This window comes from Hyperoodon ampullatus (assembly GCF_949752795.1).
Source record: "Hyperoodon ampullatus genome assembly, chromosome: 14".
NCBI lineage: Eukaryota > Metazoa > Chordata > Mammalia > Artiodactyla > Ziphiidae > Hyperoodon > Hyperoodon ampullatus.
In genome coordinates, this window is record NC_136927.1 from 72,239,706 (window position 1) to 72,292,234 (window position 52,529).

General features: G+C 46.1%; 2 protein-coding genes across 2 annotated transcripts; both read left to right on the forward strand.

Annotated features, from left to right (window-relative positions):
* Positions 1-290: 290 nt before the first annotated feature.
* SGK2 (serum/glucocorticoid regulated kinase 2) lies at positions 291-13,585 on the forward strand (the record flags this gene model as incomplete). Its single annotated transcript, XM_079719226.1, has 12 exons — positions 291-326; positions 1,266-1,315; positions 1,822-1,879; positions 2,086-2,169; positions 3,072-3,203; positions 4,501-4,613; positions 4,909-4,945; positions 5,982-6,068; positions 8,724-8,819; positions 9,514-9,669; positions 11,716-11,805; positions 13,421-13,585. The coding sequence occupies 12 exons, from the start codon at positions 291-293 to the stop codon at positions 13,583-13,585; spliced, it is 1,104 nt and encodes a 367-aa protein (XP_079575352.1).
* Positions 13,586-17,408: 3,823 nt separating this feature from the next.
* Positions 17,409-50,294, forward strand: IFT52 (intraflagellar transport 52; the record flags this gene model as incomplete). The annotated part of the gene is made up of 14 exons (XM_079719973.1): positions 17,409-17,429; positions 20,197-20,321; positions 20,996-21,083; positions 25,345-25,474; positions 25,768-25,843; positions 26,900-26,971; positions 31,255-31,381; positions 34,716-34,802; positions 36,104-36,172; positions 40,533-40,687; positions 44,587-44,674; positions 45,677-45,785; positions 47,869-48,014; positions 50,044-50,294. 14 exons carry the CDS (start codon positions 17,409-17,411, stop codon positions 50,089-50,091), a joined length of 1,341 nt encoding a protein of 446 aa, XP_079576099.1. The 3' UTR covers positions 50,092-50,294.
* Positions 50,295-52,529: the final 2,235 nt, after the last annotated feature.

The window sequence follows — 52,529 nt, forward strand, 5'->3', positions numbered from 1 at the left end:
GCTGCCCTGGCCGTTCTCAACCCTTGAAAAGACTCAGCCTAGGAGGGGCCACCCCTGACCATCCTCCCTCTCTCCCTCCTGAGACGTTTGATGGGAGAGGCTGGGTCCAGGGGATATCATTTCTTGTCCCATGCGGGGGTTGCTGACCTTGGGCAGGTGTCTGGGTTGGGGAAGGGTGGAGAGGGCAGCAGTGCCTAAGGCCCCAGACAAGTGACACTAATTCCCCAACGTCAGCTCTCTCATCCTGTTTCTCCTTGTGTCCCCAGAGCCCACCTGATCACTGTTACAAGATGGACTCTAGCCCGGCTGGGACCCTCAGTCTGCAGGTGAGTGGGTCTTGGTTCCCCCACCCACCAACAGGGGGCTCACTTCCTCCTAAGGCTGAGGAAAGCCCTGGAAGTCCCAGTCAGCCAGGTGGGCGGTCCCAGGACTGGGGGTGCCCGCAGGGATCCCTGTGAACCCCCAGAACAGGGCCGTTTGCAGGGTAAAGAGAGAAGGGACTTGGGCAAGGGCTTCAAGAAGTAAATGAGGGGCTTCCCTGGTGGCGCAGTGGTTGAGAGTCCGCCTGCCAATGCAGGGGACACGGGTTTGTGCCCCGGTCCGGGAAGATCCCACATGCCGCGGAGCGGCTGGGCCCATGAGCCATGGCCGCTGAGCCTGTGCATCCGGAGCCTGTGCTCCGCAACGGGAGAGGCCACAACAGTGAGAGGCCCGCGTGCCACAAAAAAAAAAAGAAGTAAATGGGGTGGAAAATCATGGGATTGGCCCTGAGGACACCTGCGTTCTCATGCCAGTGGGGCATCCTGGATGGCTCTTCTCTGGGCTTCAGTTTCTTCACGCTCACATGTGGTACAACGGCCAGCAGCCTCCCAAGGCTGTTGTGTGAAGCAGGTGAGGTAGTGGGTGGGTTAGCAGGTGGATGGAAAGAAGGAAGGAAGGGAGGGAGGAGGGAGGGGGGAGGAGGGAGGGGGAGGGGGGGAGGAGGGAGGGAGGGAGGGAGGGAGGGGGAGGGGGAGGGGGAGGGAGGAGGGAGAGAGGGAGGAGGGAGGGGGGAGGAGGGAGGGAGGGAGGTGGGGGGGAGGGAGGTGGGAGGGAGGAGGGAGGGAGGGAGGTGGGGGGGAGGAGGGAGGGAGGGAGGTGGGAGGGAGGGAGGAAGCCTAGTAGAGATATTGGAAAAGGAGCAGGGCTTGGACCAGGGGAAAGAGAGGGGGCCAAGGACTAGGGACCCTCTGATTTTAATCACTTCTTTCTTTAAATGTCTTTAGCCCCCAAGGGCCAATGGGAATATCAACCTGGGGCCTTCCGCCAACCCAAAGTGAGTTCTCATCTCTCATATAACTTTCCTCCCCAGCTGCCCTCATACCTGGCTCCCCTCTCACCTTGGGAATATAATCCAATTCTCTGGTCCAGCGTCAAGATCCTCTGCCATCTGGGCCTAGGACCGGCCCCTAGCTTCATCTCCCACTAATTCCCCAGCCTCTGCCCATGCTGAGCCCTGTGGCTGAAGTATCCCCCCAAAGTCTGCATTACTAGCAGCTCCCCACCCTCCAGGCCCTTCTCAGTCTTTGGAGGTCAGATTCCTTTGCCTTCTATGCTGTTGCGTCTGGTTTTCTCCGGACCTTGTCTGTTTTTACACGATTGTGAGATCCCCAGGGGCAGGGGCCAGTCTTATAAGACCCTCTTGGCTGGGAGAACATGGCGTTCTTAGAAAGCTCCCTGCCTTCTCCAGCTTCAAAGTTAAAAGGAAGCTCTGATTTGAACTAAAGCATCAAGTTTCCCAAGCTTGCAAATGCTGACCCGTGTTCCTCCCTCGTCCCGCAGTGCCCGGCCCACCGACTTCGACTTCCTCAAAGTCATTGGCAAAGGAAACTACGGGAAGGTGAGTGACCCGTGAGCATGGAAGGCCTGGGTCTCCCCTTCTCTGGCCTCTTCTGCCCCCTGCTGTTACTTGCACATGCAGAGAGGGAGCTTACAACCTGCAGAATCATGGGCGCAGGGCAGGGGCTGGAGGCCTGCACTGCCATCGAGAAATACAAAGCCTGGAGGAGTAGTCACCATGGATTCTGCATTTGTCTTTCTGCTCAGGTCCTACTGGCCAAGCACAAGTCCGACGGGATGTTCTACGCAGTGAAGGTGCTACAGAAAAAGTCCATCTTAAAGAAGAAAGAGGTACCAGGGCTTGGGCCCAGGCATCTCCTCTCCTGCTTCTTGACGGCCCCCTGCCCCCAGCCTCAGGTGGCTTCCTAAGATGCGTCCCAACTCTGGGCACAGAGGTGGCCCAGCAGGGGGGTCAGGTGGTGCCCGGGATGCTGACCCTTCTCCAGGAAGGCAGGCTAACTGCCTTACCCCAGGGGCCTGCAGGTGACCCGGCCCGGCCCTCTGCCTTCCCCTAAAGATTCAGGGCTCCATGGTGGACCAGTCCTCTGCTCTGTCAGGTGCCGGCCTCCCCATCTGTGCAACGTGGGGGTCACACTTCAGGCTCTCCAAAGGCCCTTCAAGCTACAGCCAACGGGGAGATCTAGATACTTTGGCTGACATGAGTCTCTTAACACCAACTCCATGAGAAGGACAGAGCGGGCCCTGAGAGAGAACTGAATGTCAAGTTGGAGGACTCAGGGGAGGGAATTAATGTGAACAAGGACATCGAAGGGAAGGTGTCCTTCAGAAAGCTGAAGGAGGTGGCCTTGCCGCTGGCCTTGAAGATAGGATTTTTGATGGTCTGAAAACGGCATCCAGGCAGGGGAACAGCAACCAAGGCTGAATGTGGATAGTGCTAAGCTTCTTCCCTCTGCAAGATTGTCCTTGGGACTCATTTACGCGGTATTAACATAGCTTTGCTTACTGTCCCAGGGAAGGGGGCGGGGCATTTGGATCCAGGGCTGGAGGTGCACCCACGTGGACTGGTCGGGGATGAGGTGGACCACACAGAGTCCTGGATGCTAAGCAAGGAGGCTGGGCTTGGCTCTGAGGGCAGTGAGGAGTCACGGTGGGTGTTTGAGCAGGGGCATGAGAAGGTCCTGGGTGAGGTGGCCGTGTAGGCGGTGACATGGCCTGTCTGTGTGACTCTGCAGCAGAGCCACATCATGGCGGAGCGCAGCGTCCTCCTGAAGAACATGTGCCACCCCTTCCTCGTGGGCCTGCGTTACTCCTTCCAGACGCCGGAGAAGCTCTACTTTGTGCTGGACTATGTCAATGGGGGAGAGGTGGGTATAGGTCCACCTGGCGCCTTCCCTGCCCGGCTCTCAGCAGGAGCTTTCCATCCCACATGCTCATGGTGCCCCAGGTTCTGGAACAATCTCCCCTCATCCTTACAACAGACCCATTCTGCAGCTGAAAAAAACCGAGGCTCGGGCAGGTAACTCACTTGCTCAAGGCCACTCAGCCTGTACCCGGCAGAGCCAGGATTTGAAGGCGGGTCTATCTAACTCCCAGCCATTATCATTACTTGACTTCCAAGCAGAGCTGCCCAGAATCCCTTCAGTGGACCTGGGAAAAGTCACTGTTAGAGGAGCTCTGTGGTCAGTATTTCTAATGCCCCCATCTTACACCAAAGACCACTGCATGGGAGTGACCAGTCCCTGTGGGAAAGATCTGAGGCCACCTGGTGACCCAGAAGCACAGCTGGGATAAGCTGGGCTCCCTCTTCTGCCACTCTGAGCAAGATGACAAGATGGCCCTTCTCAGTGACCCCAGATTTAACCTGTGTGACCTCAAGCTCTTTAGCCTGATGCCAAGAGGGAAGTTTTTGTCCTGCATCCCTAAATTCCCTGCTGGAGGTAAAGGGCTTTCTTTGCCAGCCAAATAGACCAAAGCAACTGGCCCGGGAGCAGATCTAACCCAGGCTCAGTTTGACCATCATAATCATTTTATCACCTGGGCTGGAGGAAAAGCACATCTTTTTTTGTGTGTGTGGTATGCGGGCATCTCACTGTTGTGGCCTCTCCCGTTGCGGAGCACAGGCTCCGGACGCGCAGACTCAGCGGCCATGGCTCACAGGCCCAGCCGCTCTGCGGCATGTGAGATCTTCCCAGACCAGGGCACAAACCCATGTCCCCTGCATCAGCAGGCGGACTCTCAACCACTGCGCCACCAGGGAAGCCCGAAAAGCACATCTTTGACGCACCCGGGTTCACATCACAGCTCTGCCAATTACAGTATGTGACCTTGGGCAAGTCACCTGACTGCTCTGACTCTTCCAGTTTCCTTTTCTGTGAAACTGACCTCCTACTTGATACCTGGAAGGTAGTCAGGAAGATTAAAGGAGATTAGAGACGTGAAAGGGTCTGGCTGGAGACTGAAACTCAATAGGTGCTCCATCCCTGCTAATTCATCTTTCCTGCTGACACTTTGCCCGCTCTGTGGGGCAGGGGCCAGCATGCCCTTCCTTGTATGAGGACATTGCAGCTTAGAGAGTGGGTTACTTGGCCAGCTGCCCCCCACCCCACACTTGAGGAGCTGGAGCCCCCCAGGAACCCGCTCACATGTCTCCTCCCCCTCCAGCTCTTCTTCCACCTGCAGCGGGAGCGCCGGTTCCTGGAGCCCCGGGCCCGGTTTTACGCCGCCGAGGTGGCCAGCGCCATTGGCTACCTGCACTCCCTCAACATCATTTACAGGTGAGGCCTGCCTGTGGCTCAGAGCTAGGCCTGGCCCTTCTGCCCCAACAGCCAGGAGTCGTATGGACCCCCAGATCCTGCTGAAATCCTGGTGAACTTGGTCCTCTGTCTGAGGAGGAGGGCCTGCCAGCAAGTGGGAGCCTCTTCCGTCCTGGGATTGAGTGCCCATCCTCCTCGGGCTCTCCCTGTGCATCTCTGCATCTCCATGAATAGTCCTCTTGCAGGACCCCGGTCCCCAGCTCACGTCACTAAGCAGCTGTGACATCACAGCGCCCTTTTCTCTCGTTTTCTGCAGGGACCTGAAACCAGAGAACATTCTTTTGGACTGCCAGGTTGGTGGGTATGTGTGTGTGCGTGCGCACGTGTGTGCTGTGTGCCCTTGAGTGTGTGTGCACGCATTGTGCATGCGTGCATGTGGCTAAGGACGCATTCAAGTATGTGTGCGCATGTGTGCCTATGCCTGTATACACACATACACGCATATATGTACACGCATGTGCGTTATGTGTACACGTGGCTACGTATCCATGTGCATGTACGTGTATACGGGGTGGGGGGCAGGGATGGAGCCATGTGGAGGCTCGAGGATTTTGTAGTCCTTCCATGGCATAGACTGTGTTCCCTGGAAAGAGACTCTGAGATGGAGCACTGGGTGCAGAAGCTTCCTGGAGAACACTCTCAAGAGATTCACGTTTAAGGGGGTGAGGAGGCAGGACTGGGCAGAGGAAGCAGCTCGCCTGCCTTGTGGCTGTAAGTGAGGCCTCCTCAGCTGATCTTACAGGGGTGGGGTGGGCCTGAGCTGGGATGGCTTTTTAGAACTGTTCCAAACTGAGGCAAGGAGGCTGGGCATCTGTGCCCCTACACTGACCAGTCACTGGATGGGGATTGCCCCTTGAGAGGGGGCATGACTTTGGATGAGGGCAATGGCCCAGCATGGGGGGATGGGCGGGACGGCTCCTAAAGAGGGATCTGGACAGAGCCCTGCAGCATCCACACTGCTCTACCAACCACCCTCTCTGCCACAAGGCGTGCTTTCTGGGTCCCCAACCCTCTGTTAAGGGGGCTGCTGCCACTAGGCCCCTCCGGCGAGAACCTTCTGGAACTGCTGCTGTTGTAGGTTGTCGATCTGAGTTTGTGATGAGTGGGGGTAGACAGTGCAGTGCCATCTCCCCACCTGGCCCCTGTGCTGCTCTTAGCATCCAGGTTAGAAGCACTGAGTCTCTGAGTGGAGCGGCCAGCCCGTGCCTTTGCCAGGGACATCAGACCCCACAGCTGCTGCCCCAGATGTGGCATCTGGGCTTTGGGGATAGACCTGGGTATATCTTTGGCTCAGACCACCCTCCCACCCCTGCCCTCCCTCCTCGATAGGGACACGTGGTGCTGACGGATTTTGGCCTCTGCAAGGAAGGTATAGAGCCTGAGGAGACCACGTCCACGTTCTGTGGCACCCCCGAGGTGAGCTAAACCTCCTGGGAGGGGCAAGGCTGGGAGTGGACGAGGCCACAGCTCCTGATTAGGGCCACCAGGTTATACCAGAGGGACCCACTTCTTCCACCCAAGCACTTCCCCGAGCTGGCTGTACACTCAGCCTTGGTTCCCTCCTCCGTGTCATGGGGGCACCAGCTCTAGGGGCTGCTGGGACCCGGCTGGTGAAACTCTGCAGTACTGCTGTCCGATAGAAATAGAAACAGAAATGCAAACCATATATGCAATTTAAAAATTTCCAGCAAGCACATTTAAAAAGAAAAAAGAGGGCTTCTCTGGTGGCGCAGTGGTTGAGAGTCTGCCTGCTGATGCAGGGGACACGGGTTCGTGCCCCGGTCCGGGAGGATCCCACGTGCCGCGGAGCGGCTGGGCCCGTGAGCCATGGCCGCTGAGCCTGCGCGTCCGGAGCTTGTGCTCTGCAACGAGAGAGGCCACAGCAGTGAGACGCCCGCATACTGCAAAAAAAAAAAACAAAAAAAAAAAAAAGAAAGAGGAGAAATCAATTTTAGTAATATATTTTATTTAACCCAACACAGGCAAAATAGTATCATGTCAACATACAATCAACATAAAATTGTTGAAATATTTTATTCTTTTTATTCTAACTAAGTCTTTGATCTGGTGTGCCTTTTATACTGATGGTCCCTCTCAGCTCAGATCAGCCACATTTCAAATGTTCGGCAGTCACGCGTGGCTAGTGGCTACTGTATTGGACAGCACTGCCCTACAGGGTGAAGTCCATGTGCCACAGGAGGCCCTGGCCTGACAGTTAAGATCAAGGTTTGCAAGGGTAAAGACACTGGTCTACCTCCTTCTTCCAGCCACCAAGATCCTGGAGGGTTAAAATTTGCAAGTTTCAGCAGTAATTCACATACATCTCTCTGTCCTGCTAAGGCCTCCCTGCAGCTTTGGGGTTAAAAACCTTTCCTTAAACTCCTTGGACCTTGGGGCCAAAGGGTTTCCCAGCTGCTTGGACAGATGTCTGGATTGGGGGTGGGGGACTGAGGCTGCAGGGCTGGCAAGCCCTCCCGAACTGGCATGGGACAGGAATTTAGCTTTTGTTATTCTCCATGTGCTTGAGAATCTGGGTCTCAGATTTCAGCTGTCTCCTCAAGTTGGTTTTAGGGGAGCTGATGGACAGACGGCCTCTCTAAGCAGGAGCTATTGTCTGTGTTTGGGTATGGCAGGGTGTCCACAGACAGAACTGGCCTCCCAAAGCCTAAAAGCCCAGCCGTCCCTTCCTTGGACGCTGCTGAGGCAAGGAGCAGGGGGTATGGCACCTTGGATCATGTCGGAGACATGTGGCCCTGACAAGTCTCTTCCATGACTCAGCCACTGCCATGGTGCCGGGAGCACAGACAGGAGTAACCACAGTTGCTCCCGTTGTTCAAGGGGTAACACATATATTAGCATGTGTCCTTAACACAGCCCGTAGGGAGGGATTCTGTGGTCCCATTATGTGCATGAGGAAACCAAGGTTCTAGGAGGTTCAATGACCTGCTTGTGACCACACACCCAGTAGAGCTCAGGTCTGCGTAATTCCCTGCCCCTCTCCGCACGCACAGTCTCTCGAAGTGGCTTTGTCTGTTGCTGAGACCCCTTTCCTCAGTGGCAGGGACACCAGGCTAAGAGGCCACTAAGCCCTCGGGTTTGGCAGGAAGCACAGCTCAGGTTCTCTCCTTGCGCAAGGCACAGATACAAGGCACGCGTTCAGCTGTCAGGAGGAATGCAAGTGCCACCTCCTCTTTCCTGACTCCTTTCCATTCATCTGTTACTAAGATTTCCAGAGCGAGTATGTGCCACACTGACTTACACTTCATCCATTAGTCTTCCCACTGCCCCGTGAGTATTCCCAGGGCTTTCCTAGTCCCAAGACACTGATTGGATGCTTTTGAGCAAATTCGATAAAGGCACCCACTTTGTGCAGACTAATTAGAAAAAGTTTCCCCTTTAAATATATGTCAGTTGGGACTTCCCTGGTGGCACAGTGGTTAAGAATCCACCTGCCATTGCAGGGGACATGGGTTCGAGCCCTGGTCTGGGAAGATCCCACACGCCACGTAACAACAAAGCCCACGTGCCACAACTACTGAAGCCCGTGCATCTAGAGTCCGTGCTCCACAACAGGAGAAGCCACCACAATGAGAAGCCCGTGCACCACAGCAAAGAGTAGCCCCCACTTACTGCAGCTAGAGAAAGCCTGAGCAGCAACAAAGACCCAACATGGCCATAAATAAATAAATAAATAAATAAATAAATAAATATTTAAAATAAATATATGTCAGTTGTCAGATGCACCCCTATACTAGGGTTATGGCTTGGTAAGTTGATCATAGCCAGGCTTGCAGCCCCCTTTACCCCTTTGGCTGGTACTTTTGTGTGATGCACAACACATACAACTGTACAGGGCAGTCCTGCCTGATCTCCTCTATGTCCCTAGCACACTGGCAAAGAGCCCCATGCAAATCAGGTCTTCGACAAATGGATGCTGAATAAACATAGGCACAGACAAGTAAATATCACAGCAGGATCAACCCCTGTTGAGTTTTTCCTCCAAGTGCCTTGCTTACAAATGGGGAGACGGAGGCTGAGTGTCTTTCAGATAAATGTATTTCCCCTCAACAGTACCTGGCTCCAGAAGTGCTTCGTAAAGAGCCTTATGATCGGGCAGTGGATTGGTGGTCCTTGGGGGCCGTTCTCTACGAGATGCTGGAAGGCCTGGTGAGTGGGGTATAGTGGACTCTGGAAGAGATGGGGGTGGATCTGTCCCTTGTGTGGCCTCCTCAGGCTCCTTGAGGAACTGAATGAGCCATCACTGGTCTCCGAGCTGAAAAGAGATGATGCCAAAGTGAATACAAGGATTAGATATATTTTTTCAATAAAGTCAGTTCCGCACTTTACAATATACCGTCTCACATGTTACTCCTGTGGTGCCTCATGACAAGGAAACTGAGACTCAGAAAGGTCACAGTGCTGGGAGGTTGTGGAACCAGCCCCTGGACCCAATCCTAGGCTGCCTACTCTTCTCATCTGAAAAATTACAACCTGTCTCAAAGGATGCTTGTGAGGCTGGGATGAAATGATGACAGGAAACTGTTAACTTTGCAAAGTGCGAAGTCGTGGCACAAGCTGGATTAAGAGACATGGGATAGAGGAGGCACCTGGGGGATCCACAAGCCTCACACTGGTGGGGAGAGACTTCTCGGCCTTCCCAACAGCCTGTCCACTGTGCTGGATGCCCTTAGGTCTCTGTCTCTCTCCAATCTGCCACGTGAGCCATCGCACAGACACAGGTCTGGCTGAATCCTTCCAGCTGCCCACTTTGCTCCAAGTGTCCCTGAGAACTGTGCCCACTTTAGCGTGGATGATCCTCCCATCTCTCTCTCTCTCTCTCTCTCTCTCTCTCTCTCACCAGCCACCCTTCTACAGCCAAGATTTGTCCCAGATGTATGAGAACATTCTGAACCAGCCGCTACGGATCACTGGGGGCCTGACAGTGGCCGCCTGCGACCTCCTGCAAGCCCTTCTTCACAAGGACCAGAGGCAGCGGCTGGGCTCCAAAACAGACTTTGTAAGTGACCTGCTAGCGGAGCACTGGCCCCTCGTGAGGCTCTCAGCTTCCTGCAGAGGCAACCCAGAAGCAGTGACATGCATCCAGCTATTTTGTAAAACCAGGCACTGCTAATTCACGCATTTGGAGATTCACAGCTGCTGCTGCCTACTTATTTCCTTCATTCTAACACTTTTATTCAACCAGTATTTATGGAGCACCTACTATGTGCCAGGCATTGAGCTAAATGCTAGGGATTCGTTAGACTGGGTCTCTGCCCTTATTAAGTTTATGAGGGGAAGGCAGACAAACAAACACAAATTATTACAGAGTGTGACAATACAATAAGAGGCCAGACAGGAATTCAGGCGAGGCTTTGCTGGGACTTGTGCTATATAGCACGAGGGGGCAAAAGAAAGTAACAGGTGCCCTTGCTTGCTCTCTGAGGAGGGTGGACTCGTTCTTTAAATGGGGTGAGAGTAGGGGCAGATCTGTGGGTTGGGCAGGAGGGGTGGCTTAGGTTGTCTGCCCAGCCCCTTGGTGGTGCTGTATGCAGGGCTCATGCCCAGTACCCTGCTTTTGTGTGTGTGTGTGTGGTATGCGGGCCTCTCACTGTTGTGGCCTCTCCCGTTGCGGAGCACAGGCTCCGGACGCGCAGGCTCAGTGGCCATGGCTCACGGGCACAGCCGCTCCGCGGCACGTGGGATCTTCCCAGACTGGGGCACGAACCCATGTCCCCTGCATCGGCAGGCGGACTCTCAACCACTGCGCCACCAGGGAAGCCCTGGTATCCTGCTTTTGCCCCCAGCACCTCAGAAGTGACAGTTGGTTTTTGGCCTTTTTGTATCTTATGGTTCATAATTTGTCCCAACTGTGCATGCTCCCTAGAAGTTTGCTCTTCTAGCGTAGAAGTTGAGATGCATGGATTGTGAGACAAACTACGTGGGTTCAGATCCCTCCTCTACCAATTACTAGGTGCAAGACCCTGGGCACATGGCTAACCTCTCTCTGTGCACCTGTTTCCCCGTCTGTAATAACAGCACCGAGTTCATAGCTCTTATGAAGATTAAATAATATATACAAACACTTAGGCCAGTGTCTGGCACGTAGTGCTTTTTAAGTGTTTGTACAAACTGCCCTATATGCCAGATACTGTGAAGTGTAATAACATTTAGGGCATTTGCCTACCCATCCCTGGACAGCTTAAAGAACAGGGCTTTCATGAAGACAGGTCCCCTCCTTCCCAGAGGAAATTTTCATCTTAAAAAATATGTATGATTTTTAAAATAAGGTATACATTCCCATAGATCAAAATCCAAAGGATATTCAGAAAAAGTCCCTCCAGCCACTGAGTTTTTTAAATTTGGGGGCAATGAGTGTGACCAGTTTCTTGGGTGTGCGTCTGGAAATAGTTTGGATCTGGCTTTTTAGCGACCCCCCGGGGGGGTTTGATATGGAGCCAGAGAATCATTCTTTGAGAAACACAGGTAGAGAGAGAGTCCTGCTGGAACAGGTGGAAGTTCGTGCCAGCACTGGTTTGGATTAGGAAAGAAATGGTGAGTCACGCCCAGGGCTGAATCCTAAATTCTGGATCTTTGGGAAACTGCAGCTTTTCTTGGGGCTTTATTTCCCAAATCTTCCTTAGTGAGTCGATTTGCTCTATTTCTCTGGTTAGAATTCTGGAAGAGTCAGGATGCACTGAAGCGGAATGGGGGACAGGGGGTCCCCAAGATCCCCCGGCGCCCCCAAGAGCAGGTTCTGCTGTCTTGTTCACTGACATACCTCTACAGCCTAGTATGGTACAGAGTAGCTGCTCAGTAAATAGCTGTGGAATAAACAACTGCTACAAGGAGAAGGCTGGAGTTCGAGATAATGGCGAAGGGGAGAAGTCTAACTGCAGACACTCCTTTGTCCCAGGAAACCAGCCAGAATGACAAGTTGCCTTCCTAGTGAAGAGTTTAGGGCTTGACAACCAGTTGCCAATAGAGCTGGAGCTCCGAGGCATGTGAGGTGGGGTGGGAACTCCAATAGAAAGGGCTACTTCTGATCAGCACCTTCTTCCTGCAGCTTGAGATAAAGAACCATGTATTCTTCAGCCCCATAAACTGGGACGACTTGTACCACAAGAGGCTGACTCCACCCTTCAACCCTAATGTGGTAAGAGGTCTTCACATTCTAGATTCTGGATTCCCAGGGCTAATGGAAGTTTGGAGGGTATCTGGGGAGGGTATCTGAGCCTGTTCTCTTTCTACAGATGGGAGAACTAAGGGTCCAAGAGGCTCAGTGATTTGTCCAAGGCCACCCCATAAGTTAGAGGCAGAATTGGGTCTAGAGCCCAGAAGTCCTGACCGCCAGTTCAGCTCTGTGTGAGGAGCCAGGCTGCACTTCTTTTTGTGTGTGTGTGTGTGGTATGCGGGCCTCTCACTGTTGTGGCCTCTCCCGTTGCGGAGCACAGGCTCCGGACGCGCAGGCTCAGTGGCCACGGCTCACGGGCCCAGCCGCTCCGCGGCATGTGGGATCTTCCCGGGCCGGGGCACGAACCTGCGTCCCCTGCATCGGCAGGCGGACTCTCAACCACTGCGCCACCAGGGAAGCCCCAGGCTGCACTTCTTTACTTTTAGCACCAATAACCCTCATCGCAGAGCTCTTTACAGTTTTTAAAGCGCTGTGTCATGGAGCACACCCAGACAGAGCCAAGCCCTGTAAAGATTTTCTTTATATGTTTAGCTTTTTTCCTGATAATAAAAATGGCATGTATTCTTTCTAGAAAGTGTGTAAAACAGATGTTTAAAGCATCAAGGAGAAAAAGCTTATTATCTCACTACCCAAGAGAAAGCACCACTGGCATGTTTCCTTCAAGTCTTTTCTATGTTTTTTACATAGGTCACACTTCATACGTATAAATATCATCTCTTCCCTCTTTCTTTTTGCTAAAAACGATGTCATTATTTCCCTGTCATATAAGACATTATAAGTATGATTTTAAGTGGCTGTATAATATTTCAGCCCTATGTGGGCAACATAATTTATTCTACCACATTCCTAATGGTGAACTTTAGGTTATTACCATTTTTTCTTTATCATAATGGACTGATGAATAGCTTTAAGTGTATATCTATGCCCACAGTTGTGATTATTTCCTTAAGATGGATTCCAATTGGGGAATTACCAAGTCAAAGAATGTGAATGTATTTTAAAAATTTATTTATTATTGAGATATAGTTGACTTACAGTATTACATTAGTTTCAGGTGTACGACATAGTAATTTGATATTTTTATACATTATACTCCATATGAAGTTATTATAAAGTATTACTATATTCCCTGTGCTGTCCATTACATCCTTGTAAGTTATTTATTTTATACCTAGTAGTTTGTACCTCTTAATCCCCTTCACCTATTTTGCCCTTCCTCCCATCCCTCTCCCCTCTGGGAACCACTAGTTTGTTCTCTGTACTGTATCTGTTGTGCACACTTTTTTATGTCCTTGATTCATACTGCATTCATGTCACAATCTACTTCCTACCGGCAGCGTCTGGAGGGTTGGTGTGGAGCAGGTAGGGTGCTGGGGTGGGGGATGGAGGAATTGATAGATTGTTATTGGACCTCATGGAGTACAATGACCAATGTAAATGCGTGAATAAGTGACAATTAAGTAAGGATACCCCTGGGGCACTCAGAGGGGAGCACTAACATCTCTCTCGTGGCTGTGGGCTCCTTTGGCAGCTCTGACCCCAGTGTTCCCTTCTCATCATTGGCTTATATTCACAGGCAGGACCTGCTGACTTGAAACACTTTGACCCAGAGTTCACCCAAGAAGCTGTGTCAAAGTCCATTGGCTGCACTCCCGACACTATGGCCAGCAGTTCTGGGGCCTCAAGTGCCTTCCTGGGATTTTCCTATGCACCAGAGGATGATGCCATCTTAGATTGCTAGAAGAGAAGCACCTGTGAAACCACTGAAGCCAGCTTGTCTCTGTAAGAATTACCTTCAGCTGCTATTCACAGTGACCCAGAGTAACAATGGCTTAAATAAGATTTTTTTTCCCCAGCCCTTAAAAGAAGGGTGATGTTAGGTGGTCCAGGGCTGGTATGACAGGTCATCAGAGGCTTTCTGTATTTCTGCTCTGCCATCCTTGGCAAGTGGCTTCTACTATTAGGATTATTATATTATCATAAGATGGTGCTGGAGCTCTAACCACTGCTTCTGTGTCCTGGGCAGGGAAAAAGGAGGAAACGGCAAAAGGGCACCTTTATAGAGCCTCCCCAGAAGCCCCACCCAATGACTTCTGCTTGCATCTCAGTGGCCGTCCACCCTACCTGTAATGGAGGTTGGGATATATGTCTGATTAACTTGGCACATTACTCCCTACAATAACACAGGGGTTCCAGCACTAAGAGAGAAGGGGGAAATGTTGGGTAGGCAACCAGTGCCTCTTTACCAGAGGGTCTCTTGGTGTTTGGAGTTTGATCTGAATGTGTAAAATGACGGAGATGTAACAAGCCTATAGGGTATCACCCAACACCCCATTATTTTTCTATGTCGATGATGTCTTTCTTTGGGTGGGTGGATTGCACATTTGTTAGGTTTGTCTGCCTGGCATCTGAACCTCTTGCTGTATTCAGGGAATCTCCTGTTTTATGAGCCATAATGAGAGGCAATAACTACCTCCACTTACAGTAGCTGAAAATACTAGATACTAACTTTCCCAGCCCACCCTGTGGCTCGAACCAGGCATGTGGCCTCAGGATGCACCTGTGCCAGATTTTTGACTCAAGGAAGAACTGGGAGCTCTCTTTCATGTGGTAGCTGCGGTAACAACACCCACAAAACTGAGTTCCTGGTGTAGAAGTGGCAACGATATAGCAATTAGTACTTATGGCAGCATCAGTTTCCTCAACAGATCAGTGCTGCAGCATCATTCCTGTCATTCCTGGGAATCCTTGAGTCTTATTCTCTAGTTTTCCCAATGATTTTGAGAGATTCTGATCCTGTTAACCACTCCTGTTTTGCTTAACTGGTCAAAGTCAGCTTGAGAACATCTGCCTATGCTGAACCAGTTTCTGTGCTAGACTTTTTCAAGTCTCAGTTTTCATCAAAACAACCCCAAGGTAGGAACTATCCCCTTTTTACCAATGAAGAAACAGAGTCAGAGAAGTTGTACCTTGCCTGGAGGTCACATAGCTAATAAGGGCCAGAGCTGGGACTTGGAGCCATATAAGCTGACTCTGGGGCTCTCACAGGTAACCTTTGCACTGGTCTGCCTCTCACTCTGTTAGATCCAAGCAGAATGACTTTCAAAATCTCTAAGGAGAGCAAAGCTGGGTTATGGGAAACGGGGTCTTGAAGAGGAGGCATTCAACTGGATGCTCATTGTCTGAGCCTGGCTGCCAAGTTCATGCTATGCTCTACCTCACATACCTCTGTATGTTTGGCAGGTCTAGGGCCATAGGGAGCCCAGGCTGGGGCTGGTACAGTCCTGGTGATTAGCCATTTTTAAAAGCAATTCTGATTGGACAGAATGTGAGCATATAACACCCCATGAGTCCAAGACACCCTGCACTTATCTGATGGATCTTGCTGCCTTACTTCAGTGCAACAAAAGTCTTTTTCACAAGATTGTGGTTCATCACCTACTTCATGGTGGTCTCATTAGCTTTCTGATTTGTGAACAAGAGAACCTTCTTAACATCAGTGTGTGCTGGTGATTTTACTGCCTTTTCCTCTTAACTCAGTCCCACTCTTTGCCTTACATTTTTGTTTATCCAGCCCCCTGCCCCAGGAATTATGGGGGATGAAGCTGGAAGACCATGGAAAACACACCAATGACACTGACACTGACCTACTGGGGATCAAAGCTGAGTCAAGAAGAGCTACTATTATCCTTTGATATGTGCTGTGAATTCTGAGAGAAACACTATGATTTGATTTCCATCTTAATAGCGTCTACTAATAGACAAATGTGAACTGTGATGAGGGAGAGGCCAAAATCCCCCCAACTTCCCAAAGCAAAAAGCAACAGAGCGTAGTTGTCAGAAATGTGATAGTATTGTCAAAGTATACAACCTGCTATGGATTGTGAAACACGTAATGGTTCTATCTGCTCTAAGACTGTAAAATCAAAAAATTTTTACCAGGATAGAAAATAAAAATGAAAAATTATGAATCTTGATCTGCTCAATATTAGAACAGATATGTTCACACCTCGGTTTACTGAGCACATTCTGAGCTGCATATGCATTATCAACAATCCTCACAATAAGCCAGCATTTAGAAATTATTAACCTCACTTTACAGGTAAGAAACTTTCACTCAGAGATAGTAAGCAACTTGCCCAAGGTCACCCAGATGGTACAAGGCACAGCCAGGAGCTGAACTTGGTGGCAGCTGATTCTAAGGCCCTTGCTCTGTCTACAACCTCCAATAGTGGAAGAAGTGCTCTGGGCAGCTACTTTTTTGGTCTTCTGGCAAAGCCTGACTGCAAACTGTATTCACCCAATTTGGTACCAAAAGACAGCATCCTCAGGAAGAGAAATCACAATCACCCTCTTCTTCACTTTTTAACTTTGCAGTCACAGTAGTTGTGAAAAAGCAACAGGAGTAGTGTGTGTGTTTTAAGACCCTAAAACTCCGACTACTCTGTACCCGCTGAAGACTGTAACAAAAATTCTAAAGTCTCTGCTCACATCGGTTTGAGCCAGCGAGACAGCTGCATTGCACACACGTCCACGCTCCCTCAGGGCAGGCACTGAGCCCTCCCCTGGGGAGAAGGGTTGCCTGTTTGTGGTTATCGGCGTCTGGTTTCTCATTTTCACGGCGACAGCAGGGCAAACCGTACTTGGTGATGGCTCTTCCGCATAAGCACTTCCTTCTGCCCAAATGCCCTTCCCCAACGCTTGCCTTAATGAACCATTCTTCTCTCACTTTTCTGCTCAATGGCGACCCCTGTCTGCCCAGCTTCGGCCTCTCACAGCTCCCTTAAAACAGTTTATATTTTTATTTTTTGGTAGAATCTGGTCAGGTCTAACTCGCCGCCAGGGGATGCCCAGAGGCTGGTTCACCGCCACATCCTGGGCGTGGCACTGTTGCGCTCAGAGATGCAGGGCTAATCAAACAGAAAGAACTATCTCATATTCCCATCCTCACTACTAAACCTGCCCTTCCTCCTCCTGGAGGTCCTCCCCGGCCTCCCAGGGCGCTGAAACCCTCCTATAACGCGCGCCGTGCCTCGAGTCCCGCGTTCTAAAAAGGGCGACACGGACGCACAACCGCACCCGCCCCCTCAGCCGCAAAGCTCCGCCCCGCGTCGGGCCACCGCTCTGCGCCTGCGCCCTTGGGATCAAGGCTGGGCCTTCCGCACTCTCCGCCGGAAGCCTCCACTAGTCTCCTCCCTCAGGGTGGGGCGAAGTTTGGGCCCTTTAGGCCTATCATTTTTATCAGGCTTTAATGAGACTGGATATTAAATGAGAAAATGAAATGAGTTTATCTTTGGCCTAAAGTTAATCCACATTCTATTTGGATTTACCCCTCATCTTAAATAATGGTACAGTCCCACATTAGTCCCGCCCCCTGCCCCCAGCCATACTTCTCCCTCCTCGCTAGCTAGGTAAATCGGCCTCTTCCGTCTTGTCGTCATCACGTCGCTCCGGAGGTAGTTCCACGCTCGGGTCCACGCCCTTCCAGCGCGCAGCTTTGCCTCCGCAGTTGCTAAGCGGCCTTGGATACCTGACAGCGGGATGCTGGGCGGCGTCAGGTGAAGATGGTGGTCACTGGGCCGCAGGTAAGACGGATTCCGACCGTGGAGGGCCGGCCGAGGTGTTGGGAATTGGCGAGGGCCTCGCCGGACTGTCCTCGAGGCCGCTGGGCCCGTCTTAGAGAAAATCGAGGTCCGCTAGGGTAAAGTAAAAGCGGGGGGGGAGCCGCAGATATAGGCCCGGATCCCGGACCTCAGACTGCGCTCGAATCTAACTCGCCTTCGGCTGGGAGATGTTTAGTCATCCTGCTGAGTATGAAAGAGCATTGTACAAGAAAACATAATGTGACATCCTAGTTCCGCCCCCTTTTTCTAGGAATTCTGCTCTTAGGAATCTGTCCTACGGCAAAAATAATTAATGGCAGAAGCAGAAATATGTACATTTCAGTAGGGTCTACGATGGTAAACATTGAAAAGATGCTCATGAAGATTGAGTTTATTATGGCATAACCACGCAACCACTAACCTAATCAGAAGGCAGAATACAATGTTGTACGTACACACAGTGAAAATAAGCATAGGCATGGATGGAATGGAACATGAAAAGATAGCTGGGGTGGGATCCTGGGGGGATTTTTTTTTTAACCTGACAAAATGATTTTAAAGTTCAACCTAAAAAATAAATATGTGGGACTAACGAGAAAAATTCTAAAACTTAAGAGTAATAAGAGAGATTAGCTCGTATCAACACCACCAAGTATTATAACATACATATTATAAACCTGTAGTAATTAAAATAGTATGGAACTGGGCAGGAACTTACAGGCACATACAACATATAGAATTCATAATAAAATTCAGTTTTTAGGGATTTATTATATAGGCAAGGTGGTATTTTAAATTAGCATAGAAAGGATGGATTGGTGTCAGGCAGCTTGCTAGTAATTAAAACAATAACAAAATTAAAGCACCAAAATAAAGTCCAAATGGACTAAAATTTAAGTCTTAAAAAGTTTGACATCATAAAAGTGCTAGGAGAAAGCATTGTTGGATGTACTTATAATCTTAGCATGGTAAAAACTCTTCTAAAGGGCTTCCCTGGTGGCTCAGTGGTTAAGAACCCGCCTGCCAATGCAGGGGACACAGGTTCAAGCCCTGGTCCGGAAAGATCCCACATGCCGTGGAGCAACTAAGCCCATGCACCACAACTGCTGAGCTCATGTGCTGCAACTACTGAAGCCCACGCGCCTAGAGCCCGTGCTCTGCAACAAGAGAAGCCACCGCAATGAGAAGCCGGCGCACCGCAACGAAGAGTAGCCCCCACTTGCCGCAACTAGAGGAAGCCCGCGTGCAGCAACGAAGGCCCAACGCAGCCAAAAATAAATGAATAAATAAATTAATTAAAAAATAAAAACTCTTCTAAATATGTCATGCAATCCAGAAGCCAGAAAGGAAAAGATTAATGCCTTCGACTCTATAAAACTTAAAACTTTCTGTGTGGCCTGCAAAATTCAAGCAAACTGAACCAAAAAAACTGCCAGCAGCTAACTCTAAAGACAAATAAACTTATGGAAGTCTTTATTTAATGATCAATTAGAAAAATTTTAAATCCAATAGCAGAGTATATGAACAAGAAAATCAGAAGAAATACAAGTGGCCAATATAAACAGTGAAAGATGGCCATCTCACTAATTTCAAAGTACAAATTAAAATAATAAGGATTTTTTGCCTATCTTATTAGCAAAGATAAAAAAATTAAAAATAGAATTGTGTGGAAACAGAAATGTATTAGCGTTAGTGGAAGTAAAAATTAGTACAATATTTTGGAGGGCAATTTGGAAATAATTTACTTAGCCATTCAACAGGTAGGAATTTATTCTATAGATATGCAAAGTGCACAAAAACATCATGTTCAAAGATGATGTTTGTAGTATTTTACTAGCAAAAATTTGGGGAAAAAAACATGTCAATCAGTATATGAGTGGTTACATAAATGTCAGTACATCCATAAAATGGAATGCTGTGCAGCAGTTTAAAAAAAAAAAGTGGTAGATCCATATATAGTGACATGGAAAGATGTGAAAGATACAGGTTAGGTGAAAAAAGTGTGTTGCAGAATAGTGCATATGGTCCTGTTTAGTAAATAAAACTATAAGTTACCATATGTATAAACAAAATTTAGAGAACTATACCCCACATTTAACAGTAGTTAGCAGTGAGGAATCAGGTTGGAAACATGGTTCCCCACATGGTAGTGTGATGGCAGGGCAGGGCCATGGAAGTGGGCTGATGGGAAACCCAGGGTTTGCCTTGGGTTTCTGCAGCCGTGATTATTCATTTCACTTTCAGCCTTTGAATTGTAGGGAAATTGTAGCTAAGTTGCAGCTGTGTACCTTTTTAAAAAATAGATTTAATTAATTAATTAATTTGTTTGTTTATTTTTTGGCTCCATTGGGTCTTCGTTGCTGTGCACGGGCTTTCTCTAGTTGCGCCGAGCAGGGGCTACTTTTCTTTGAGTTGCGCGGGCTTCTCACCGCGGTGGCTTCTCTTGTTGTGGAGCACGGGCTCTAGGCGTGCAGGCTTCAGTAGTTGTGGCTCGCAGGCTCTAAAGCACAGGCTCAGTAGTTGTGGTGCACAGGCTTAGTTGCTCCGCGGCATGTGGGATCTTCCCAGACCAGGGCTTGAACCTGTGTTCCCTGCATTGGCAGGCGGATTCTTAACCACTGCGCCACCAGGGAAGCCCACCTTTTCTTAATGAATTATAAGAAGTAGACTATTGGTTCCTTTTAGGGTCTTTCTTTTGGAATATTGTTTATTGTTTCCCTTTTTTCTGATCCCTTCTTTTTTCCATAAGGTGACCATGGAGAAAGAGCTTCGGAGCACCATTCTTTTCAATGCATGCAAAAAGGAAGTATTTACCACCAGCAATGGCTATAAATCCATGCAGAAAAGACTTCGGAGTAATTGGAAGATTCAGAGGTGACCGAGTGAATTGTTTTCCCTTCTAAATGATGATAACAGCCTACTGATAACACTGAAAAGTCTTTATTTTCTTATGTAAAATAGATTGTTTAAGTGGGAGGAATTCCATTTAAAGGTGGTTCAGAAATAAATAAATGATTATTAAAACATATCTTTCAAAAATTGGCAATTAGCATATTATTAAGTGGTCCCCCAAATCACAAATCAAGTAATTATTCCACTTATACATATGCAAGCTTTTAAGAGGTTAGAGGCTTTCCCCATATTTTAACTTGGGTCAGTACTTTAGGGAAAGGAAAAATGAAAATATCCGTGTGTGTGTGTGTGTGTGTGTGTGTGTGTGGTTTTTCTTAATGGGTAAAGGATGTGTAATTATACAAGCTAATGGTAGAGCTGATTGAATTAGTAGTTGGAGGACTTCTTTACGCTCTAGTGTGGTTTAATTTGGACACCTTGGCTTATAGGTAGTGCTTGAGCACAGGCTGATGACTCTGGGGCAGACCTATTAGAGGGGATTCTCACTTTGGGAGAGAGGCTGGACCAGGTACCTCTAAATCCCTTCATTTCTGTGCCTCTGTAGCCTCTGATTCCATACAGTCTAGATGCTACAATAGCTCATAAATTGGTTTAAATAATGGATCTAACACTTGCTTTTAAAATCATATTTCTAGCTTAAAAGATGAAATTACATCTGAGAAGCTAACTGGGGTGAAGCTGTGGATTACAGCAGGGCCAAGGGAAAAATTTACTGCAGCTGAGGTAAGAAATATCCATAAAGAAGAAATGTAGTGAGATAGTTAGGAGCATGGGCTCTGAAATCCCGGGCTTAAATCCCTCTTCACCACTTGACTGTGTTGCCTTAAGGTGGTCACTTCATCTCTTTCTTCATCATGGAGTTGTTGTGATGAATAACTGAGTTAATGCATGTTAAGTGCCAGACACATAGTGCAGAGGCTAACTCAGTATTAACCATACTTCTTTTCTATGTTTTTGCTTTAAAAATAGGAAAATTCCATTTAAAATTAAGCTGTTTTTTATTCTATTTCATGGATAGGCAAAGAATCGTTAAGTGTAAAACCCAAACAAAAATAACAAGTGTTGGCAAAGATGTGGAGAAATTGGAACCCTTGTGCACTATTGGTGGAAAGGTAAAATGGTGCAGCCACTATGGAAAACAGTATGGCGGTCCCTCAAAAAATTAAAAATAGAATTATATGATCCAGCAATCCCACTTCTGGATATATATTCAAAAGAATGGAAAGCAGGGTCTCAAAGAGGTTTGTACACCCATGTTCATCACAGCATTATTCACAGTAGCCAAAAGGTAGAAGCAACGCAGGTGTCCACCAATAGATGATAAATAAAATGGGATCAATATATCAATGAATTATTACTCAGTCTTAAGAAAGAAGGCAGTTCTGGTACTTGCCGCAACATGCATGAATCTTGAGGACATTATGCTAAGTGAAATAAGTCAGTTACAAAAGGGCAAACGCTGTATGGTACCATTCATGTGGTGTACCTAGAGTAATCAGATTCATAGAAGGTTAAAGTGGTAGTTGCCAGGACCTAGAGGGAGGAGGGAGACGGAGTTACTTTGTAATGGGTATGAAGGTTTTGTTTTGCAAGGTGAAGAGTTCTGTAGATTGTTTGTACAACATTGTGAATGTACTTAACTTTACTGAACTGTACACTTAAAAGTAGTTAAGAGGGTAGATTGTATGTTATGTATATTTTACCACAGTTAAAAAAGCAAAAAACCCAGAACATAGCAAGAGCCTTTCTCACAGAGACTTGGAAGTGCTTGGTGTTCTGGGAGGGTTGTGGGGAGGAGGCAGGGCGGGGCCGGTGTGGTCCTTAGACTTAGGTGTCCAAGGTCTCCTTCTCTTACTTTGGGTGAGGCCACGGGGAGGGGTCCACAGGGGAGCATTCCTATTGTCCTTTTTTTTTTTTTTTTTAGATGTTGAAGGTAGGAGTTTATTAATTAATTAATTTATTTTTTGCTGTGTTGGGTCTTCGTTTCTGTGCGAGGGCTTTCTCTAGTTGTGGCAGGCGGGGGCCACTCTTCATCGCGGTGCGCGGGCCCCCCACTATCGCGGCCTCTCTTGTTGTGGAGCACAGGCTCCAGACGCGCAGGCTCAGTAGTTGTGGCTCACCGGCCCAGTTGCTCCGCGGCATGTGGGATCTTCCCAGATCAGGGCTCGAACCTGTGTCCCCTGCATTAGCAGGCAGATTCTCAACCACTGCGCCACCAGGGAAGCCCCTGTCGTCCTGTTTTTTCTCAACCTGACTGCAAGGCCACCCTCTCATCTGGGAGGGGCATGGAGGGAGACATAACTATTTAATCAGGTTAATTGAGAGGAGGAGCAGGAATTATCACTGGGAATGTGGAGGTGACCAGCCACTCCTACCCCATGAGACCCCACGGAAAGTACACACAGCGGGCAGTGGCCTGCAAAGGAATACTGTTGGGCTTTGGTCCCACACTCTGATAGTTTCTCTTCCACCTCTCTTCTCCAGCTAGGGAGGAAGGAGAGGTGTCCCCGTCTAGGCCAAGGAGCAGGCAGCCTCAGGAAGGCCAGGGCATCCAGAGAGAGGGCCAGAGACCCATGCCTGGGTCTTTTTCCAAGAGGAGATGAGCGCCAGGCCAAACCTTTTTTCAGGCTTTCAGGGATGGGAAGCAGTGGCTTCCAAAAGACAAGGGTCCCTTGAGAGGCAGATTTTGTTCTTTGGAACTTTAGCCTAATGTTCTCTCACCAGACCAGCCCCTGGCACCACGTTTTCTCTTTAGAGTTGGAGTGAGGCGGGAAGGAAAGGGAGAAAAGCGTTTAGCTTCTTCCTAAGAACCAACATCCTCTTGTGTTTTTATGCTTCCACTGGGCTGATCCTAGTGGTCAGCAGAAGTCTTCATCCAGGGCAGAGATCACCGCTTTCCTGGTCATCGTTGCTGGTCTCTGAGGACTCGTAAAGGGTCAGTTCACACCTCAAGGGCTATGTGATCCCTCTTTGATGTTGTCCTCCAGAAACTTCTGTGACAGAACAGACATCATATGTCTGACATTAGATGCAAGAATCAAGCTAGAGGCGAGGCTGAATTCAGAGTCTTCCCGTTTCCCACCTCACCTGCACTGGCTCATCACACTCGCTTAGTGGTGGTATTCAGTTATCTCCAGCAGCCCACACCATGCTTCCCAACCCTGTCAGATCAAGGGCCACCTTATTACAAATGCCCCTTTATCATACTGAATTGAAAAGCATAGATAATGTAACTCATCACTATTTTTAAAAAAAAGTTGATGCTCTGACTATATTAAAGGGAGATGATTTATTAAAAAGAAAACCTATGAACTTCATATTGTAAATGTATGGGCATATATACTCTAGAAGAATATGTATGTTTTAGTGTGTTAATCCTTGAACTTACATACACTTAGAACACTTCTTTACATTTGCCATTTTGAAACAAAGGCTAAATGTAAATCTAAGTATGTAGAATCACCATGAATGGGACAGCCTATTGTGTGGAGTCCAGAATCTGTGAAGTTTTGTCTCATTTGGGAGCAAGCCATCATGGCGATGTTAACTGTTGCACTGTATTTTCTATATTTAGGGGATTGGGGGAGAGAAGCAAATCCAGGTTGTGTGCAAGAGCAAGAGGGCCGTGCTGTAGCAGAGCTGCTTTGGAACAGTGGTTTCCCAAGTGAGATGCATGTGATGAACCACTGGGGTGCCAGAAGGAAATTATTCATATCTTTATCATCCTTAAAAACGTTCTTTTGGGGAGTTTTTGTTTTGTTTTGTTTTTGGCCACGCCGCGCGGCTTGCAGGATCTTAGTTCCCCAACCAGGGATTAAACCCGGGCCCTCGGCAGTGAAAGCACAGAGTCCTAACCACTGGACTGCCAGGGAATTCCTTGGGGAGTATATTTTGTAATGATACAAATATACAGACTTTCTATATGTATTGGAGCGCACATTCAAATTTTTTTCTGATGGGGTGCTTGAAGAAAGTTGAGAGACTGTTGGTCTAGACCGCCCACCCCAGGTGTTCTTAGGCTAGGTCAACAAAATCAGCACTAGATTTTCTTCTCTCCCCAGCTTTGTGAAAGCAAGAGAGCTTTCCAAAAGATAGGTAGACAGCATGCCTTTCTTATGTGGTTTGATCAGTCAGTGACTTGAACAGAATTCGTCCCTGAGAGATGGTATGAAATGCCTTTCTCCTGATAATCCTTGGCTGGCAGTGAGGAAAAGGTATGATCTCTATCAATAGTTTTCAAACAGGGATGGTTTTGCTCACTCCACACCCCCTCCCCCAACCCCAGGGGACATTTGGCAACATCTGGAGACATTTTTGATTGTCCAGAGAGGGTGGGTACAACTAGCATCTAGTAGGTAAAGACCAGGGATGCTGCTGATTGGAGGAGACCTGTGAGCTTCCTTTAGCTAATAGTTTTCCACTTTTGGTTTGCTGTCCAGATAGTCAACTTGGAAAATGTCATTTCAGTTTGAGTATTTTGGAGCTTTATACTAAAGACAAGTGTGGAAACCCTACACAGAGAGTAAATTTTATATTATATTAATATAGATTTACGTTTAAGTGCCTTTATAGATTTTAAGTTGTTTCTTTATCATCTAGTTAAGGTCTTTTTTTTTTTGGCTGTGTTGGGTCTTCGTTGCTGCGTGCAAGCTTTCTCTAGTTGCAGCAGGTGGGGGCTGCTCTTCATTGCGGTGCACAGGTTTCTCATTGCAGTGGCTTCTCTTGTTGCAGAGCACGGGCTCTAGGGCACATGGGCTTCAGTAGTTGTGGCGCGTGGGCTCAGTAGTTGTGGCACATGGGCTTAGTTGCTCCGTGGCATGTGGGATCTTCTCAGACCAGGGCTTGAACCCGTGTCCCCTGCATTGGCAGGAGGATTCTTAACCACTGTGCCACCAGGGAAGTCCCTGGTTAAGGTCTTATTCATAGTAGTTTGGATAAAAGTCTTTGAGGTATATTCATAGATTGTTTCTTTTTCTTTGTGTAGTTTGAAGTCCTGAAGAAGTACCTTGATGGCGGTGGAGATATCCTTGTGATGCTAGGAGAGGGTGGGGAATCCAGATTTGACACCAACATTAACTTCCTCCTAGAAGAATATGGAATCATGGTTAATAATGGTAATTATTATTATTGTTTTAATAGAGGCAGTAATTTCCTGTTTATTATTTATGTCGTAGTCCTCTAGGCCTAATAGTACAATGGAAAAAGCCCTGGGCTGTGAGGGTGCATGGTCCAGGATTCTGGCCTCACCGGCAGTCTGAATTTTCTAGTGCTAAGCTTCTTCCATTTATAAATTGAGAGAGATTGGAATATAGTTCCAGGATTCCTTTCAGGTCAAAATTTGTATGTGTCTATAATATCAAACTTACTTCTAATCTAAGAAGCACCTTCCTCTCTTTTTCCCTTAAAGATGCTGTGGTTAGAAATGTATATTATAAGTATTTCCATCCTAAAGAAGCTCTAGTTTCCAATGGAGTCTTGAATAGGTAAGCATATTGAAAACAGAAATGACTTTGCCAATGACTCTCCTCTTTCCTACGTGACTCTTCCCTTCTCCCTTCTCACACGTTCCTTTCTCTGGCCCTTTTTCCTTTCTTGCCTTTTTAAAAAATTTTATTATATCATAGTTTATTATGTTACTTCTCATCCATCATATTACATTCCTCGCGTCTTTTGAAACCTTACTCCACATCACCTTTTTGATGGTTAGAATACATTCAGTTGCAAGTAAAGAAAACCCTATTCGGATGGGATTAAACAATACAGAGACTTTATTGATTCATGTCATTGAAAAGTCGAGAGCTAGGGCAGGCTTTGGGTGTGGATTGACTGTAATATTCGTCAGGTAATCAGGGCTGCAGTTCCATTTCTCTGCAGTTCTCTTAGCTCTGCTCTCCTGTGGGGGGGAGCTGACTAGTTTTAACAGTTCCCAAATTTGTATCCTCATGCCACACCATTTAGGGCAAGAGTGTATGCCTTGGTCCCAGCATTCCCAGCAATAGTAGACCTCGGGTTTGCTGTGACAGAGGGCATAGAATGCCCTGGTGGCACAGTTATGTCATATTCTCCACCCCTGGAACCTAGGATGAAGTCAGTTTTTTCTCATCCATTGGATCCTAAAACATAAATTAAGAGCTTTGAGAAAGTGAGAAATGAATGCATGAGGGGGCAACAACAGGGGCCTTCTGGGAGCTTTTCCCTAAATTCCAAATGATTCATTCCACACTTGAACTTGCCAGGTACTCTGCTGGGTCTGAAGATAGAGAGTCTAGAACACAGGACTAGAATGCGGGTCTAGTACGTATTTGGACCTTTCCCTCAGGACTCAAGAAAGAGGAACTGATTCTTATATTTTCATGTTAACTTTTGCAGGCTTCCCAAAAGAGATGTAGGTGTGTAGGAATACCTTTATTTGATTTTTAAGAATGGTATTTTGAGCAAGTCTGCACAGTACTTGTATCTAATTCATAGTTACTATTAATGAATGGATTGTGAAATTCCTAAATTTTTTTGTTTACTAGATTTTAATTTTTTTCTTCAAGGGAAATTAGCCGAGCTGCAGGGAAGGCAGTGCCTGGGATCATTGAAGAGGAGAGCAGTGGAAACAATGCCCAGTGAGTGTTTTCTGAGGCCACCTGAAGGGGACATATTTGCCATTTGAAGAGTTTTCTTTTTCAAAGCGAAGCATTTTCATTTCTGATTACAAAAGTAATTCTCACCAAAAACCAGATTGATCAGTTCAAAAGGAAGAAAACAGAAGTCCTCCAGTGTAAATCCATGCCCCTCTCCCCAAAGATAATCCTTCTTAACTGTATTTAGATTTTTTTCGGGAATTCCCTGGCGGTCCAGCGGTTAAGACTCCGTGCTTCCACTGCAGGGGGCACGGGTTCAATCCCTGGTCAGGGAACTAAAATCCTGCATGCCGCACTGTGTGGCCAAAAAAAAAAAAAAAAAAGTATTCAGATTTTTTGATTTTTTTTCATATATAAAAATAGAGGTATGGGCTTCCCTGGTGGCACAGTGGTTGGGAGTTTGCCTGCCGATTTAGGGGACACGGGTTCATGCCCCGGTCCGGGAGGATCCCACATGCCGTGGAGCGGCTGGGCCCGTGAGCCATGGCCGCTGAGCCTGCGCATCCAGAGCCTGTGCTCTGCAATGGGAGAGGCCACAACAGTGAGAGGCCCGCGTACCGCAAAAAAAAAAAAAAAAAAAAAAAAAAAGAGGTACTTTATCCTTTTTATGACTGGATTAAACTGGATGTATCCTAATCTAATCAATCTCCTATTATTGAACATTTAGGTAGTTGATAATATTTTGCTTTCATAATACCACCTAACATTTATTGAGCACTTACTGTGTCACAGGCATGTATTATTACCTCATTTAATCCTCACAACCACCTATAAGGTTGTTGACAAGATAACAGTTTAATTGCCCAAGCTCACTTGACTAGTAAGTGTCAGAACTGAGTTTCAAACCTAGGCAGTCTGCTCTAGGGCCTGTACTCTTAACTTCTTTTCCTTACTGTTATTATAAACAGTTTTATATTATAAATAACAAAGCACAAAGTGAACGTCTTTGTATGTACAATTTGTGCACTTAATGCTAATATCTTAGTAGGCCAGATTCTTAGCATTCAGATTTCTGGGTCAGAGGTCTTCCAGTCGATGCATTGCCAAATGTGATGCATTGCCAAGTCACCCTCCAGGCTTTTGTAACATTTACAGTCCCTATGAACGTGCCCCCCTTCCCTCTATTGCCAGCATGGAATATTCTGTTGAAAATGATACCACTTTATTTTAACTTGCAATTCTTTTTTCTAATAAATTTATTTATTTTTATTTATTTTATATTTGGCTGCGTTGGGTCTTCGTTGCTGTTCGTGGGCTTTCTCTAGTTGCGGAGAGCGGGGGCTACTCTCCATTGCGGTGTGCGGGCTTCTCATTGCGGTGGCTTCTCTTGTTGGGAGCACAGGCTCTAGGCACGCGGGCTCTAGAGCGCAGGCTCAGTAGTTGTGGTGCACGGGATTAGTTGCTCCGCGGTATGTGGGATCTTCCTGGGCCAGGGCTCGAACCCGTGTCCCCTGCATTGGCAGGCGGATTCTTAACCACTGTGCCACCAGGGAAGCCCCAATTCTTTGATTATTATGAATGGGATGGCTTTTAAAGTCTACTGGCTGATTGTATTTATTCTGTGAGTTTCCTGCTCACTGCTTTTTTGCCTGTTTTTCTATTGATGGTTTATCTTTTCTTATTCACTTATAAGACCTCCATGTGTTGCAAATGTTTTTTCCCAGTTTACCTTTTTACTTTGGGTTATTTTGCCCCATAGAAGTTGAATGTTTTTATATAATTAAAGCATATTACAAAGCTCTAGTAGTTAGAATAATGTGATACTAATACAGAAATAGTGAAAAATAAATTAAAAAATTAGAATCAGATCCAAAATATGTGGAAGGTAGGGGTTATTAGTTTATAGTTAAAGTGACATTTCAAATTATTGGGGAATGAATGGTATAATTTTTTTTTTTTTTTTTTTTTTTGCGGTACACCGGCCTCTCACTGTTGTGGCCTCTCCTGTTGCGGGGCACAGGCTCCAGACGTGCAGGCTCAGTAGCCATGGCTCACGGGCCCAGCCGCTCCGCGGCATGTGGGATCTTCCCGGACTGGGGCACGAACCCGTTTCCCCTGCATTGGCAGGCGGACTCTCTACCACTGCGCCACCAGGGAAGCCCTGGTATAATTTTGGCTAATCATTTGGAAAAACATTTCCATTTTCATGCCACACCCCAAAATATACTTCAGATAGATTAAATCTTTAAATATTAAAAATGAAACCATAAAAAGCACTAAAAGAAACTATAGGTGAATGTTTTGTAATCTTAGAGTACAAAAGACCTTTCTTAGTGTGAAACCAAGGTAAAGTCATAAAGGGGAAAATGTATAGCAACATATATCATGAGTTGACATTTTTGACATTCAAGAATCACAATCTGATTCTTGGTGAATAAATGAAAGAGCTGTGGACATGGAGTTAGAAGGATTTAGAAGTTCCTGACTTCATGCCTTACTTGCAGGGTGACCCAGGGCAAAGTAACTCTTAGCTTCAGTTGCCATATCTGTGTAATGGGGACAGTATTAATCTTACAAAGTTCTTGGGAAACTCCAGTGTGGCAGTGCTTGTGGAAGTGCTCTGTAAGGTAGAGGGCAGTGTACCTTACCTGTGATGTGACCGTCATTACTTCCTCAGTAGTTGTCGTGAAGGGCAGATGGCAGGTTGTTAATTTCCTGGGTCGTCCCGGAAGCAGCACAGTGTCTTGGGAGGCTTTGAGGTGGGATAAGCAGTCCTGCTCTGTGCTTTGAAATATCTTGACCTGATGGAGTCTCAAGCTCTCATTTAGCCCCATTTTTTATCATGTCCCTTTTTCCTTCTCTTACTCAGCCGTAGCTGCACTGACTTTGTTCTAAGTCCTTAAGTATGCCAAGCTCTCTCTCACCTTAGGGCCTTCACATATCTGTTCTCTCTTCCAGGCATACACTCTCCCAGCTAATCTTACTCATTCACACTTGGTTAGGAAAAGTCCTGTCTTTGTTTTGGGGGTGGGTGTTTAACCTTATGCTTAAAGTCTTATCAAAATGTCAGTCTGATTGATTTCTTAGTAATAATAAAAGAAATAGAGGAGTGTAAATGATAGCTTGACAATTTCCGTCATATAACCATTCTACCTTCCTCCTTAAGAATTATCTCCCTTGAGTGCATTTGGGGAAGGTGTGGGGAAGGATGTGCCCTGACATCCACAGAACTATTTCTCCCACTTACCTTTTCTTCCTCCTTGGCAACTGCTCCATTTTTTTCTGTTCTTGTCCTGGAAATCATGGGCTGCACACCCCTTACTGGGATACTACTGGGGTAGGGGCGGAGGAGGAGAATGGGGAACACGGGGCAGGTACCACTTCTCAACCACGATGAGACACAGAAGTCATAGTGGTAGGTGAGACTTTACTGAAGGGATGGGGAAAACTAACACTGGAAGGAAATAATTTAAAACTTAAGCTAAGAAGAATGGTCTAAGAGAAAGGAAAATTAAAATCTTCATAAGGAACTCTTCATGGGTATTCCCGCTGCCCATTCCCCCTCCCCCCTGCCCCGGTTTCCAGTTGTATGCTTTGGTTTTAAGATTCCCGTTTCTCTCCTTTCTGAGGACACTTCCTTCCAACAAATACCTTTGCAGAGCTCCATTTTTCTTTCACAAAACCCTAGCCTCTCCTGCAGGGGTTGGCCTCCCCTAGGTCTGCACCCCACCCTTATCCCCTCCATCCCACACCCTTTCTAGGAGTACATTGCCCCAGGTACTGATTCACTCAAGACACTCGCAGTCTTTGCTAGGACAGTGGAGAGTAGAGGGGGGACTCCAAAGCAGGTCTGTGTAAAAGTGTCCAATGTGCGATAAATATATGCCTCTATTGATATAAGCGCTCAACAGGTAGCATACCCTTCTGATGACAGACACTCATTCTTAGAGATAACATCAGTCACATTTATAAGGGAGAGGAATGTATTTACATCTAAGACATTGTTGCACAGAGCAGGCTCATGTGTAGCTCTGGTGCAGTTCTGAGATGAGGCCCCCTCTTCTTCCTCTTCCTCCGTTGGGGCTACTTTAGTTCTTCCAGGTACAGTCATTTACACGTACGATTGTAAATTGTTAAGTTATACTCACATTTCTTAAAATGCTTTATTAAACCTGTAGCTAGAGTGATACTAATTTTAAGTTAACAAACCAAAGCTTATAGAATATTTTCTGTTTGATTGTGACTTGCTCAAGAAACACTGAGATTATCTTCAAAAATTTTTTATTCATTAAAAAAAACCTTGAATATTTCTTTATTTCTTTCAGGGCTCTCACCTTTGTCTATCCTTTTGGTGCCACATTGAGTGTCATGAAACCAGCAGTGGCTGTTCTGTCCACAGGCTCTGTCTGTTTCCCACTTAACAGACCCATCCTGGCTTTCTATCACTCGAAGGTACAGCCTTTCTTAGATAAGGGTGGATATGTAATTTTTATTACTGAAATAGTAAGAACTACTTTAGTTTCCATGGGGTTTCATATATTTTCTCTTTTTTTTTTTTTTGGCTGTGCCACTATGTGGGATCTTAGTTCCCCGACCAGGGATTGAACTCGTGCCCCCTGCAGTGGAAGCTTGGAGTCCTAACCACTGGACCACCAGGGAACTCCCATATTTTCTCATTGGTCTTCACAATGGTCCTGTGAAGTAGGATTTCAATGAACTACATTTTACTTATGGGGAAACAGTGGATTGTCCAGTCATTGATGGAGTCAAGACTATACCTAGCTCTTATTCTAGATCCAAAGCCTTTCCACTGTAGCATGAGGCTACTGTAGTATAACTGTCTCTGACTACCAGCTCTCACCCTCAGTGTAAGAGAATCCATTCAGAGAAAGGTTGAGTTAGCAACCTATACCACAGTGCACAGAATTGTGCTGCTGGTATTTTAGTGTATCCCAGGAAAACATACCAGAAGACTAGTTGTTCAGTTCTCATCCTGGAAACCCCACAAAATGTGGGAACAGGTGGTCGCAGAGGACACAGCCGTCCTCATTATCACCCCACGTATCCACTGCCTTTTAATTCATGTTTGCTGAATTCACCTTCATCTGTCTACCAAGACTTGGAATTCACCAGCTGACCTCTCAGTTTTTCTCCAGAGACTTGCATGTCTCTAGCTACACATGATTCTATTTTTCTTTGTGGGACCTAAGTATTACTTTTCCATCTCATATTTAAAAGCTCTGATGTCATTTTTATTAGGAAGTAAATAAATGTCTATGCTGCGTTTGAAAGATGATATTTAGACAAAATTGGTATAGTTATTAATGGTAGTTAGTCTCTCCTAAACAGCAGGAAATACTGTTTTAAAATTAAAGTGTTATTGCACTTCCCTGGTGGTCTAGTGATTAAGACTCTGTGCTTCCACCGCAAGGGGCACAGTTTCGATCCCTGGTCTGGGAGCTAAGATCCCGCATGCCCCATGGCATGGCCAAAAAAACCCAAATTAACATGTTATTAAATGATTCAAGATGTGGAAATAACTTTACATTACATGTCTGTTTATAGGCACAAAAGTAATGAGACACCATCTTAAGGGGCCTCTGGTAGTATAATACTAGAACTGTTATAATTACTTGATTTTTTAACTGTGCACAGAGATTTTACGTGGCTTAATCAGTGGATTTTTATGGAGCATCTGTTGGGTACAGAATTCTGTGCTAAGTGTGGTGATTCTTCTAGAATTCATGAGATTATCATGTGCTCATTGCCTAGCTATTTAAAGCCCATTTTCTCCTCCTGATAGGCTTTCAGTCCTGCCTTATAAACACAATCTTTCAGAGAGGTTGTTGCCTGTCACTCTTGTTGGTGAGGTGAAGCAGTGATCCCAGGGAGAGGCTCCATCTGGAACCCATAGCAGCGCCAGGCTAGCACCGGGGCGTTCTGCCTTCTTGCCCAGGGCCATTGCCTTCGTTGAGCTTATCATGGTCCTTTCTAGGTCTTTGGTTTACTGGGATAGACTCATTAACATTGAAGGAGCACATTGGTCCTTGAGTAGACATACTCTTATTTAATTGGAACAAATTATAGACAGATGCTGGAAAAGGAAGCTGAAGAAAATGGTAGAATCAGTCAGGACAGAATAAAAGGATTAAAAGACAATGTATAATCTATTTGAAATAAATGAGGTAGGGAAAAGAAAATACAGTTGACTCTTGAGCAGTGCAGGGGTTTGAGGTGCCAGCCCTCTGCACAGTGGAAAATCGTGTGTTACAGAGTCAGTCCTCTGTATATGCGGTTGTACATCTGCGAATTCAACCAACCATGGATCGTGTAGTACAGTACTCTTTACTATTGAAAAAAATTCGCTAGTAAGTGGACCCATGCAGTTCAAACCCATGTTGTTCAAGTGTCGACTGTATACTAAGGAAAAGATAATATAAATCTGACTGTGGGAGGTGTAGGTATTTACTCATCTACAGGGATTCAAATCGCAGCCCAGTTCATTCAGTCACATCCCTGCTATTTCTATAGAATTCCACCCAATTCACTTCCTATTCTCAGTAACCTATCTGTTTGCAGTGGTTATAGTATAGTAATCGTATTATTTTTCCTCTGAAGCATTTGCTTTTAATGTGGGACAGGTCAGAGTTTGTTTTGCAAATTTTGTTTTATTTACAGAATTTGTGCATTTGTAGCTCAACAACTCTGCTTAGGTGTCGTTCTTTCCCGGTGTGGTTGCAGTTGTGCCTGTTCTCTGTATGTGATGTTGCTAGAAAATCTGATTTCATTTTGTGTTTTTAATATCGCACTGTTTTTTTTCTCATTACAAAAATAATATATGCTCATTGTAGAAAAATTTTTAAATGCAGAGATGTGCTACTCTGAGGCAGCCCAGGCTGACGTTTTGATCATTTTCTCCCACTTTTGCTTGTGCCTCATTTTTGTTTACTTGCCTCACAGGCTTTAAACTCCAGTAGCTGTACAATTGATGGTACACTTCTTTTTAGCCTAATGTTATGACAGAAGCATTTTCCCATATTATTGAGAAACCTTCCTAATATATAATTTAACAACTGGGGGAGGTTCCATTATTCTTAAGCATATTCTGTGGGTGAACATTTGGATTTGTTTCTAATCTTTTGTGATTATGACTATAAAGTTGTGCAGAGTTTTTGGTATATTTTATATTCTGCTTTGTTGCATTTGTTGACAGTTTCAGCAACATTGTGTCAAAGAAGTTACTTCACTAAACCTGACCAACACTGTTTATAGTCATTTTTTTCTTATTAATCTGATAGGAAAAAGTACTTTGTTTTGATTTTTTTAAATTATTAATACTAAAGTTTTTATTATTAACCAGTCGTTTCTTTTGTGAATTTTTCATGCTTGTAGCTTAGTTTTCTGTTTGGATCTTAAATACTGTTTTTTGGTATTCATAAATGTCCAAATCTTTATAGATTATCTATGGATTTGTCTGTTTTTTCCTTTAAGATTATGATATTCATTTATAATTTCACTAACAATGGGAAATACTGTCGAATGAATTCACACTGCTTTCTATTAAAGTCAAATTGAAGGGTATAGAAGTGTCTAAATTGAGAAGCAGGTTGGAATATAGTTGTTATCATAATTGACATTTCTAGACCATTAAAATACCCATGTGAATTGGCACTTCTTAGTACATAAGACATTTGCTCACATGGTTGTAATGATAAGTGTTTGGGGACTGAAATGCACGTGGTACCTTTGGGGATCTGAATATCTGACACTGCTTTGTCATCAACAGAACCAAGGTGGGAAACTGGCAGTGCTTGGCTCATGTCACATGTTCAGTGACCAATATTTGGATAAAGAAGAAAACAGCAAAATCATGGTAAGCTCTTCTGTTTTATCTAATGAATAGTATGTATGATTTTCCTGTCATTAAAAAAAAAAAGTACTGCTGAGTTCATCTAGTCATTTAAAACCAGCTATTCAGAACCCATTCTACACCAGACACTAAGGATACAAAGACAAGTCAGGCATAGTCTCTGCTCTAAAAAAGTATACAGGACGCTGAGAGAGGACGTGAGAGACAGAGAAGTAAATCCAGAAGGACGTGGCGAGCGTTTCTAAGCACAGCACCCCGGGCTGGGAGCCACCCTGGAGAAGTGAGGAGGAGCAGACCCAAGCCGGACCTCCCGTATCAAGCCTAGGAACTCAGACTTTCCTCGAAAAGCCACGGGGAGCCCTTGTAGAGTGTCCAGCAGCCTTGGGCGTAGTCAGATCTGTGAGTGCAGAAGATGGAAGGGAGAGGGCAATCTGGAGCCAGTTAGGAGACTGGCGGAGAAGGAACAAGGACCTGAATGAAGGCAGGGAAGGTGTGAGTGGGGGGAGGGGCTGGCCAGCACGAGTGGGATTTAGGAGGGGTTATGATAGGACTGTCCCTGATTGAGGCGGGGAAGGAGGGAAAGGCACGGCAAGTGCAAAGGAAACATGTCCCGTGAAGGGTGACAGGGTGCCGGCCAGAGCTGGATGTTGGCGCGATGCCGGTGACTCACTCAACCAGAGGGAGAAGGTCCCACTGAGCTTTCTCATTAATGAAGTAAGTTCCTTCAGCCTTAAGGATTATTGTCTTATTGAGAGATTGATTTAAGATCTCGTTTCTGGGAACTCCCTGGCGGTCCGATGGTTAGGACTCTGCACTTCCACTGCCGAGGGCTTGGTTTCAGTCCCTGGTTGGGGAACTAAGATCCCACAAGCTGTGAGCTGCGGCCAAAAAAAAAAAAAGGATCTTGTTTCTGTAGAATCTACACGAAGTTCCAGCGTCTTTATCACATTCTGGGGGCATCTTGTTATATTGTACTTTTTAAGTCCGGACTGTCATCAGCACATTACACAGGGATTGTTTTAGAACAGTGAACAAATTTTAATAAATTCTGGCTGGTGATTAAAGGTTAGAGTGCCCTAAGATAAATGATAAATTTCCAATAATAAAAATGGCACTAGGGTAAGGAAAACTTTGCAGTTTTCATATGATTTCACCAAGATAAGGGTGGCTACCCTTTTTCACATCACTGGTGTGTATTCTCTTTCCCTTTATCATTTTTCTTGATTGGTTTAATTCTCTAGTCCTGCCTTCAGCTTTCTCAAATAACCAAATGGGTAATTCTGTGTTTATTTTTTTTAATTTAGGATGTTGTTTTCCAGTGGCTCACAACAGGAGACATCCACCTAAACCAGATTGATGCTGAGGACCCAGAGGTAGGAGGTTGTGAATCATTAAAAAAAAACTTTGAAATGAAAAATGGGTCCAGCTTCTCAGCACCACTTCTAACAGTTCCAAAGGAATATCTGTCTCTTACTTTATCTGTTAGACAGATGGCAAGAAGTGACGCTTTTTAAATTAATTAATTAATTTATTTATTTTTGGCTGTGTTGGGTCTTCGTTTCTGTGCGAGGGCTTTCTCTATTTGTGGCAAGCGGGAGCCACTCTTCATCGCGGTGCGGGGGCCACTCTTTATCGCGGTGCACGGGCCTCTCACTATTGCGACCTCTCTTGTTGTGGAGCACAGGCTCCAGACGCGCAGGCTCAGTAGTTGTGGCTCATGGACCCAGTTGCTCCGTGGCATGTGGGATCTTCCCAGACCAGGGCTCGAACCCGTGTCCCCTGCATTAGCAGGCAGATTCTCAACCACTGCGCCACCAGGGAAGCCCAAGAAGTGATGCTTTTTGGCTAGACGAAGGCCATGTTGTAAAAAAATAATAAATCAATGAATTATATAATTCGTCGTAGAGTTCAGTGGGGTGGGAGCCTCTCTCTGTATATGTAATAATTGGAGTTTAATTTAATGTATGCTCTCTGGCCCAAACTTTCAGAGTCAGTATCTGTAGAGAAATACTTCTTTCAAAAATATGAAGGATATAAAAATAATTTTTTCATGAAGAAACAAAGATCATCAGAATTTAAGTTTTAAACTCTCATTTTGTTGCCTTTAGGAATAGCAATCCTAAGGGCATTATGATAATCCTTAACAGACAAATCAGAGTGGTGAGACCAGCACTGGACTAGGAAGCAGTAACTACATTCTAGATCCCGCTCCACCATGTGCCCTGGGACCTTAAACAGGTTATTTCGGACCTTTTTCATCTTAGTTTTCTCATTAGTTTTGGGGACACTAATACCTGTGTTCTTTGTCTCACAGGATAATTGTGAGGCCTAAATGAATAGATGTAAATTTACTTGTTAAACTAAAGGCTGTAAAAAGGGCTATATATCTATCAAGACTTAAAAAAAAACTCTTGTATTTATTATCTACCAAGCACTGTATATCACGTACTTCCACATAAATCATCCTGTTTAAACCTCGCCACAGCCCTGGGAGGTAGATGGTCTTATTCTCATTTTACAGATGAGGAAACTGAAATTCTGCAGGATTGTAATATGCCCAAAGAGCAAGCAATTTCAGAGCTGGGACTCAAACCCAGGTCTCCTAATTCAAAGTCTACTCGTTCTTCCTTTAGTTCTGTGTTTCTTAAACTCTGAAATGTCAGGAAAGTGATTTCTTGGCAGCAGGAGGTGGGCAGTGGCCATCAGAAATGGCTGCCCGCTGACTGCTTCTGCCCTCAGCTGAGGACTGACTTCGCTGGGAAACCCAGGGGCTGACTAGGGTTAGCAAACGCGGAAGCCCTATGTCTAAAATACTCCCTTACATGGAAACATTAAGTGTGGAGCTATTTTGCTTAAATTTCTCCTGAAAAGTGATGTTCGCTTTTCTAAAACAGAAGAATTGGGGTACAGCCAGGAATTCGCTTTTCAGGTCTCCCAGGACCCAACTCTGAGTGGATGGCATCTTTGACAGCCGCCAATCCTACTTAGACTGTCGTGGGTCGAGGGAAGCAGCGCTAAGAGGTGCTGCATCTGCTCCTGTCCTGTGTGGCCACTTTGCTCCTGCTAAGTTTCTGTCATTCCTGTTTTCTAGCTGAGCAAACTGAAGTAAGTAAATTCTTCAAGGTTCCCACTTCGATTAATACCTGCTCAAGCCATTCTTAACGCCCACTTCAGGCTGATTCCAGAGCCTGAGCCTTTTCTACTGCTCTGTTGTTCACACTCCACCACGTGTGACACTGGGCTGGTTCCAAACGGAAGCATCAGTAGAAACCAGAGGAGGGGAGTGTTGTTAAGGCCTTTCTCTAAAACTGTGCAGTTTCATATATCTTCCAGTTGTGAGACCTGGTGAAAAACATTCTTTGTATTGTAAGGCTTTGGAAAGTAAAACACGGGACCCAGTAACATTGTACAGTAAGAAATTCTGAAAATCTAAACTTCCTGTGATTTCAGATCAAATCTTATTATGTTGGAATGGGTTTCAAACCCAGACAATAGCTCAGTTTCAAATGATATTTAATAAAATAATAGTTTGATAAAGAGCTGAAGGAATTTACATAACAAGTTTTAACCTCAGAATCTGCCAGGAAGTCATGAAAACCAGTGGTCTTGGGAGCATTCTTTTTATTTTTATTTATTTATTTAACATCTTTATTGGAGTATAATTGCTTTACAATGGTGTGTTAGTTTCTGCTTTTTTTTTTTTTTTTTTTTTGCAGTACGCAGGCCTCTCAGTGCTGTGGCCTTTCCCGTTGCGGAGCACAGGCTCCGGACGCACAGGCTCAGCGGCCATGGCTCACGGGCCCAGCCGCTCTGCGGCATGTGGGATCTTCCCGGACCGGGGCACGAACCCGTGTTCCCTGCATCGGCAGGCGGACTCTCAACCACTGTGCCACCAGGGAAGCCCCCAGTTTCTGCTTTATAACAAAGTGAATCAGTTATACATCTACATATATCCCCATATCTCCTCCCTCTTGCGTCTCCCTCCCACCCTCCCTATCCCACCCCTCTAGGTGGTCACAAAGCACCAAGCTGATCTCCCTGGGGAGCACTCTTTTTATGTTTCTGTCTGGACATCTGAGTCCTTGCTACTTGTCTGAACTAGGATTTTGTAACAGGCTTCTGTGCAGAGCTAAGAATCAGCCATGGGACCTTTGGGATTGCTGGGCCCATACTTATCTCTGTGCTGTGACCCGGGTGTATGTTCTGCCATAGTCAGCGCCCTTGTTACTGCTCTCACCTTCATCCCTGTCCTATTAGAGGGTTGACGCCTTTACAACAGCCAAATAGTGCTAGGAAGGGCATTTATTTGTTGATGCTTCTCCCTTGTTTCATGTCTAAAAAAAAAGTTTGAGAATTGGGGGAGTTTTTGACGCTTGGGATATAGGGAAAAGTGAGCCTGTTTGTCTTGACGTCTCATTTCCGTCACGCTCAGGCACGTTTCCCCAAGTGCTGGCTCTGGAGAATGTGGAACAGTATGTTGTGGGTGACTTCAGAGACCAGTTTTTAAAACTATCACCAAGTTGGCCTTGTTAGAAGTCAAGGCTAAATGCAGTTCAAAGGGAAATTAGGAATACACAAACTCCTGGTTGCCAGCATGCATTTATTTAAATTTATTGCTCGACTAGGTAATGCCTTCACATAGTTTGGAATTCAGAAGCATACACAGTGAACAGTCTTCCTTCTGTCTTTGCGCAGCCACTTGGTTCCCCTCCCCAGTGACAGCAGTCTTAGCAGTTTCTTGTATGTTCTTCCAGAGAGATTTTATATAGAGATAAGCAAATATGCATACGTGTATGCTCTCCTTCCCCCTTGTTTTACCCAAATGGTGCTATGTACGCTTTGTATATACACTGTCTAGCACCTTGCTTTTTACAATTACCAGTATGTCTTGGAGGTTTTTCCATACTCATTCATAAAGAGCTTTCTTTTGATTGTTTTGTTTTTTGAAAACTGAATTTTCCATTATTTGTACTGTGGTATATTTAACCAGTCTCCTATTGATGGTCATTTAGGTTTTCCCGGTCTTTTACTGTTACCAACAGACAGCACATGTCATCATTAAGGGTTCTCAGCAGTGCTGCAGGCATGTCCTCGGCTAGGTGAGAAGGGCTGGGGTCTAGTGTCCAAGGAGGGGTTGTCTGTGCTGGGATCACAGGTGGTTCGTACACAGGACAGGAGAGAAAGCAGAGTGTATGGCCCAGATGCTAGTGGGTGGAGAGAGGATAGATGTTGAAATGGTAGCTTGTGGACTTTCTTTTATGATCGTGTCTGTTTTCTCACTGATGTAGAAAATAAGGTCATCAGCTAAAATTAAGAGATAGAAAATCATATTAGATGGTTGAAGTGACCGAAGGAAAGTGTTGCCTACGAGAATGGGAAAAGGGAATGAACTTGAGAATTTAATTGATGGCTGAGCACTCAAGATCAGTGTGTAATGAAAAGGAGACCAGTCAGCAGGGTTGTGCGTTTCTCCAGCCATATTCAGCTGTGTGTGGACCAGCATGAATCATCGCAGAGCTGGGTTTTGTCAGCGCTGGGGATTACCCAGGTGACCTTTGTCCCTCTTTCCACCGAGAGTGGCTTATTTAAGCTTTAGTTGTCAGTGATCATGAACAGTGAGATATCTTAGCAAGAGAGTAGAAATATTGCAGATTTAGACCTGAGGCGCTGGAGACCAGACAGAGTAAATTCTTGCCCCTGCTATGCTGAAAGGAACCCTCTTGTGGCTTTCAGATTTCCGACTACATGATGCTGCCCGACACGGCCACCCTGTCCGAGCGGCTGCGAGTGTGTCTCCAGGAGGGCGATGAGAACCCTCGGGACTTCACCACCCTCTTCGACCTGTCCGTTTACCAACTGGATACCACTTCCCTCCCCAAGGTCATCAAGTCAGTACCTCGGCTCTCTCAGCTGCTCTGCACTCCATTGGGTGTTCGGTTTGAAAACACTAGCCTGGGGGCGGGAGTTAGGGGCACGGCGAGTGCGGTGTGCAAAACGTGTTCTCAGACCTGTGATGAGGTTGGCCGAGACAGCTGGGAGTTTGGGGCGGAGCTCGATACAGAGGAAACTGCCAGCAGTTGTCAGTTCCTGCTGTGTTCCAGGCTCTGTATTGGACATTTAGAGAAACCAACTTGTTCCGGTTTGCCCAGGACATTCCTGGTCTGAGCACAGAGAGTCCCACGTCCCAGAGACCCCCCTCAGTAAACCAAGGTGGGCAGTCACCCTGTAAGCACTCCACACTGTGCCTTCATTTAATACTTTCAGTGGTCCTCTGAGTTACCTGCCTCACTTCCAGCTGAGGAAACTGAGGTTTAGAGAGGGAAAGGATTCTCCCACGGTGGGAACAGGGATCTCAAGCCAGGCCTGAGTGTCTTTCAGGCCAGTCCTTGACCCTGTTTCATGCCGGCTTTGTTGGTGTTGTTCTGCATCCCTAACAACAGGGGCAGGGACTAACATTTTTGAGCATCTCTGGCCTGGCACAGGATCTACATCTGGATAAAAGAAAGGCTGAAGGCACAGCTACAGATGATTGTCGAACGTCCTGGCCCTGTACTTATGTTCAAGGTCATCAAGCACTCATAGAGCTCTGACTGTGCTGAGCACCGTACCTAAAGTGTATGGTTTTATGGAGGAGACCGACAAAAGCTGTGATGCAAGGTTAATCTAATGCTAAATGTGAAGTGTAAAACTGGAGGCCATGGCATAATGAGGAAAGAGAATTCGATCCTGACTGGGGTGAGCAGGGAAGGCTTTAAGAAAGAGGGGCCGTTTTAGCCAGGCATTGAGGATTTCAAAAAACATTTCTGGGTGACTTGTGTCTGCTTGGCCCTCTGATGGGTGGCGCACTTTCAGGGGTGAGAGGATTTCAGGAGATGGTTTGGGGTGTTGGGAGAGAACATTCTGCAGGGAGGTTGCTTTCTGAGCAAAGGCAGGTATGTCCAGGCAAGGAAGTTCATTCCTAGTTGCCATCTGAACTGCATTTAGCCTTGACTCCTAACAAGTACCATGTTAATTTTTTTATGTACGTTGCTTTATCATGTAATAATCATAATACAGTTATTATCCCTGTTTTACATGTGAGGACACTGAGGCACAGAAAAAATAAGTGAGTTGCTTAAGGTCCCACGGCTAGTTTTTGGTGGCACCTGAATTTGAATCCAGCCAATCTTAACCCTGAACCTGGGAAGAAATTATCTGGAGATTTACTACTGTAGGAAGTTAGAGAGTCTCTAAAAAAGAGAACAACACTGACACCCCCAGAGCTGCCAGGGCATCTCTGTCACCCCTTCACCACCTGCAGCCTGCAGCTAACAGCCAGGTTGTAAATACTGGCTGCACATATGGCTCTTCATTTGCTTGGTTTTGAGCTCTGATGTTCTCCTTCTAACTCAGGGCTTTTCTTAGAATAACAAAAGTTCCGTCAGGCTGCCCCGCTGGCTGCTTCCAGTCCAACCGGCTTCTGCCGTTTTGACTTGCTTCTCTCCTGATGCAGGTGGACCAGGCCATCATGACCATTCTTCAGTGTTGAATGAGAGATTGATTGGAACTGTCTGCTATTTTAGTGTCGGCAGAGTCAGGTAGTGGATGTTTCAGAGGTTTGGACGGCTCCTTTAATTGTATTTGTCTTTCATACCACAGCAAAGAGCAGGAGTTACTGGTTTACAGTTTCTGTGTGGAGCTCTTAGGTATTTTTATTCGCATGTAACAACTTTTGAATGCAGTTTCTCTTTTTGAGTAAAAATTGCATTCGTCATTAAATATTTATGTCAACTGTAGGGTATTGCTCTGAAGTGACTTCATTTGTCCAGCCGGTCTTTATTGATGCCTGTGGGGTGTGAGGTAGAGACAAACAGTGTGGCGTCCCTGCCCTCAGAGTTCATGGTGGGATGGAGAGTGAGACATGGGCGGTGAAAATGCACCGCCAAAGGTCAGGCCAGAGTATTCTGGAATATAGAGCAGCCCCATTTCACAGATTTGTGTATAGCAATGGCATTTATTCTTCCCCTTTTCCCATAATGATCATCTTTCTGAATTAGGTTTTGCTTGCTTTTAAGATTAGCTTCTCCACCCATTCCCCACCCCCATCAAGTACATGTTGGCTACTAGTAGGAGGAAGATTTGGGCAGGTGGTGAGCCGAGTGGAGAAAGGGAAGACTTAATGGAGTTTATTTTATTACTTACACAGGGCTTCAGCACAGTCAGCTCTACCTAGGGACAGAAAACAGAATGTCATGGCTAGAATGACCAAGGCCAGGACTTGGCATCAGGGCTCTTTGTCTGTGGGTACTAGGACCTTTAGCTTAGAACTGCCTCTAATTCTGCCATCTGGGTAGACTGAGTCGCGGGGCTTCTGGTTGGCAGGGATTAGCCAGGTCTGAGTTCTGACCTTGCCTTTGTTGCTTCTTAAGCACATGACCTTGGGGAGCTACTTCAACTCTATACCTCAGTTTCCTCTTCTGTAAGAGATTACACCCACTGTCCAGGGCTGTTTTGAGGATTACATTAAATAAGTGCCTCGCACAGGGTCAGGCACAGCACGTGGCATGTGGTAGATGCTCAAGAAAAATTATTTCTCTTCTCTCCGTGGGGATCATCTGCTCATTGCTAGGAAAGACGCTCCCCAAGCATCTGGGACTAGTGCAGGTGGCGACGGCATAAGCTCAGCTAGCCGTCTTCTTTCTGCGGTCATAGACCTGTCTCCTTTCTGAAAGCACCCCTACAGAGAAACGGCATGAACTTTGTCCACACCCCTTGGCATTTGCTTGCTTAGATGAATTTTGAAAGGCCACAACTGAGCACACAATTTAAGTTGGGTGAGTGAGTATATTTTAATTTGCCTCATTCCCAGAGGAGGTCACAGAGCTTGTACAATCTATACCCTAATGCAAAAGGTCAAATTAAGGTTTGGGAGAACGGAGGCAAAGGGGAAGAGGCAATAAAGAAACTACCGTGGGGGAAGGTCAGCCCTTGACTCCATTAACTCCTTCGTGCCGTTCTCACTCCGCCACAGCTGCGCTGGCTGCCCTGCTGTTCCGTGTCTCGCTCCCCTTTCCCTCTTCTCCTTGCTCTGGCCTCTGCCTGGGACGCCTCTGAGGGAGACTGCCTGACCGGCCCCTCCCCTCACTCAGGGCTGCTCTGGCAAAGCCCCACTCCCTGCCCCTTCCCTGTCTCTGTCCCTCTCTCCTGATTTGCTTTTCTCCCTAATGCTTATTAATCCCTGGCATCCTGGCTTTTGTTTATTGTGTGTCTCTCTTCCGCTAGAATGTCAGTCCCACGAGGGCCTGCCTTGGTCTCTTTTTTCCCCTGCTGCTGTACTCCTGGCAGATAAAACTGCCTGGTACGCAGTAGGCGTTCAGTAGATGTTTGTGGAGTGAATGAGCACATAGAAGTGCATATCCTGTGGATCTGTTCAGTCGCCAGAAGCAGACTTCAGATTTGACTCCTGTCTCTTGATGGTGAAAACAAGTAAGGAAACACAGTGAGTTTACAAGATTCACGGTGTCCAGTGGGTAAAAATGAAAAGCCTATTTAGGAGAAGCCCGATAGGAAACTTGAATGAACTTTCCCTTTCAGTTCTCACTAAAGTCACGCCGTCTGTTGCAGTAGAGAAGATTCCTGAAAGGATCGTTACATTACATGTAACAATACATTTTGTGTGATTTTTATTTTTTTTGCCAAAGTGCTGAGCCTCCTCATCGTTGGAGATGAGCACCGTGAGATCAGTCAGACGTGCTCTGCATCAGTGTCTCATCTTGATTCCTGCTTCTTTATCTTCTTCTTAACTCAGGGCTCACGAACAGCTAAACGTGAAACATGAACCTCTCCAGCTCATCCAACCTCAGTTTGAGACGCCGCTGCCAGCCCTTCAGCCAGCGGTGAGTGGGTGTGGGAGGGGCATCCTGCCGCAGAGCCCTGCTGTTTGCCCCTCCCTCACCATCTGGTCCCGTGTGGGGCTGGCCTCCTCATGGGGTCTTGTTTCTCTGGCTCGAAACATGCACAGAGACCAAACCTGTTAGTATTTCTACAGGGACTTTCATTTGGTGTCGTTCCCAACCGAAGAATCATGGGTGTGGACCTCTCTGGCTGTTAAACGTCTCCTATCTTGTGGGGTTGAAGGGCACATATGAGAATACCTGGCTGAAAAGGAGGAAGAGCTTTGTGCTAGAAAGCTTTGAGCTCTCCAGGCAACAGGCACTCAGATTCACAGCACAGTTCTAAGAGCCCAGGGGACAGTCATGTGTCTCTAGGTTATTTTTCAACATTCCAGTCCAGCGTGAGCTTCCCTTGCCTTCGGAATTGTCTTATCCCACCACATTCTGGAATGTTATGAGCCAGTTGGCTTCACCTTGGTAACCTGAAAATCGGCCACAGTGGAAGTGTTTACAAAACAGGAAATGACAAATGCTACAGATCAGGCCTCTTGTTTTGAGTGATAGCTCAACATTTATCAGCACACCACTGCTTCGTACCTGCGAGTTCTGGCTATAAGTTCAGCACTTTCTACATTAATCTACATCTGTTTCCCCAATTTCTGTCCCTGAAGAACTCATCATCAGATGAGAAACGACTCGTGCAATCAAATATTCAACACAAATTTGCACAAAATGCAAATAAGCCGGATAAGCCCCAAGCCATGTGTCCTTGCATGAGTTAACGGGCGCTGGTACATCAGCTCGGCGAGTTTGGCGGCGTGCTTGGAGCTGGTTCTGCTGGGTTGCTTGCACTGGGCCGCCGTCTTGCTTGCTGTGCTCTCATGGGTTAGGGCGGAAGGAGGTGATGGGCGCTGGGCGGTTCGTCGTCTCATTTTCCTTACGTCTCATCACCGTCAGTTATGGCTTTGGATGCGCTCTTTCATGAAAGACCTTATTGCCTTTTAGGTTTTCCCTCCTAGTTTCAGGGAATTATCACCCCCTCCGCTGGAGCTGTTTGACTTAGATGAGACATTCTCCTCTGAGAAGGCCCGGCTTGCTCAGATCACCAATAAGTGTGAGTGTGGTCAAATTCTTGTTTGTTTTCTTTTGTGAGTTTTATTAAATTGTGAATTTCTGAGATTTGCCGTGAAAGAAAGCTTAGAGTTTGTTTAGGGAGAACAGAATATGAATGGAAGTATAAAAGCACAGCTTTTGTTTACTTCATGTGAATGATGTGGCTTGTTTCCCTAGGGGTCAGTTAGCTCAGTGAGCTAGAGCATGGTGCCAGGCAGAGGCCAGGGTCTCAGCTTTAATTCCTGTGTGTCTTTAGTTCTGAGCTGTTGGGTGACCCCAGGATGAATTCTGACTCTGGCTGCCTCTTAGCAAATCTAGGCCATCGGTCACAGGAGCCGTTGAATAAAAAAAATTCAGTCAGGGCTAAGAGAATTACAGAGACTTCAAATTGGAAGGGATTCTAGAGAGAGTCAAGTGTGCCCACCCTGACCCGTGGGTGAGGAAATGAGGCTCCAGGCGGTGCTCCCGACTCTCGGCCCCGTGCTCCTCCTGACATGCCCTTCCTCCAGCACAGCAGGTGGGCCTGCACACATGGACTCAAGAGACAGAAAATTGAGGCAGTGACCCCACTCCTGGGAATCTAACCTAGGGAGATAAATGAAGGTACACAGATGACTACGACATTACTTATTAAAAAAAAAAAAATACAATTGGGAATAGCCTTAGTGTTCACTCGCAGGGAAATGGTAGTAAATTGCACCACATTCAATCAGTGGGACAATATGCAGTCATTATAAAAGAGGTTTACAAAGGCCAGGGGGTGACACTGAGATTCCTAAATGAAGAAAACAAGATATAAAACTGTACTTAGAGTAGGATCCCAACTATGTGAACATCTGTATGTGCTCAAAGACCAGAAAGGAATGTGCAAAAATGAAAATAGTTCAATGTCAGACACCTTTACTGCATCTCTGTTCCATGCCAGGCATTGTGGTAGGTGCTAGGCAATCAGAAATTAGCAAGACCTAGTAATTAGTCCAGTGGGAATAATAGACCTGTGAAGGATCAGACCCTTTGACCCTGCGTTTCTGTTCCTAGCGGTTTATCCTGCAGAAATCCTAGTAGAAATGCATAACAGAAAAGATATAGAGATATTAATTGTAGCATTCAAAAAATAGACAACAGTCTAATAGTCCATCAGTAGGAGAATTGGTTTAAAAAAATATGAGACAAAGTGGAATATTATGCATCTGTTAAAAGAAAGATGTGGAGCATAAGCTTTGACGTGGAATGTCCGTGTTACATCATTAAATGATGACGGCAACTTACAGAACTATTATAGTTTGATCCCGTTTTTTTACACATATGTAGACATGTAGGCATACATGGCAGTAATTACCCTAGGAAGTATTGGTGGGGGTAGAGCTAGAGTGAGAGATCATTTCTATCATAACTTTAAAAATGCAAATCAGAGGGGAAGAAAAGAAATTACAGTATAGTGTAAGTAGGGCAGTAATGGCTGTCCATCCTTGATACAGGGCTGGGGATGGTTACACAGAGAATTATGGATGATTTTTTGTTTCTTTTATTTCCTTTCCTATAATATTGCTATAGTAAATGCTATTTAAAATACCCCTGGGACTTCCCTGGCAATACAGTGGTTAAGACTCCACGCTTCCACTGCTGGGGGCACGGGTTCGATCCCTGGTCAGGGAACTGAGATCCTGCAAGCTGCATGGTGCGGCCCAAAATTTTTTTTTTAATAAATAATATAAATAAAGTAAAATACCCATATGTCCTTCACACAGTGATCCTTGCGGCAGTCAGAGAATGGTAATTTGATTCCCCGCTGGTTGCTCCTGTTCTTTGTAATGTAGGAATGCCAGATCTGGTAGTAGCGAGCCAGAACCTGGCTAGCTTTATTCTAATTAGGAGTGTCACACTTTTGTCGTAATTTACAAAAACAGCACATCAGAGATCTCTACAGTTTGTCACTGTTTAAGTCCTTTGGTCACATTACCCAAGGGAGAGGTGAGTGATCTTGAGAGATGTAGGAACCTGACAGGGATACCCAAACCACAGTTAGTCTGTACTTGGGGAAGGGCAGAGTCAAGGGTGAATCTGACTGCCCCAACTGTGCTTAGGTACTGAAGAAGACCTGGAATTCTACATCAGGAAGTGTGGCGACATCCTCGGAGTCACCAATAAACTACCAAAGGACCAGCAAGATGCCAAACATATCCTCGAGCACATCTTCTTCCAAGTGGTGGAATTCAAGAAATTGAACCAGGTACAGAACCCAGAAGGCCCACTCAAGTGGGAGCCCTTCCAGTGGTGATATCATCCGTAAACTGGACTTCTCATGTTCCAGGCCATTCATTCATTCATTCTGCAGGCATTTCACTATCTACTAGGTGAACAAAACAGACGATGTTCCCTGCACTTACGGGATGTATATCTAGCTGGAGGAGACAGTAAACAATAAACATATAAGTAAATCACATAGGATGCTAGGAGATGATAAGCGCTATTAAAAAGTAGAGCAGGGTCAGAGGGATCAGTGTGCTGAATGTGGTGATATTAAATAGGGTGGTCAGGAGAGGCCACACTACAAAGCTGACATGGGAGCAAAGACTTGAAGGTGTCGAGGGAGTTGGCCATGGAGATAGCTGGGGGACAAGTGTCCCAGGCAGAGAGAAGACCCGTGCAGAGTCCCTAAGGCTGGGCTCTTCCTGGCTTGTTTGAGGGACAGCAGTAATGCCTGTGTGGCTGGAGGTAACTGAACCAAGGATGGAGCAGCAGGACGTGAGGTCAGCGCCTTATGTTAGAAATCATCATGCCCAGGGCTGAGGACCAAGAACTTAAAAATTATGCCTGGCCTTCATCTTGCGTATCCCTGGACAGGATTTCTAAAGTTAAATGTCCAACCAAGGTTGGTAAATGGGCATTGATTTATATACTACTGATGAGAGAATAAGCTGGTTCCACTTTTATGGAGATATTTTTTATAATATCGTTCAGAAGCCCTAAATATATATATATGTACCTTTGACCCAGCAATTCTAATGCTTAGAATTTGTCTTAATAATATAATCCTGGGATTTCCCTGGTGGTCCAGTGGTTAAGACTCCACACTTCCACTGCAGGGGGCACAGATTCAATCCCTGGGCAGGGCACTAAGATCCTGCATGCCATGTGGCATGGCCAAAATATATAATATATATTCCTGAATGTGTGTAGATTTACCAGTCAGGATGCTCAGTGAAGCATTGTTTTTTTTTTTTTTTTTTTTTTTTTTTTTTTTTTTTTTTTTTTTTTTTTGCGGTACGCGGGCCTCTCACTGCCGTGGCCTCTCCCGTTGCGGAGCGCAGGCTCCGGACGCGCAGGCTCAGCGGCCACGGCTCACGGGCCCAGCCGCTCCGCGGCACGTGGGATCCTCCCGGACCGGGGCACGAACCCGTGTCCCCTGCATCGGCAGGCGGACTCTCAACCACTGCGCCACCAGGGGAGCCCGAAGCATTGTTTTAATTGAAGAAAAACCTTCATCAGTAGGGAACAAGTACCTAGGGTGCATCCATAAGATTAAGTATGTTTAGAAGGATGTTTAAGGACTTAGGAAGACATTCATGATACAGGGAGAGGACTATAAAACAGTATAAAGAGAAAGTCCATTTTTCACACACACACACACACACACACACGATTTTAGATGCTGAACAGAAAGACTGATCAGGATCTGAGCCACCACTGGCGGGGGCTGGCTCTGCTGTGTACTCATACTATAATATACACCTCGTATGTGCCGGCCTGGCGCTAGATGTCAGGGCTGTGGCGGTGAATGCAGTTGTTGCTGTCTGCCTGAGCTACGTACAGTGAGCGAGACAGGAACATCTGGGCAATTAGAGTGCTCTGAGATCAGTACCAGGAAAGCAACTCAGAGGCAAGGTATTGGTATACTTGCTCAGCACTGAAATGTGGGATGGGGGCCAGGTAGGTTCCCAACAGTACTTACCTTGGTGGCAAGGCAGGGTCAGGCCCCTAAGGCCAAGGTAAGAAGTCTGGTGTGGTGTCTGCATCAGTACCTTCAAATGTATCTGCTTCCCATTCATCATGGTGGGTGGTGGGCTGTGGTCAAAGCCCTGTCCTGGTCATGAAAACTTAATCCTCGGGCTGGATTTAGCCTTAAAGCCCAGAGATTAGCTATGTGTCCCAATTAATGATGATTTAGAATCTCTAATCAAAGTCCAAAACAACAAAGAGTTCACATTTCAGGTTTTGAACTGAAATTCTAAAATTCTATGTCTTATTTCCTCATCCAGGAACATGATATTGATACAAGTGAAACGGCATTCCAGAACAATTTCTGAGGACCAAGCCTCTTCAAGCATTTTCTGCCTCCTGATTCTCTTTATAAACTCTTTTTGAATTGTCCCTCAATTCTTTATCAAAATTGTCTATACAGTCTTTCTTCTAATAGCTGTGGAAGGTCTGTGCATCTTCTATAGTGCCCAGAGAGGGATAACATTTCTAACTTCTGTAAGGTATGTTCCATTTTTAAAATTAAATCTGTTTGAATCTGTACTTTTATAATTTATGCATCAGTCTTTCATTGAAGTCTTTTCTTTCGACTCCAGTTCTAGATTTGAGTCTCTTTTATCAGAAGCATAAATAACTCTCAAGCTTATGAATGCTGTACAGCTTTTGGACTAGCTCAAAAGGATAGAAAACAAACAACCCACAGTCTGTTTGCCCCACTGTACCTAATGAAAAAGGTAAAATAGTTGATAGGTATCTTCTTTACATAGCTCACTCACTCCATCTCCCAGCTGCACACAGGCACAACCATTTGGAGGCTGTTGCCTTCACCCACACTTTGTCCCTCTCCTCTGAGCTCCTGAACCACTCAGTTTTGTCATCGTTTTAGGTTATAATGCAGGGCAAAATGTGATCATCAGTCCCAAGGACAATGGGAGAGACTGTACCTGCTTGAATGGAGCAGTTGATGTGGAAATGCACAGCATTTGTGCATTGTGCAAATGTACTGGATACACTGGAAACCAGCTTTGGGGAAAGCCTGAAAGCCAGATAGAAGATTGCAGAACCACTGCCAGTGTGTAAGGGATATGGTGCAATGGGAATAGCTTAGCTGGTGGGTTCTGTAAAGATAGAACTTTGGAAGGAAGGCCCTTAGGCGGAGTGTCGTATAACTCCAAGAGGAAGTAATGAGAGCACGGATTTAAGATGCTGTTGTAGGAAAGGTGGCATTCTGAAATAGATTTGGTCCGGGCGTTAGAGGTCAGGTTGGCAAGATTTTGAGCCTGATTGCCTGGGACTGTGGTGGAGTTTTTGGAAGACGGGGATTCTGAAGGGTGAGCTGTTTCAGAGCATAAGAACCAGTTGAGACAATGGCAATTCGTGCAAGTGGTAATAACCAGTAAATAGAAATACCTAACTAAGGCTTAGGAAAGGTGTCCAGTCTCAAGATCTGAGTTGTTCACATGGAGTTGATAATTGAAGCCAGGAAAATAGTCTGTCGAGGAATTAACATTTTTGGAAGTTCATTTTTAAAAATTTTTATTGGAGTATAGTTGCTTTACAGTGTTGTGTTAGTTTCTGCTGTACAGCCAAGTAAATAGTTATACGTATACATATAGCTCCTCTTTTTTAGATCTCCTTCCCATTTAGGTCACCACAGAGCATTCAGTAGAGTTCCCTGTGCTATATAGTAGGTTCTCATTAGTTATCTATTTTATACATTTTTGGAAATTTAAAACCTTGGGGAGAAAGGCTCAAGTCACATCCTGAATTTCAAATGATTTATTCATGTTAAGGCTCTGTAGGCTTCCATTCTCTCACACTGAAGCCCTAGTGCAGGGCTTATTCAGAGTAGCCAAGCCAGAACACAGTGTTAGGGATGGGGGAGCCCACTTTGCTCAAAGGGCAGAACCTAGGGGGCCAGCTGAGAACAAGCAGCTGTGGAACAGCAGGGAGTGTCATGGAAATGTATTTGGAATACATTCCAAAAATGTGCTCAACAATTACCTCCCATCCCATGTGCTCTTTTTTTTTTTTTTGCGGTACGCGGGCCTCTCACCGTCGTGGCCTCTCCCGTTGCGGAGCACAGGCTCCGGACGCGCAGGCTCAGCGGCCATGGCTCACGGGCCCAGCCGCTCCACGGCATGTGGGATCCTCCCGGACCGGGGCACGAACCCGTGTCCCCTGCATCGGCAGGCGGACTGTCAACCACTGCGCCACCAGGGAAGCCCCCGTGTGCTCTTCTCTTACACTGTGGTTTTGGTTCTCCTGCCATTGAGGTGAGATCTCTGTTCCCTCCCTCTCAATCTGGCACTATGTTACTGACACTGTGACTTCTGAGGCTAGGTCATAAAAGGCTATACAGCTTCTGCCTGGTTCACTTGGGGCACTTGGAGCCTCCATACAAGTCTGCGGCCACTTGGATAGGCTACGTGGATATGCCATGTATAGATGGTCTGGCCAACAGCCAGAGGTCCCAACCTGTACGAGCATCACCTGCTAAACACATGAATGAAGAGGACTCCAAACATGAAGTCACCCCTAGTCTTCTGAGTTGTCCTAGTTGAGTTCCCAGACATCATGGAGCAGAGACAAGCTGTCCCTGCTCTGACCTTCCTGAATTGCTGACCCACAGAATCTACGAACATAATAAAATGGCAGTTTTAAGCCATTAATTTGGAGTAAACTGTTATGCAGCAATAGATAACTACAATTTTATTTTTTATTGAGGTAACATTGGTGTATAACATTCTGTGTTTCATGTGTACAT